This window comes from Panicum virgatum, chromosome 9K (genome assembly GCF_016808335.1).
Source record: "Panicum virgatum strain AP13 chromosome 9K, P.virgatum_v5, whole genome shotgun sequence".
Taxonomy (NCBI): Eukaryota; Viridiplantae; Streptophyta; class Magnoliopsida; order Poales; family Poaceae; genus Panicum; species Panicum virgatum.
The window spans coordinates 56728653-56798175 of NC_053144.1; the positions used below are offsets into that span (position 1 = coordinate 56728653).

A 69523-nucleotide genomic window follows, 5' to 3' on the forward strand; every position below is an offset into this window, starting at 1 on the left:
TGCTCTTGGAAGGAGGGGCACCATTGAGCTTGGCTCGTGTCTGGTTATCCACCTCCGTGGCCTTGAGCTTGCTGAAAAGCTCATTCACGGTCAGAGTCTCATAGCCTGCAGACTCGATGATCGTGTTCACCTTGAGATCCCACACAGAGCGGTCAAGTGCGTAGAGCAACTTGAGGGCCTTCTCGTGCTTTGTGTAGTCAAGGGCATCAACAGATCTGTTCGCACTGACTTTGTTCACAATCGATTAAAACCGACCGAACATGTCGTCAATGCTCTCACCCGGCCCCTGTGTGAAGTTCTCATATTCACGCCGGTGAGTCTCGAACAGTCTAGCCTTCACCTGAGGTGTGCCCTCGTGGTAGTTCTCAAAGCACGTCCAGACTTTGTGGGCTTCCTGAAAACCCTAGATGCGTGAGAACTCCGCACGAGAAACGCCAGCGAACAAGGCATTGACAGCTTTGGCGTTGGCCTCGTGCTCGGACACCTGAAGAGGAGAGGTCCGAACGGCAAGCACCTCGTACGCCTGGTTCTTTGTGATATCCCAGACCTCGGCTCCCATGCTTTGCAAGAAGGCACACATGCGGACCTTCCAATAAGCATAGTCCTCGCCAAAAAACACTGGAATCTTACCAAGACTTGCTATGGTCGCCAAGTGGTTTGCGAACCGGTTAAGATACTGAAAACCTCAACCAAGCTCTGATACTAATTGAGGGACTGAAAGGACGACCAGAGGGGGGTGAATGGGAGCCGATTAAAATTTCTTGCAAACGGAATGATCAGCTTAGTCCCGAAGTACACGCCCCACCCTAGAGTCCTAGGCACAGTGTGGAGTAGCTATGGAGGAGCTATACCAACACAAGAGAGCCCTAGGAACAAACAAGATCCAACGCGGAAGCAAAAACCGAAGAGCAGCTCGAGATACAGTAAGGTTTAACTCACCGGTTGATCCGACGCACAGATTTGAACAGCGTCGGTTCGACCGATGAGCAGAGCTAGCAGCAGAGAGAAGCGAACACCGGTTGAACCGATGCAGAGGCTTTAAGAAGCGTCGGTTTAACCGATGTTGGAACACCGGATGATCTGATAAATTCAATATTTAAACGCCGGTGCAGTTGTCCAGAGAGATTGCAAAACGAACTCACAAAGCACCGGTTAAACCGACGCTACGAAAAACCTATGCGCCGGTGCAATGAGCCAAATTGCAAAACCCTAACAGTTGAATAGCCTACTCACCGGTTGAACCGACGCGTACAACTTCAAAGCGTCGGTTCATCCGGTGCTAGGAAGAACGGAGTCCAGAGATGCTTTTCAACCCGCGACCTTTGGAATCGTTGATGATTGGAGGGTCAAATCAAGTCCAAAGGAGGTCAAATTTTGCAGGCATGATCACAAAGGACTTGTGAACATGTCCACGGAAGAAATCGACGAATCACTCCATGGTTTGGGAGGAATCGAAGAATTCCGAGCAAAAACAGGAGTTTTCTTTAGAATGCCAAGAACTTCGATTCGAGTAAACTCGTGATTCCAGGGGGATTAGCACTAGGTTAGATGTATTAGAATCACTACAAAGAGTCACTCGATCATCAGAAAACCACTCGTCATCTCGTGCTCAAGATTCGTCGAAGGAAAATCGAATTCATCCAAAACAAATCACAAATCGTACGAGATTGAATTGAATTCAAAACCCAGGAGAGCACAAGGAGGATTGGGCCTCCTTTCCCGATCAATCTCAGTACAAAAACACAACAATCCATACCTCTAGTTCTCATCCTTGAGAGGGAGTAGAAGAACAGGGAGAGAGAGGTGGCGCCAGGCTCAAGAAGGAGCAGTTCTGTTTTGGCAAGGCGCATGGGAGAGAGGAGAGGGGTGAGGGGGTATTTAAGGTGCCCACGCAGGAGTCCAAAATACCCCTAGACTCAAACTAGAGACTAAAATGCCCGTAGGGGCTAAAACAGAAATATTTACATGACCTCATCCGACGGCCGAGGTTCTTTCTTCGAAACGAAGTCTTCTCCGCGATGCCGCCATGTTGATGAAGATCCGGTTCGTGGTTTTAGAAGGTCCGTGAAAACCGAGTAGGTGGCCGGTTTTGAGAAAACCGCCAAAACTTCACGCGCGGGAAGCTTCCCGCCTCCACGCCGTGGACCTAGACGCCATTCTCGCCTCGGCCTTCTGACGGCCCTAGACGCCGCCCGACGCCCGTCACCTCCTCGCCCGCAGTGAGGCCCTAGACGCCGTCGAGGCCCGTTGCCTCCGTCAGTCCCGAGACCGACGTCCGTGCCTCCACGATTTGGCGTCTTCAACCGTCGTCCGCCTCCTTGGTTTTGTGGCGCAAACCAAGAAACCTGCCTTCTGTCGTCGCTTGCGCCCTCGATCCAGGAGTGGACGCCACAGCTGCCGCCCGGCACGAGCTCCGGTCCCGGCTGCCCTTCACCGCCATTCATCGCACGGTCCATCAGCCACAGCACCTCCACGGCAGCTCTCCGTCGACACTTGACGCCCGTGTACCTGCAATCAAAGACCAATCGCACGATCACACCGCACGGTTGACAATTCACTCATCACAAACAGGATAGAGTACTAACATTCCTCAGTGGAAAGGAGCAGGAACAGCAAATTCCATGCAGAAGGCGAAGTTCACTCCAGCTTTGTGATTGTTAAAGGTAAGACAGCTTGATGGAGCAATTTAATACGCAAGCAGAAGCAGAAAAGTAACTACACCATGCTCTTATTCTTCCGGTTAGTAATTCTTTTTGCCCGATGCTCTGATGATTAATGTGACGCATTGCAACAGCAGCGGCAGCACAAGGCCAGGCTCTAAATAATTGTGCTCCAGTATGTGCACGAAACAAAGCACAAGTCCATTTCCACATCACCAAAGCAGTTTTGTAAAGCTTGGAATATGTTCTATACTGACTTTGATATGGAACTTCTAGATTTCGACAAAGTTGTTGGATATATTTGCTACCGCTAGACGCGGGCGACGCGGCTGGTTAGCTTCACTGCGATGATATAATATGCTCAAATCAAAGATTCTAGCAAGAAAAACAAGAAAGAGAAAGAGAAGGTTATGATACACTTTGTTGGTGTTTCACTACACGTCAACTTGGGAAATGTGCAGAACAGCCGTCTTGATGCCCATATAGAGGCTCTTTTGTAAAAGCTATTGTCCTACTATTAGATGTTAATCATATCAAACAAGTGGTGCTTGCTTTAAGGGACATATTCTTGAGCTGTCCTTAAGCCTGGGGATGTTCCTTTCATCTAGATTTCTTTTTGTTTCTATCAACCTTATTTCAGCATCCATAAAGCAGTGCCTAGCTAGGTATGTAGGGCCCCGATTTGGGCTCTTTGCACCTAGTTTAATCATGATGTGAACATTTATATGTATTTTTTATGAAAAATGCACACAATCTTATCTTATTTTTACTAACTGGATGATCCTCCCCACGCACAAAACATCTGACCTTGTTGGGATTAATCAAAACCATTACATCTAATTTGTTTTTAATTACCGCCTCTGATATTAGAAAAGTAACCCAAAAGTTCCAAATAACTATGTATAAATTATCACTAGAGGAATTAACCGAAATACTCTAATACCTATTCTTAATATCTCTGATATCTACTTCTAAAGTACTCATATCTAACTGCTTTTCTCCAAAACATTAAATTAGCTCTCCCGCTCCTAAGTAGCTGAGTCCTAAAACCAAACTAAAAGACAGAAAAAAAATATTATATCATGTATATATGGCCACAAAATATGAGAAAAGGCCAAGAAGAAAAATTAATATGTGCAAGACCCTGGCTTTGTAGAAAATATATAGTCAGGAAATTTAGTCACAGATAAACATCAAGAGAAAAGTATGTGAAATCGACGGCAAAGCATATCATGATCAACTGCGAATTAGCGGTCCTGCCATCCAAGCTGCGAATGACAATCGGGGTGGGTGTGGGGGGGGGGGCACGGAGGGGTCGTCACCCTCGGAGGGAGGGCGGGGCAGAGGACGCCCATATGCTACCGTTCGAGAAGGACTCGTATGTAAACATCGGACGGACGGTTGAGATTTATTTATACTACTGCGACTTTGATCAGTAGTATAGGATAGTATATCTATGTAGTATAAGGGTAATATGGGAAAGATGATTATTGATATATATTCATTTATATTATTTTCTCTTTCTCTTTCTTTAGTTGTTCATTTCTTCTCCAGTCCCGTTACCCCATCACATAGAGCTCGGTGGCCCGTTCCTCCGTGATGAGCTTGACGACACCTAGGGTTTCTCGGCGATTGGTCCTTCGCTCGCCGCCATGGAGGCGACTCGTGCCACGCCGTACCCTCGCCCTTGGGAGGAGGGTGGGCAGCGGCTCGCCCCCATGGCCGACGGTCGCCGCCAAAAAGCGATCGGTTCTGGCGGCGCATCTCGCACCGGACTCAAGGCCCATGGGAAGAGGGCTCAAATGCAAAATGTCTAAAATTCTTCTTAATTTATATTCAATTACTAATGACAATGTTACCCTTGTGGATGGACAGTTAGATCTCTTCTATACTACATACTACCATGTGGTAATATTGTGCATCGTAAAAGAGCTCATTGGGACGGGTCGAACGCTTGACATGTGGTCTATGATATAACGGTAGCATCCATGGCGACAATTCATCCAAAAGTGCACTATAAAATTTCCAAAGAAACGAAACTTCTCACATCCATATTATAGTTCATTTGATGACACACTTTGTCATTCAGTTATGGTTTGAACTCGTTCGAGTTCAATACATACAAAAATGAGAAATTTCGGGCAGGGCATATTCATTTCACCCAATGTTCGTATGAATTAATAACCTAAAAAGTGTTCGTACCTAAACTTTTGTGACAAAGTATACGAAACGTGAACTGTGGATGCGCCCCTGCTTTGGGTTGAATTTTCGCTGTTTTTAATCAATTGCCCCGTCTTCACTTCACTAGAGAGTTGCTCCCGTATCATAACACCTCCATGTCAGCCTAACTACTTTGTCTTGATCAGCCGCCTCCAGTATCGAAACACGTAAAGTACTTGGCCGAAACTACCTGAAACAAGTTATTATACTGATAGCTTTTGCGCCCTGAGCCCTTTGAAGCCTACAAATACTGACCCACATCTAGTGCTCCCCTGATCGTACATCAACACGCTTATGCCTTCGCTTTTCCACCCACACATCACACACTAAACCTATGTGTCTCCCACTCGGCCATTAGCGTCTTTCTGCACTAGAATATTTGCAAACGGCGATAGAAAGCCATGCAACCGTCCTTATTTTACTCGTCGCCGACGTGATCGTGTCTGATTTATACGAGGCCACGATCGATGATCGTCCATTGTTGTATTTTTTTTGTTCGCGCGTGGTGGTGCGCCTTTTTGCGAGTACCTGGATTCGAAAACGTGCATCGCGATTGATATGAAAGGCTAAATTTGTTTATTTTTTTTCTTTGATACGGTGGTAGGAGTACTTTAGTGATGGCTTCCCCTGTCCTATTCTATCGCCATTGCCCCTCTTTGAGGGGCGCTTTGGGGACAAGAACTGCCTCCATGTCGATGGAGCAAGACTGCAAGAGCTAGCTAGGTTGTGCAAAAGACAGGCCGCCATACATAAGACTACACACGTACTCCTTAGTTTTCGGCAGCAAAAGGTTCAGAGCAGTGAACATTAATTATTAATCGAATAATGTATGCATTTGTCACGCTTTGACAATCATATATGCACGCGTTACTCCGTGAAAGTTGCCAATATTTGGTACCAATTTTGCGAATGCTGGATCCTTCGGTAGTTCGTTTTTTTTCAATGAATGGAGATTTAGCTTGATGAATAAAACAACTCCTCCTTCCTTACATATAAAATCAAATTCTAAGAGACACAAATTCCAAAGCACCAGTCACCCAGCTCCTACACACATCTTTGCGACCTCTGCCCCCGGTTGGCTGCCATATTCAGTTTGGAGTAAACTACACCGGTAATGTGAGGGTGTATAACATAGGTTCATCAATTCCAAAACTATATTTTTGGGTCCATAAACTTTTTAAATTGTTTGTCACAGATCTATATATATATCCACATATGCACACATAACGCAGATATGACATGTTTTTTTTTCGGGACCGTGTCTGAGCACGTTTTTCATTAAGAAGAAGAGAAGCAAATTACAACCTACAAGTTGGTTTCGGAGAAAGGAAACCAACATAAACCACAGTTATACACGATTACACGATAGTTAATGTGCGACCTGGGCTTCTACCTAGAGCCGACACCACAGGTTCAAGCCAACGGAAACCTAGAAGAAACCATGCTACAATCTCCTCGACCACCCACTCTAGCAGTTCTAAAACTGATCTTACAATGCGATCAAAAGTTCTATTATTTCTTTCCTTCCACAACATCCAAGAAACCAGGATTACCACCGAGTCGAAGCACTGCCGGTTATCTTTATGAATACTTTTTCTACAACATCCAAGAAACCAGGATTACCACCGAGTCGAAGCACTGCCGGTTATCTTTATGAATACTTTTTCTAGCAATGGTCCACCAAGCGACCATCCCAAGCTCGTGAGCAGAAGGAGAAACAGACTCCCAACCCAACTTGCGGAGTAAGTTGAACCAGAGCTCCCTAGAAAATGGGCATTTAATTAGCGAGTGATCGATGGTCTCTTGTGATTGTTCGCAGAGGGCGCAAGAATCAGATATGACATGTTGATTGTTCCCAAGGTTGGCAACGTGAATTATTGTCGTGGTGTGCAAACCCACAGCCGGGTGGCGTAATGCACCCGTCTAAGCCCAGAGGGTGAGTACTCGGGGGTTAGCTAGGACTAGTTTGATCTCGCTGAAAGAACACAAAGAACACAGCAGGTTTAGAGTGGTTCGAGCCGCCGGAGCGTAATACCCTACGTCCACTGTGTGTTATATTCCCTTAGTCTCCAGAGAGTCTGAAGAGTGTTTTGAGTGCTTGAGAGCCTGAGAGCTTGTCGTGTGCAGCGAGTGCCTCCCTTTTATATCTCAAGGGAGACGCGTACATGGCTGTTGGGTCCCCGACAGGTGGGCCCAATCGATGTAGTATAAAGTAATGTACTGTTCATACATTATGGCGTTGCAGGTGAAGGAGATCTCTTTCCTGGATTTCCTTGCTCTGCCCACGGGAATCCTCCGTCCAGCATACTCATGCCCTGTCTTGTCGAAATGGCACCAGGGTGTAGCTTGCGGTGTTGCCTGCAGCGTAGCTGAACGGGCCGTGTAGCTTGCGGCGTAGGCGGTATGATGGAAAAGTGTCGTGCCGTCGTATCCAATTAATGAGGCAGACGGGCTCTGCGCGGATGCGGCGCAGGGGGCTGCACTGTGTACCTCTGTAATACGCGGTCTACAGTGAGACCTGACAAAGGCTGCTCCGCGTGCCGCGGCGGCAGAGCACGCCTCAACCACCCGCATTGAATGCGGTGGGTGGGCGAGTCTTCCAGCGGAAGACCCGCGCCCGCGCCTGTGGGACACGTGGCGCCTCCGGACCCCCGGCGGTATGTTGGTTCTACACGCGTAGGAGGCCGGATGGACGCGGGAGGTCCCGGACCCCTATGGGGGGTCCGCGGCCTCAGCTGTTGGCTCGGAACTTCCCCTCCTCAGGGACACGTGGCGTCACCGGACCCGTCCCAGAGTGGGGAGCGGGTCCGGGGCAGTTGGCCCGGTGAGGAAGGAGTCTGACCCGTGGGGCCTGGCTGCTCTGCCCCTCATCGCGTAGTTACGGATGACTACGCGAGTCCTGCCTTGCTACGGTAAGAGTGGGTATCCCTACTATAGGGCACCGACAATTATGATGATAATTGACACATTTGCCCTTAGTTTTCTTCTGCTCCACCATGCCATCTTCCTCCTCTGGTCTTCCTCTTAGCTGGCGGGTTGCTTGTCGATCCCGCCACTTGTTGGGGCTGCCCGGTCGGTTTCGAGACGAGAGAAGAGAGATATAAATGAGACGAGAGACTTACAGTCAGCATGCTATGTTAGCATTACATGCACATGTGGATATTGACTTGTAGTGAACAACAAAATAAGATGGTAGACCAAAAAATGTACTTTCAGAGCTGATGGATTTAAATGTCAAGCCTTTACAGGTTTAGAAATTGCCGGTGCATTTTAGTCTTCGGTCTGTTTCAGCGGGACAGGAGAGAGAACCGAGAAGCACTTGTCGAGACAAAGATAGGGAACTTAGGCACGGAGATAATCATCCCAGGTGTGATTTATTAAGTTTAGCTGACCACTAACGCATGCATCATGATTAGCTAGCTGACGCATTCTCCTCCTCCCACACGCAGGCTTTGCACGTGACCTTACATACAGATATAACGAACGTTTCACCGTCGCTGTGCACAGCATGTGGACGGCCGGTCTCCGCCTCGTAGTACTACTGCCTGTACTGCGTACTTATCCTCGTCAGGTCGTCGAAACCCACCCATCCATCGTACCATCTCTGCGCGTCCTCTCCTAGGACGAACAATGACCGGCCATCATACATCAGCTAAACGTGCCGCGCCGGGATTGAACGGGAACGAACGATGACCGCCGCCGCGCGCCGGCGGCGGGTTTCCAGACGCTGCAGCCAAAAGAGAGCTCAAAACCACGTACCCCACCGCGCCCTCTGCTTCGCGCGCGCGCTGGGCCGGGGCGGGTTCCGTGCATAGCGGCGGTGGGGACGCTGGTGGTGTCACGTCCCGGCTCAGGGCTGGTGGATGGAGTTTTTCTTTCCTACGCCTACGCCCGGACCGCGGTGCACGTAGGGCATTGGGCCGGAACGACTAATAAGCTGATCTAGAGAGGATACTGTAGCTTAATTTGCGCATATGCGATCAGTGAGGATTACTAACGGTATTTTGATATTAGGAGCGTGAGATTAAAAATATCGAAAATGCAATTTGTGAAATACCACTCTTCACGTAAGTCAATGCCGTATACCTAAATCAAAATGGTAACCTTTGACTAGTAAAGAGCACATGGGTATATAAATATATTAGTTTTAGCAAATAAATTGACCTTACATTTTCTTAGAGATTTTCTAAATACTTCTGCGTTCGTGTACTCTAAATTAAATTGTTGGTCACGAACGCCGAGTCTACAATTTGAATCATAATGGAGCTAGCAATCTATGGACTAACAACTTCAACCTTCTTTACAAAAATAATAGAAAAAGACTTATAAACGGAGGATGACCAACCTCTTGTTCGGCTAGGCTGCAACCGCTGGCTGGGCTGGCTGGATGTTGTATGAACTGATTGCTTGGCTTTACCAGCAAGCTCCCACAGCCAATTCGGCCCAGCCAATTCTGGGCAGCCGAACAGGAGGTTGGTTAGATTCGTCGTGGTGGAGCCTACTTACTCTGGTTTGAGTCTCGATTCGTATTTTGCTGAATTTATTCTAGAAATTTTCAAAAGATTCATTATGTTTTACTTATAGGAGTAGGTGGCGGTCGGAATATCAAAGAGGAGATCGCCACAGGGAGCGGATAGAACTCCGCGTTGGTATGTCATCGATGTATAACTTTAGCGAGACTCTAGCATGTCCGGGTGGGAGGGAGCTACTACTGCGTTGATGGAAGAAGATCACGAACCTCAACCATCCGATCCTGATCGAACTCTCAATGAATAAGGAACGAAAAACTCGAGTGATATTTTTTTTAAAAAAAAAGAGAAAAAGACCTAGAGAACGGTTATTATAAAAAACAAATTAAACTGCAAAATGCGCAAGATTCAGTGTACTCATCAATGGTCACGGGATGTTGTATGCATCTGCGGTTGGGCTCACAAGAGGACAGCGATCGACATGCATCTCTGGCAAAAAAAAAAAAGGTACACCGCACCGAGCTGCAGGTACGTGGCCTCGGCCCTCAGCCGCAGTCGAGGGTCAACGGGCACGCCCGTCCAACTCAGCTAACGCTTTGACCTCCATCTGCTCGACGCTACCCAACAAGCACACAGCTCCGCAAACACGAAACGAAACCCGGCCAAGCTGGCCACGGCGAGTCGAACCAAACCCGTGGACTCCCCTCTGACTGACGCATCCCCGTTTGTTTTGTTTAAACGCCAATTTAACAACCCGAATTCAGATCACGCACAAAATCCAAATCCAGAGCAGCAATACAAAACTGCTGCGCCCGGCGAACCTGAGCTAGCAGCCTCGACGAATCCAAATACTTAATCCAGATCAGCGATTCAATAATGCCGCAGCCGCAGCCGCAGCCGCAGCCTGTCACCCGAGCTGAACTGAAGCATCAGGTCGAGTACCAAGCTGCAGAGATATCATATCGGGGGAGGAAGAGGAAATGAATACAGAATACTCCGCCCGGCATGTGTTGAAAACCGGGCGCATAAGAATCCAGCCGAAGTGGCCGAGATTTTCAACCCCCGGCGTGGAACCCGACCGCACCGCCGGCCCCGGCCTCTGCGACCAAATCTTTTTTTTTTCGGGCTTACTATACAAGCGTCAACTTGCATCGGCGGATTTAAATTAAACTATTTCACACAGCGCATTCAGCAGAGGACTTTGCAGCGCTGTTTCAACTCGATCCCTCACTTGGGAGTTGACTCGTGCGAATGTCCGTCTGAAAATAATTAGACGGGGCGACTCCGGCCAATTAATAATGCCCCACACTTGCACAGTGGGAGACGACCCAGGGATCATCATTCAGTCTCCTCCCCTTTGAAAAATTTGAGCAAATCGTCTTCTCTTTTTTTTCCAGAAAAAGAAAAAGAAATGGCAAATCGTGGATTCGTGTTCGTGTTTGGTGTTCGTACACCGCGACAAGATTGGTAGTTCGATCGTTGTGTCGTTTCGTGCCGGGCAGGGGGGAGGGCAGATAGATGGATAGATCCATAGAAAGCTAAGCTAAGCTAGCTGCCTGCACGCACGCACGCCGGTGAGGTGGACCGACCGCGCGGCGACCGGCGGTGCCGGGCCGGGGCCAAAATCCGAGCAGAAATGTCAAGCCTCGCTCGGCTCCGTCGGCGCTGTTGCTGCCGCTCCGTAGACCATGCATGCTGTACCTGTACACGCTCGGGGTTCCGTAGACAACTGCACACGGGGGCGTACCTGTACCTGTCACGTATTGCTGCACGGGGTAGATTCACACGGCGGCGCGGAGACCGGAGGCCCTGCCGCCAGGTGTGCGGATTGGACAGTGTGCGTGGACATTGGCATGCGGTGATGCGGATGGGAGAGAGGGGGTAGCGGATCGCTGTCCCGGCGGTCGAGGAAACAGCTAATCTCTGGCGTACGTGGATCTCTTCAGAGCGTCTGTTGGGGATCTTTTTTTTTTTTGGTTTTGTTGTGATTCATTTGACCGAGGGGGGCTGAGAACTCAAAACTGGCGGTGGTTTTGAAATGAACAAGTACCGAACATTTCCGGGACAAATTGAATTAGGGGATTTTTTTTTGTATAAGTGCATTTTCGAGCGAGCTGTAATTCTTGGGCCACACCGGTGTTATTTGCTACTCTCATCCCAACCTGCTCTTCGTGCTAAGTAGCCATGCTTCGAGAAATCATCCACGCATTCTTATTAGTTTAAAATTTTGTGTTCTTCTTTCAGAACAACTTGTATTTTTTTAAAAAAAAAACTAGAACAACTTGTATTTGTCATGTTTCCTTTTCAACTATTGCGTCCTCCTCATAAGAGTAGGTCGGCTGGCACAATTTTTAGCTTTCGACGCAAAACCAGAAGAGCCTATCTGAACCAATAATTATAATTTGGAAGTTACAAAATTTCGTTACATTAAGTGTAAAAAACACACACAAAAAAAGACCACTACCGGAACTGTATAATCGTGCTAGGGGCATATCCTACCCTCATCGCCATCCAAGCCGCGCCAGCATTTGTGCTGAATTCGGCTTGGTTTTCCATGTGCTCAAATCAAAACCCACCGATCCCCACCTGAGTACCTGATGTGCTGCACCGAGAGAGCTGCCCTTTACTTGCATCCACACTAGCTGAGTATAGCTGGCATGTATTTTCTACTCTCGAATCAGTAGCCCTCTGCTTCTTTTCAAGCCAGGTCCACCGTCCACATCGCGCGCGGCGAGCGCGTGCCCGGCGAGCTCTTCTTCCCCTCGGTGGTGCGGTGCGAGTGCGAGTGAGCTAGGCGGGGGCCAGGGAGCAATGGAGTCAACCGGTCAAACCCCCCCCCCCCCCCCCCCCCCTCCCCCAACCCGTGTACGCCAGCCGATCCATTGATTAGCAGCTACTCCGAGCAATTAACCCACCACGCCTCCCAATAGGAGAATGTCTTAATCCCCCTGATTAACCCCAGCACCCCCTAAACTTTTGGCTTTAAAAGGGAAAGAAATCAACTAATCTCCCTGGTTGCGGCGTGCTCCCCCACATGCCTCTTTCCTTCCCAAGTCCACCCAGCAGCCTACCTCCCCTCCTCCTGGCCGGCTCCGTCTATATAAGCCCCGCCCCCCTCCTCTCCCGCCCACTTCATCACCGCACTCTTCTTCTTCCTTGTCCCGCCTTCTCCATCCTCTCCCAGCAGCAGCTGCTGACACCTCTTCGAACTCCAATCCTGCTCCCACACACTGCTGTTCCAGCTAGCTCGCACGCGAGATAGAGCCGCGGCGATATCCCTCTGTTCTCCGGTTTTGATCGATCGACGATCGATTATCAGCTGTAGGATCAGGAGGGGTGAGAGAGGGAGAGAGAATCTGATGGATATGGCGCACGAGAGAGACGCGAGCAGCGAGGAGGAGGTGATGGCCGGCGAGCTCCGGCGCGGGCCGTGGACGGTGGAGGAGGACCTGCTGCTGGTCAACTACGTCGCCTCGCACGGCGAGGGCCGCTGGAATTCGCTCGCCCGATCAGCAGGTGGGATACATGCTCCATGTAGGATCCAGTTCTGGATCGATTACTTGTCAGAACTGCATCGCCAATTAGTACATCAGGCACAATTCATGGGTTCCATTCTATCCACATCACCCACCGATCATCCAGATGCTTGCCTCCTATCCTCTCTGCGTTGCCGTACAGACCTCGGCTTGACAAAGATGTGACTTTGCATCTCCTACATGCTAATATGGAAACAGATAGCTGCCTAGCTATGAGCCTAGCAGCCATCCAGCCTACAGTGAGCGAGATAGGGAGAGAATTTTTAGTGGTTAGCATCATTCCCGGCCATAGGGATATTTTACATAGTACTCCCTTCCATTACATCACGCATCTTGTCATCACATACCCCCATGCCCGTCGTCTCATCTGCATATAACTAATTACCCCGGCCGGGGCAGCAATGGCGTGACGCGACGCGTGGATTAATCTTGGTGTGTTCCTGTCATGCAGGGCTGAAGCGCACCGGCAAGAGCTGCCGCCTCCGGTGGCTCAACTACCTTCGCCCCGACCTTCGGCGCGGCAACATCACGCCGCAGGAGCAGCTGCTCATCCTCGAGCTGCACTCGCGCTGGGGCAACCGCTGGTCCAAGATCGCGCAGCACCTCCCCGGCCGCACCGACAACGAGATCAAGAACTACTGGCGCACGCGCGTGCAGAAGCACGCCAAGCAGCTCAAGTGCGACGTCAACAGCCAGCAGTTCAAGGACGTGATGCGCTACCTCTGGATGCCCCGCCTCGTCGAGCGCATCCAGGCCGCCGCGGCCGGCGCCGCCGGGGCGGCGGGGCAGGTGCAGGCCGGCGCCGCCGACACGCCGCCGCTGTCCTCGTCGTGGCAGCACGGCGCCGACGACGGCCTCTACGCGTCGCCCGAGCTGCCCGCCGACGCCTGCTGGTCCGCAGAGTACTACGGCACGGCCGCCGGCGATCACCAGCTGCTGAACAACCCCGCCGTCCCGGAGCTGTCGAGCACCACGGCCGGCTCGTCCTCTCCGTCCTCGGACTCCGGCGCGGGGGCGCAGCCCTGGCTCGCGCCCGTGGGTGGAGCGGAGTGGTTCACCACCGCCTGCGACGCCTCCAGCGCCGCCGTCGCCATGCACGACGCCGTCCTGGCCGGGCAGCAGCAGCAGCAGCAGCCGTGCCTGCTCGGGGAGACGTGGACGTCCTCCGAGCTCCCGGAGCTCGGCGTCGCGGACTTCGAGATCGGCAGCTTCGACGTGGAGAGCATCTGGAGCATGGACGACAACTTGTGGTACACGCAGAGGCAGGGCGTGTGAACTGAAGCCAGCACGGCGGCATGGAGCTCCGATCCACACGGCATCGGCGGTGGACACATGCGCCTGCGCGTTGGATACAATCAGCCGCCGGGGACGCCCAGCGCAGAGCAGAGGTATAACTGAGAAACGGATTAGAAGGAGGGAGATTATTTGGAGGATTAGAAGAAGACGACGACGACGACGACTAATCTTTGTTGGCGCAAGATGCAATTCTTGGCCCCTTTCCTCCGAGACTATTCCACTCCAGTTCTACCCCGTTTCTTATTAATTTTACCTTCTTGTTTAATCCCCTAGAGGCTAGGGTATCTACGGAAAAAAAAAGAGAAAACCGTAGCTGTTGTTGTAGTGTAAGTGTTAAGTGTTTGTACGTGGCCCGTCTAATTCTTTTTGAGTAAATACATATCATATATGAAACTGAAGTTACTGAACTATCTGAACTGATCTTACTACCGAACTCCTTTTGGGGGAATGATGTTACTGCACTGGGCTGATACTAGAATTGTAGAGCTTCTAGAAGCGGTAACAAAAGCAGAAAAGAAAAAGGAAGCTCCGACGACGTCAAGTCGAAGTCGTCTACAAGTACCACTCGAAGGTCCAGCATACGTACGCCCCGGCCAAATTCTCGCCGCTAATTGTGATCCTCATGCCCCGCCTGCTGCCTCTCAGAGTCTCGGTGGCGATCGATGAATTCCCTTTTTTTCCCCTTTCTGTTTCTGTTGACGTGGTTGGTTTAGTTATCATCATGATGATTATACCGACGGCGACGGCGACTGACGATCCCATTCAATTTGTTTATGCCGACATGGGTGTGCGTTTATTTACGCCTGGGATTATGATCGATGATCAGGGCGGATCTTTTTTTTTTACGTGGAGTCTTTCCCAGCCGTCGCGTCAGCGCCAACAGTACCCGGATCGATCGACATGGGCAGCAGGCCCGCGCGGCATTACACATGTTGCTCCCGCAACTGGCCTGCTGGCCAGCACGGGAAGATGAGGGCGCAGTCGCGGAGCACACACTGGCAAAGTATTAATTAGCAAGCAGCGAAGCAGATTAGCAGAGGAAAAAGGGGCGACGAGTTTGAAGTGGATGCCCAGGAGATATGCTTTAAAATCGGAGCTCTAGCGACCTGGGGCACGCGCATGTCTGAATTCTGATCGGCGACGAGGCAACCGCGTGACTGCAGTGGCAACAACGAACAAACGCTGCTGCTTTGCATGGAGATGCAGCTGCGGCGCGGGCCCCCGGCCCCGCTCCTCGTCGGATGATCGAATGATGGATTGGAAAAGCGCGCAGGTGAAAAGAGCCGGGCCGCCGGGCATCAGGGCATGCATACTGCTTCGGCTGCGATATCTCTTTCAGAGTTAGGGCCGGCGGCCAGGGTCCAGCAGCGAAGTGGCGGCCACGTTTTTCTACTTCCCGGGGGCCTTATTTTCACACCGTATGATTTTGATTTCCCCCTCCTTTTTCCGAGGGCGCAAAAAAGGGGAAAAAAAACGTCATAGGAGCATCTCCAACCCAGTGACTAAATGGGCCTATATTTCTTTTTTTAGTCTCCCAGGTAGAAAAAATAACTCCAGCCGGACCTCTAAACGGGCTACCATTTTGTGGAGACCACCAAATTTTGGCCCAGAGCCCAACTGAAGGCCCTCTATTTCCACCCGACACGTGGGCCCCACTTATTTTTTTTCCCTCCTTCCCCTCTCCTCTAGTTGAGAAAATTGCAAAAATAGGACTCGAAATAATGCCTTTCGCAAATTTGCCATTTTAAACATCGCCATCGTACAAATGGGACTCCAAACATTAATCACTTGATTATACTGCCATTTGAGGTATTTTTCATCATTTGTTTTTCTTTTTTCATGTATTTAGACAGTGATATATCCCTTTTGCCCTTGTGCATGGATTACAATCAGCCAGAGCATTTATAGGACAGTCAGGGCCGCCGCCGCCATCGCCGAGGCAGGCCTGCCGCCGACGCCGTCCCCTGTCGCCCCGCCTCCCGCAGCACTGGACGACGAGGACGCGGACGACTGGGGCGACCGCATGCGGGCGAGCCCGCGGACGCGGGGCTGCTGCAGGACGCGCTGCACGGCTCACGTGACCACGCACTGTCGCCAGCGGGCAACCTGCTGGCCGCTGGCGCCAGCGGCAAAGCGGCCATGCCGATAAAGCAGGAGAGGCAGGGCATCGACGAGGAATAGGGCAAGTACCCAATGATGCCGCAGGGCTTGCTCGGGGATGTGATGCGGTACCCGACGTTCGTGGAGGTTGTGGCGGCGCCGTCCGCCCCGACGCGCCGCGGCCTCAAGGGGCTAATGGCTCCGGCACGCCAGCGCGATGCATCCATGCCGTGGGTACAGGGATCCCTTGGCTGTGGGCTGTGGCCTAGTATGGGAAATGAAATGGAGGGTTCGGTGCTTTTGGGGACGATTGCTTGCTTGATTCCATGGCGACGGCTACCTGATCAACAAATCAATCATCTACACTCGTTTTGGGTTTTGCTAGCGATCTCGTAGATCGATGCATCAGTACGTGCGTGGTGTCGTGGGTGCTGGCTGGCTGGCTGCCCGCCGCCGCCCTTGGCAGGCAACCAGGCTGGCCGCGACCGCCCCTGGCAGACAGGCAAGCCGCTGCCCACGCGCCACGCCTGGTCGCAGAGGCGGCCCGACAGGCTGCTGCAGCTGCCGCGGGAGTGCAGGCAGGCCTGGCGGCCACCGCCGCTCGGTGTTTGCCGCCGCCCTCCGTGTCTGCCGCCGCCGATCCCATGCAAATATAGAGGGCAAGAAGGTCATTGCACCCTACCAAATACCTGAAAAGAAAAAAAAGAGGAAAAATATCCTAAATGGCAGTATAATTAAGTGGTTAATGTTTGGAGTCTCATTTTTATGATCACGATGTTTAGAATGGCAAATTTGCGAAATGCATTATTTCGAGTCCTATTTTTACAATTTTCTCCCTCTAGTTCGCACGCTGGGACGCGGCTCCCGCGCCGGCTGTCGCCGCCACCCGCCTCGCCGTCGCCGGAGATCCTCGCCCGCAGCGGCACCGGAAGCTCGTGAGCCCGACCCGCTTCCGGCAACTGTGGCACCGGTTGACCGACGACGACGTCCGGGGCGCCTTGGAGAGGGACTCCGCGGGGCCCGCCGGGGGCCGGTCGGCGGCCGGGGCGAACGGCCGCCAGAGCGCGGGAGGGGCAGCGGCAGCCGGCCGCAGCTTGTCGCACACCGCCGGCGAGGGAGACATGGAGGATGAGGAGGGCGACGGCGGCGAGTCGGAGGCGGCCAGGAAGCAGTTCTGGCAGAGGTTCTTGGTGGCCGGGTTACCCGAGAAACCGCAGCTGTTGGCGCAGAGCGTGAGCTCCGGTGCGTGCAGCTCCATCGGCTCCTCCACCTTCTTGTCGCGCTGCGCCATGGGGCCTCGAGAGAGAGAGAGGGGACGGCGAGGTGTCGTGAGAACTACCAGCTGCATGTGCAGATATCTACAAGAATTTCCTTGCCTTTGGAATTGTCTCTAGCTATTCTTGGGTTGAAGTGTCAGTTTGATAATAGACCAATCAGAGAACATATCACTGATGTTGTCAGTTTGATAACAGAATTCAGTATGACATTTTGATAACAGCTAGTGGTGGTGCACAATCACAAGTTACAATCCTGAATTCACATCAGTATGATGACAGAATTCAGTATGACATTTTGATAACAGAATTCAGTTACAGCCTGAATTTAACATTCAGTCACACGATTCCTGAACTCCACTCTAAATTCACATCAATTACAATCTCCAATTTGGCATGCCTTGCTCCCCGCACATCAATTCACATCAATGTTATTTGTGTCCATCAGGCTCGAGTTCTAAATTCAGCATGGGTACTTGCGCAAAGCGTCCATGGTGATTTCATCTGTCGCAAAGACCTGCACATCATTTAAACAGGAATAGTGAGATGTAAACACAGTATGAGGAAATAAAGGCTTTGTTTGACTGACCATCAATTCCTTGCCAATCAGCTGATCAAGCAACCAACTTGATATCCAGTTTCAGCATCCTTTCTCCACAGGATTTTGATCAACCTCTGATCCTGGCTGTTCTGCATCTTATTTGCCAAGCAGCTTCTCTTACAATGCCTGCGTCTGCATCAGAGTTTGAATAGGTTACTCAACTGTATCTTGCAGTGACTTGAGACCAGTGGCGGATACAGAAATGGTTGAAGGGGGGGGCTGATTTCTTCTTCCTCTCTCTCCCTTTCTTCTTCCTCTCCTTCTTCCTCATCCTTTCTTCTCAAAAATTTGAGGGGGGGCTCAAGGGGGGCTCCATGGTTTTTTGGGGTCTAGGGGGGGCTAGAGCCCCCCTAGACTTGAGACTGATAATATAACTCTTCAGCTTACTGTCAGCATAAATACTTCCTGGTAATTCAACTAATTTATAATGATGGAAGCTGATCCATAAATACATCTGCAATTTATACTTTCTATATGGACAGATAGTCAGATGAATCAAAATGGAATGATCCTTCATATCAAAGGCATTATTAAAAGGATAACTAATTCTGCAAACACTTAGAAGCTATTGCAGATTACACTATCCCTAACTCTGAAACAAGGAATGCAAACAAATCCTGCCAGATTTGTACGCGAACCCAGATTATTGCCATCTGGATCCTACACATGTGTCGTATCCCTCCCAAATCTTTTCCTGCAGATTAAACTAGTCACAGCCATGTTTTTGGCTCATCCTCCTACTGACAAACGCGCACAAGCACAGAAGCATCCTCACCTTGCGCCACGGAGAACTTGAGGACTTCAGGGAGGCCCCTCTCGGCAGCAGCCTTCGCTGGCGGCGGCGGCACCGGAGGACCCAGCGGCGCGGGGGAGAGGCGGCCGGTGCGGCACGAACTCGCCGCGGGTGCGGGAGGGAGGTCTCCGGCGGCCCTTGGGAAGCTGCAGGAGCGGCGAACCCGCTGTCGCTGGCCCACGTCCGGGCGCTGCCGCCGTGCGCAGGCGCGACACCGCCAAGCTCGCCGCCGCAGAGGCAGGTCGGCAGGGAGCTCGAGCAGCTCGCCGCCGCAGGAGCTGGAGCAGCCGTGGAGGGCAGGGTGCGGGTGCAGCCGGCGCAGAGGGAGGGCGACGGCATAGCGCTAGCGCGAGCGCGAGCAGAGCGAGGACGGGGGACAGTTTACTTTCTTTTCCCTGACAGCTGGGTCCAACTAGTCAGATTAATTTAGACTATATCATTTGGTCGGATTGATCGGAGTCGGCAGAGGACAACTAGTCAGATTAATTTAGACTATATCATTTGGTCGGACTGACCGGAGTCGGTAGAGAATTTTAAATCTCTAAATTTTATATGAACCGGTCCAAAAATATAAAATAGAGGTTTAAATTTGGGCAGCCGGCTCGAGTTGCTCTAAAGCGGGCGTCGCCTGGGAAAAGCGCCCTGGCCGACCTGAGCCGAGCCCCCTCCACTCGCAACTGTCAGCTCAGTTCCCGTCCACGATTTCCCGATATTTCCCCCCCTGCTCCTTGATGCAGATGCAGAGGCGGCACCGTGCTGATTGTTGAACCGGCGGGTAAAACAGGGGGCACGCATTAGTCCCTCTCCTGATGCCGCTGAGGAGGCAGGGCAGCACTACGCTACGCCGCCGCGGGGAGGAAGACTCGGTGCTGCGGCGGACCAGTACGCATCTACGCGGGCGCGGTGGATGGATGGATAGATACGGAGACCCGAACGGGGCGGGAGCAGAAGATCCGCGCCGCCGGCCGCCGCCGCGGTGATGATGGATGTATCGGCTGGCGAGCACGACGGGGCGGCGGTGCGGCGCGCGCGAGCCACGTCGGTCACGCGCGGGGCAAGCAGCCAGCGCGCGCGCGCGCGGCGCGGGGGGCCGGAGGCCAACTGGGCAACTGGCCAGGCCATCCAGACCGGGCCGCGGCGGGGGCTGTGTGAACGGGTCAACGGCGCGGCCCGGTGGGGGAGGAGGACTCGCGCAAGACCTGAAGACCCTCGTGCCGATATGCATGGCCGTGGGGACGGGGCGGGGCGCGCCCTTTTCACACCCGGGAGGTTTTCCCCGGGTTCCTACTGACCGGGCCGCCGGTGGCGGCCTCCCGTGGACGCCAACATCGGCCGCCAAGTGCTCCTGTCCCGCTTCCGCCCAGTGGCTGCTGGTAGTGGCGCTCGCCGGCTGAGCCTGAACTACGCCGCCTCAGCTGTAGGCTGTAGCCTGCACTTGCCCTACCTGTGTACGTACTGTAATACCGCACAGTACTGTGCATCTTGGTGAGGGCTTTTGACGGTGCTTAAAAAAATGATGCTTTCAGTGCAGAGAAGATTGGTCTGACGTAGACGCGCTTGTATAAGATTCGGTTATCTTACCCGCTTGCCTTTAATTTACTCCCTACTATGCGTCAAACAGGCTCGTCTTTAGGGCAACTGTTGGCAGAGATCAGCAGGTCTGTCGCCTTGACTCTCCAGCTAATGAACAAGAGTCTGATTCCCATTTATCGCTGCTGGATCGATCAAGTGGCCATGTTCTGCATGCGGTTATTTTCTGCAACTAATTAATTTAATTTGTCCCGCTCTTATATTAAACTAAAAGCGAAAGAAAATAAATCAATGATTATCAGAACTAACCCGTGATCTATTGGTTGCGGGCACGAGCCAGGAGCCCCATAATCCAACCGAGATCGCGCCACTCAATTGCGTCCACAAACTCTGAAAACTGCTGGCATTAAGACCGGCTAGATAGCTTGGCTAGTGTAGGATTGGACAAAAAAACTACATGAGGCAGCAATGATAGGGGTTCACTTCTTCAGGGTGACCGAAAGAGCCGATCGAACAGATAGTAACTGAAAGTTCCCCCCTCTTCGTTCCTAAACACGGGACTCTGATTGGCTTAAGGTGGCATCAGTGGTAAATGCACTTTAGTCACTAGGCAACCTACTGATGATGTGAATGGTAATGACATCAGAAAGCAGAAAGCGCATGCATGCACCAGATATTAATCCGCTGCCGGATGATTTTTTTTTGTAAAAAAAAGATCGAGACCCCCTCCCCTTCAGATTTTCAGCCGTTCCAATCATGCGAAGCACTAAACAAAGAACGCGCATGATCTTATCTGTCTAATCGATATCACCGGCCGGCCGGCGCCATATATTTACTATCCGATCCGCCCTGCTGGCTAATTAAACTGAGACCGAGGCCTAGCTCTACCAGCCGGTATGTGTATGTGTGTGAACCTCCGAGTCAATAGGTCTAGTGTTTCTGCACCATACATTTCGCCATCATCTAGACCAGATCTCCCATTCAGGCCCTGGGTTTCTAGCTAGTTTCTTTTTTGAAGTAAATTCTAGCCAGTTTCATAGCTAGCCTCTAAGCGCTGTGGCCATCGCTGCCTCCTCCCTCCACCAGCAGAAAAGCGCGGGCGGGCTTGTCAACGAAAAGAGGTCTGCCTCCCCGCTCAAAACTGAAAGACTTCGGAAAGCGCAGGACAAAAGTCCAAGGGTTGTCCGCAACAGATGGGTGCCAAGTCGCTGTGAGGTTGTGAAATCGACAATTCATGGGAGCAAGTTGCAGCTCGCGGATCTCTCCTGATCACGAGTTTTTTCTTTCTTTCTCTCTTGGCCCTGCGGCATGCGAGCGATCGCGATGTGTTCCAGTGGCTGGCGGTCAAACCGGCACGTTGTACTCGAGTCTTATACAAACTTACCATAAAACTTGCCGTATGGGTGTATTATCCACTATCCAGATATGTTCGTTCATGGGTGTGGCAAAATTTTGAGAAAGGTACTAGCAGATAAGCTAGTGGTGCTCATTACGTAGTATTCGATCCCCATGCGTGGTTGGTATGCTCTACAACTAACCTTCAGTGACCGTACTGCAGATATCACTTCCTTTTCTTTCTTTCTTTCTTTCTTTCTTTCTTTCTTTCTTTCTTTCATGGAAACACAGTAAATAAACTATCACTTGTGAATACTGCACTTGGCAACTTGGCATTAGACAGAAGATGGTGCTTGTATGATCTTTACTACTACTATTAGACAGAAATACAATGTAACATTCAGTGACCGTACTGACTGTCTAGCACTTAGCAGCAGACATTCAGTACGTGCAGTTTTTTTAGGGGTGTACGTACAGGTTTCGGAGTCTCTCTCCGCAATCTTGCTCCTCACGGAGAAATCATACGGTCCATGCATGCAAGTGACGGACCACTGTATTCTTCGCCATCCACTGATTCCTCTCGCACCGTGTCGTGTCGTTCCGGCAACTTACAGCAGCACCCGCACATTTCGAGCCAGGGCAGCTTCCTGGGCACCACGAGCTGAGATCTTGGTTCGGCTGGGTTCCATAAGCACTGTGCGTGGCGCTTGAAGTCACGGGCCTGACAAGCTCAGCCACTAGCTTTCCTAGCTCGTCCCAGTTTCTCCCCCCGCTTTCCACCGCGCGCGGCTGCAGTTTAGGCGCCGCGCACAGTCGCCGCGAGCGAACCGGATCCTACCTGCCTCATCCTGCGTGCATGCCTTTCAGTTTTTGGCACATGTGTTCGCGAGGACGACTCGCGTTGGCAGTTGGCACCGGGGCATTAGCGCGCGGCGAAGCTTGCACGATGCATCGTCGTCAGCCGGAGGCCGCAGGCAACTTGCCGTCCGGCCGGGCTTCGGTCAGCAGACCAGCGCTGGTGGTGGTACCCATCCCAGGCCGTGCCGCTATTGGAAATGCGTTCCAGATGGTGCTTTTTGGGTACTGTATTAGCGGTGATAGGAGAATATGAATATTACCGTACCATCACGTGGTGTTGCACTCGTACGTCGCTCTTTTTTTTTTCTGCTTTTGTAGGGAGAATTTATACTTCACTTCGTCTGTTTAGTAAGTATACTCTTCCGTCTCAAAAAATTATTCTAGGATTCAAAATTTATTCTAAAAAACAAGTCATCTCCTATTCTGTTTGCAAAGTGCATGTGCATGTAAAAATTAATTAGTGTCAAATATGTACAATAAACAAATATGGTCATTTTATATTCTTGTTAATCTGTCTTTAAATTTTTAGGATGACTTGTTTTTTTTTGGAATGGAGGGAGTAACTCGGAGCAGGAGAGTGGGAAGCGACGGTAGAAAGTGCGGCGAGTTGATGCAATCCCAACAGGAGTCGATCGGAAGCGAGGCCGGTAGATATGATGGAGTTTCTCTTCACCTTTGTTCGATTCGATCGTACCCCGGTTCTGCTTTCACCCGAGTTGGATCCGAACTGTGCGCGGCAAACTGAATATTTTGATTTTCTTCATTTTCTTTTGTTTGTTTTTTTCTAGTGCATGTTAGTGTTTTCTAATGTCTTAGCTATATGCTTCTTGGAATATGCATACTGTAATAATCCTGTCCCATGAATTCTTATAGGAAGATGCCTGAAATCAGAAATATATCTATTATGTTTTTTAGGGGGCGTGAAAGACTCCCGTACTAGCTTACAAATACAATAGAGAAGGTTTTACAGATGCGCGGAGCCTAATACGGCCCAGCAGCGGCCTTGTGTTTCAAACTCGAGAGTTTCTATGGGTGGGCCTGGTACAAAAGGCGTACCGAAGGGCTTAGTTATCTCGGATTCGGGCCCATGCGCATGCTACTACTGAATGAATTAATACCCCTAATAATGAATCAATTTGTTACTTTGTCGCGTGCTTTGAAGTTTGAAGGCCGACGGCGGCCAAGGAATGGGCAGCGAGCCAGTGAGTGCTGCAGTACCAGCAGCAGCACATGAACAGAAAAATCCTAGCATAAGCCCACCAGGTGCAAGCAAAACTCCGTGATAGATGATACTATTGATTTTTTTATTCGTTGGACCGTTCATCTTTTCTGTAAATATTTATGCAAAAAGATAATCTACGAGGCAAATCTAAAGTTATTTTTATGATAGATGTAGTGGTACTCATTTTATTTTATTTGACTAATTTAACAAATAATATTGTTGGTTAAAATTTTTAAAAAATAACTGGAGGAATATTTGCTATACAGGTGGGCTGCAAAAATTTTTCGCAGCCGTGCCTGAGCTGCCAAATAACAAACGTATTCCGCATTACATCCGCAATTCCGCATGAGCATTCAGAATATGTGAAAGCCCGCAGAGAAAAAGGAATCATAATATCACATGTTCTTACAAAAACGAGAAGCTCACACGAATAACTGCCAGTAGTGTCAGAGCACCCCGCCATGCAAGCAAGCCAAGGACTTTTTTGCTCGGCAATTCCAGCGCGAATTCCCTTCTCCTTCCCAGACGGGCGCCACCGCCACATCCCCCGCCTGGGCCCACTTATCCAAAGCTCGTGTTAATTTACCGCCACGAACGTGGCGCGTTCTGCGCCGTACGATGCTACAGAAGCCTATTTTTTGCACTTTCCCAAACCAAAAACTACCCAGTCTGTCGTTAACGAGTTTAATCCTCTCCCAACTGCTGCTAATTACTACCGCTGCGCGCCTGCGATCGAATCGACGCGAACCTCAATTTCCTTCCCGTCCCAAAATTCTCCGATCCCGAACCCAATCGCAGCGGAAACCTTCCTCCCCCCGCAATCCACACCGGGCGGGCGCCGACGCCGGCTCCAATGGCGGCCGCCGCCATCTCCCACCTCCGCCGCGGCGCGCAGCGCCACGCGCTGCTGTGCCTCTCGCTCTCGCGCCGCCGCTTCTCCTCCTCCGCGGCGTCCCCGCTCGCCGCGGCCGCGCGCCGGCTCCTCTCCACGACGGTGGACGCCGGCACGTCCTCGTCTGGGGAGCACTACAAGCCGCCGCCCTTCGACCCCTTCCGCGCCGCCACACTGTCGCCCTCGGCGCCGCAGCTGGAGTCGCCCCCGATCGAGGATGAGCCGCCCAGCAGCCCGCCACCGCCTGAGGAGGCGGTCGCGTCCGAGGCGGCGCACGAGCAGGCGACGCTGGCGTGCCAGGAGGTGGAGCTCGAGGGACTCAAGGCGGGGGTGGAGGCGGTGAAGAGCAGGGAGGAGTCGCCGGAGGAGAAGGAGGCGTGGTGGCTGCTCGGCCGCGCGGTCGTCAACTACTGCGGCAGCGCCGTGGGGACGCTGGCCGCGAACGACCCGTCCACCAGTCAGATGCTCAATTACGACCAGGTGTTCATCAGGGACTTCGTACCGTCGGCAATCGCCTTCCTCCTCAAAGGGGAGAGCGAAATTGTGAAGAATTTCCTGCTCCACACCTTGCAGCTCCAGGTGAGTCCAGCGAAACCCCGGAATGATTTGCTGGAGACCTAGAGTAATGCACGATACTTCATTCCTGGTGTAGTGGTCTGCTGTGCATGTTCAATCAAAATGTAGGTTTTGGTGAAGTTATTGGTGTCCAATTGTCCAGTATTATTTGTAGAAATAACCAAATTAATCTGAAACTTTTAGTCTCTAGAGAAGAACAATGATTCATTATAGTCGTACAGTCTCTTGGATTCAGACCCTCTACGTTAAAATTGAATAGTTGAATACACTGGAGTATATTGACTTTGTGTGGTTAGTGGTTAGGTAGGTAAGAAGTTTTCTGTGCTGTAATTCCCACCAATATCTAGTCCCACAATATTGCAGAATGCTGAAACACTGTTTCAGTTGAAAGGGGGCATGGATCCATCATGGTGGCCTTTACAGTGGCTGCCAAGAGATTTCAAATGTTTGAGTCTAGATTACAGAAAATACAGCGCGCCTGCACTTTGGTTATATTGTATTTTGCTAAGACCTCAGAACTCTGTTGGTAGGATTGCTGCACACAATTGTTCAGTGTTCACTTTAGAATTTAGATCCTTACGGTTACGAGGGATTTAAATATCCTATACTTTTGGCATTTGTTACTAATGTATGTGTAATATACATGTTTTTACCAAGCTGAAGTAGGGCACTTGCTATGGCAATCCTCTCCATTTATAACATATGCCTCCATCCATTATATGATCTTATTGTTACTGTTGCTTTAATATCATTATTTCCCTCTGAACTTAGTTCAACAGTTGCCTCGATTTGAGCTAACTATTTTAGTTTTCTATAAATGTTTTTCATTTATTTTTTCATTGAGTTATTAACATTGCCATGTATCACTATTCTTCCCATCATGTCCAGGTGTGGAGTTTGTGTGAACAGTTGAACTAATTTATATGGCACATTTTTAGTGATATCTTCATATATTATTGCTATATTAGGCCCCCTTGGGTCCTTTGGCATTAGTTATGAACTTCACTTTTGTTTTTCATATGCAATGCATTGGAAACATTACAGTGCTAACTGAAGAAATAAGAAGTTTTCAAAGTAGTCCACATACTATCATCCAGAGAAGGAGAAGCATTATTAAGTTAGTTGGCATGATGGACCTACCGTAAGTGGTAGTGCACAGGAAGATTATATTATCAGTTTAGCGTTGAGTCTTGTCACCTTTGAGATTTCTGGTTCATTCAGTTAGCTAAGCTATTTCCTCCATGATCTGATCATAAGAATATTACATTGCAAAACAAACATGATAATATGTCAGCATTTTAGCTTTTGAATATTGATGCCTGTTGATTGTCTAGAATTAGCATGGGTACCAGAAAGAATAGTTAAAGTGATCAAGGACAGATATTAGAGAAAGAAGGGAATCTCCCCGATATAGTTGGTTTTTACTAAGATTATTGATGAATGATGATAGAGAGATGTGACAACTGATATGTTCTTTACGAGACATATACGATAAATGTTTTCTCATCAAATGAAGTAGTCTTTCATCATTTTGGTCCCTCATCCTCCCAAAAAGTGTTCATGGGATGAAAAACCCTGTAAGTAATACAATATATAAGCAATACCAAGATATATGCACTCCTTTGCTTGATCGACTCAGCAGTCTGATAACTCATTACTCATTACTCATCACTCCAATTCTGATACCTTGATCCCTTTTAAATTGAGCACCAACACACCAATAGAGCAACCTGTCTAGCCTCTGATGCTATGTACCCATCAACCTATTGAGTACTTTGAGTATTTGCATTACCTGCATCCCGCCTCACTTCTATACAGGGTGAAATGGTGTCACGGTTTTTTTTTTTGGGAGGGGGTGATGTCATCAAATTGTTGAGTATTATCTTGTGGTGTCTACATAACTAGTAGATTGTCTTATTGTGTACTAGATGACTGGTCCAACTGGGTGGCTTTCTATTATTTCATGGTGCTCTTTGTTGTACAATATGTAATTTGCCCCCATTTAATTTGTGCATCCTCAGGTTCAAAATAATTATTGCTTTTGACCTAATTTCATTTCACAAAAATACTTGGTACTTTATGATTCCCAATGCATACCTGCTGACTGGGCCGTCTAGATAATTTTTGTGCTTTTATGTGTGCTTCAGATATTATTGAGTGATATTTTGGTCAAATTTTATCCAAAATCTGTATGCTTTGTCATGCACGTTTTGAAAACGGAGGGTGCAATTTGTTTTTTTTCTGCTGGAATATTTAACTTAACCCACACCAAAATCCTATCTTCACTGATCCTCCAGCATTGCGGTGCTCTGGTTAGTTATTTGGGTTGCTCGAGACGCTGCATTTTAACATGTTTCATGACTTCTTAACATCATACTACTAGCTATTGGATGTTTTAACTCACTCTTAAGTCTGTTAGTGTTTGGAAGGAAATGTAATGGTTTGCTTTTCTTTTATTGACCAGAGTTGGGAGAAGACCGTGGATTGCTATAGCCCTGGTCAGGGGTTGATGCCTGCTAGTTTCAAAGTTAGATCTGTGCCTTTAGATGGAAATAGTGAAGCATTTGAGGAGGTTCTTGACCCTGATTTTGGAGAGTCAGCCATTGGACGTGTAGCGCCAGTTGACTCTGGTGAGTATTTCTATGGAGTCACATTATAGTCCTGAAGATTTGTGTTTTTATTCACCTTTTTTTAAACATCAAGCTCTCTGTTTCTAAGGTCTTTGGTGGATAATCCTGTTGAGGGCATATGGCAAAATTACTGGAGACTATGCTCTACAAGAAAGGGTTGATGTGCAAACAGGCATCAGGCTAATACTGAATTTGTGCTTGTCTGATGGATTTGACATGTTTCCGACATTGCTAGTAACTGATGGATCATGTATGATTGATCGGCGGATGGGAATCCACGGGCATCCTCTTGAGATCCAGGCAAGCTGGTTAACGCTTGTTCTTAACATTATCAGATATATTAGGTAGCTTTTGTATAATGTTGTGGTCAGCCTCGGCCCTCGGCTGTGAGGACAAATCCATGCTCTCTAGTCAGTTCATTGTTCGTCAATTCATGTTTGAGCTACTGTATGTTAAAGTAATTTTTGCATGCTGATGTTGTTCAGACCTAGATGTTTTTTATATCCAGTCCCTATTCAGTTTGACTTTGTTGATTGGTGTTTGAATTACGTAATTTTAGGTAGTAAATTTGACTTTGTTGACTGTAATTTGCTATCTAGCCCCTATTCAGACAAAACATTGAAATTTCTTTGAAGTTTGTGTATATGGGGTTTCATAGTAGATAAAATCAGTACTATATATGAAAGAATTGTCATCAGACATCTTACGGGGGCTACTTCACAGGCTCTTTTCTATTCTGTTTTGCGCTGTGCTCGAGAAATGATCGGTGTAAATGATGGATCAAAGAACTTGATCCGTGCTATTAACAATAGGCTCAGTGCTCTGTCATTTCACATCAGAGAGTATTATTGGGTTGATATGAAGAAGATAAACGAGATTTATCGCTACAAGACTGAGGAGTACTCCCATGATGCTATCAACAAGTTCAACATCTACCCAGAGCAGATTCCTTCTTGGCTTGCAGACTGGATTCCTGTGAAAGGTGGTTACCTTATTGGCAATCTGCAGCCAGCTCACATGGATTTTAGGTTTTTCTCTCTAGGGAATCTCTGGGCAATTGTCTCATCTCTTGCTACCCAAAGGCAAGCAGAGGGTATTCTAAATCTCATTGAAGCCAAATGGGATGACATAGTGGCCAATATGCCTCTCAAAATATGCTACCCTGCACTAGAGTACGAGGAATGGCGTATCATCACTGGTAGTGATCCCAAAAACACGTGAGCAACTGAACTTTTTCTTGTCTTTCAGTTTTCTTCTGTATTTTCAGATGTTTCATGGGGATATAAAAAATTCAATACACAATAAATAATGATTTGGAAATTCAGCATATCGTGACATGCGTCTCGCGAGATCATAAAATGTGGTGAAGTAACACATCCTTTTCTCTCTTACTCCCTCCGTCCCAAAATACTAGTCATCCTAGGATTCAAAAATTGTCCCCAAAAACAAGTCACCCTACTCTATTTAGAAAGTGCATGCGCATGCAAGAATCAATTAGTGCCAAATATGGATAATATATAGGGGCAAACATGGTCATTTTACATTCTTGTAAATTTGTCTTAGAATTCCTAGGATGACTAGTATTTTGGGACGGAGGGAGTAAGCCAGTAGCAAACTTCTACTTTTGGCCCTGTGATGTGAAGCCTTCACCAAAAGCATAGTCCTGAGGTATTAACCAAGTTGTATTGCATTGCCTTTATTTGCAGACCCTGGTCGTATCATAATGGTGGATCTTGGCCTACATTGTTATGGCAGGTACAATTAAGCTATGCCCCACGTTTTGGAACTTATCATTCCTATCTTCGATGCTTCCTTACCTTTTCTTAGATTGATGTTTACTGATTTCTCTTCGCTGTTCAGTTCACCCTAGCCTGTATCAAGATGGGTAGGCGTGACTTAGCACGGAGGGCAGTTGAAGTGGCAGAAAAGAGGCTCTCAGATGACAAGTGGCCAGAGTATTATGACACCAGGACAGGAAGATTTATTGGGAAACAATCACGGTTATATCAGACTTGGACCATTGCTGGTTATCTTAGCTCCAAAATGTTATTGGACTGTCCCGAGATGGCATCCATACTAATATGTGATGAAGACTTCGAGCTGCTGGAAGGGTGTGCTTGCAGTCTGAACAAGAGTGCTCGCACCAAATGCTCACGTCGTGCGGCCAAGTCGCAGGTCCTTGTGTAGTTCCATGCCTGGTTTTCACCCCAAGAACTGCACTGCTCCTTCAACTTTGTTGAATTGTTCGTCACAGAAGTTGGCACTAGTTAGTAGTTACTTCAGCAGGATGACCACGAACCACCTATGCCGGTTATTTTGGCGAGTTTGTGGTTGATCCACTCATACAAGAGTATACATTGTTGTGTGTACATTTTACTTAATCAATCTTATGTATTCTGCCAGTCAACTCGAGTTGATTGGTTGTTTTTTTGTAAGCAGACAGCATGTAAATATTACCAGCTGTTACAAATGTACCATGAGAAATACACAGAGATTTCTTACAGTTCTTGGTCTTTGCCGGGTCTTTCGTATTTCAGGGTCAGTTCAGACGACTGAACCTGGGTACGTGACAGGGTGCAAGACATGCTTTGCAGACGACTGCGTTGAGCAAGGTCTAGCAGCAAACAGTGATCATGACTGGTGAGCCAAACTGACAAACTGTCAATATCAGGTTTCTCTTCATGCTCGGCTCATGTGTGCTTCATGTATCGCTGGGCAGTCAAGGTTTCAAATTGATTTTTGCACTGATGCACCACCTCTTTAACACTGCCGATTGGTCCATGCATGCACCCTCTGGCGCCTGTAAGAACAGGTGAAATTTCATCTCTTCAGTACTTGATTCTAATTTCTGTTGTGACTTTCGTCTGAACGTAATGGTTTGAATTTCTGCTCTGTTGCACATATATGGAGCATTTAACTTCTGTGAGAACTGGCTTGATCATGGTGACCACTGGGTCTGCCTGGCCACTTTTTAATGCGCTTCAGTTGCACAGTTTTACTTATTGTGCAGGTATTTTGTTACTGTTTGTTGATCAGAAGTTCAGAACACAATCATGTTCCTTTTGCCTACTAGTGATAGGGTTTTCACTGCCCCGTCTTTCAACAATCAACATGCAGTGGGCGGCACAGATGCTGCTCTGCTTCTCTACCCTGCCGCTTTGCGTCTTGTAAACATCACTGGTAGGATGCAGGCACAGGCAGGCCGTCCCCTGGAACTGCGAGGTCTCCCACGCAGCACGAATGAGATCCAGGAGAGATATTTAGCTTGACAAGTGGTTATTTTGATTGAATGACAACAGCTCTAGGAGCTGCAATTTTTGTGGTGCAACTTTTATTATTATAAGTTAGTACCCATTTATGGTCATTTCATGATGTGTCACTGCCCTGTCCTGCAGAGTTTAGGTAAATACGGTGGTCCAGATCTGACGAGCTTTCAAGAAAATCTGATGGACATCAGAGTTCTCCCTGAACAAAAACAATAGAATTCTTGCTGTCTGCAAGCTGCCATTGCTGTAGAATTGCCGATGCACTCATGCACACAAGGTTACTGAATGAGCTACAGATCATAATGAAAACTCTAATAGGAACAACGAATTACAAGTAGCAACAGCTATTTTGTTCGTTCAGAGGCTGGCTGTGCAAGGTAAATCTTTTTCCTTTTCGAAAGAGAACTAGTAGATATTTTCTTCTAGAGTTATACTGAAGGAAAGAAACTCTGGATGCATTGCCTGCTTGAAAATGACAGTCTTATCAGTCAGGTACATGATCAGTCTTGAATTGACATACACAGATTTCGAATTTCTTGGGATTCTTGTACTCCAGTCCAAGCAATTCAGACTGTGTACCCACCTTATTGATTTCTACTGACAGGAGAAAGGCTACCACTCCTACCCATCCTCTAGAATAACCGATGTGGCAAGAAAAGTTTCTCTTTTCAAGGAAGATGCAAAGAGATATGGAGCCATTAACTCGAGCCGCTCGAATGCATGCATGCGCGCATTAGTAGCCCGTTTAGTTCCAAAAACAAAAAAAATTGGATGTCAAATCGAGACTTTGACCAAATGTCGGAAGGGTTTTTCGGACACTAATTAAAAAACTAATTTCAGAACTCACTTGGAAACCGCGAGACGAATCTTTTGAGGCTTTTGACCGCATCATTAGCACAGGGGGTTACTGTAGCACTTATGGCTAATCATGCACTAATTATACTCGAAAGATTCGTCTCGTCGTGTACATCCTAACTGTGTAATTAGTTTTATTATTTAATTACATTTAGTGCTTCATACATGTGTTCAAAGGTGAGGTGAAAATTTTTGGGTGAAAATTTTTAGCAACTAAACGGGCTCTAGATTTCGACTAGTCGGGTTGCTGCAGCACAGTCTTGCATGCTTCATCAATGCCCTGTGCTGTTCTGAGCTGAGGCGCCCTGTTGGGCAAAGGTAATGCTATTTCTCTTTGCTTGTTGCTGCTTCTGTTCTCGCTACTGTTTCTGGACATTGCATGGATTCCTTCCTGCCCACTATTGCTTGTGCAGCACAGGGGCTGTTTCGCTTCACTATTTGGGCCGTTACCACCTTTAAACACAAAAACACAAAATTTTATAAAGGAATCTTGCTAATTTGAAGTACTAAATAAAGTCTATTTACAAAACTTTTTGCATAAATGGGTTGTAAATCACGAGACGAATCTAATGAACCTATTTAATCTATGATTTGCAACATTGATACTACAGTAAACATCCGCTAATTATTGATTAATCATGGATTAATTAGCATCATTAGATTCGTCTCGCGATTTACAATCCATCTGTGCAAAACGTTTTGTAAATATACTTCATTTAGTACTTCAAATTGGTAAGATTCTGTCGAAATTTTTTTTTGCGTTTACACGCCGACGAACTAAACACGGCCTTGGAATTGAATCCATTTTGTCTCTCACCACTAACTTCTGAGATTTTTTTAAATAAAATAACTGGCCGAATCTTTGCAAGCAAGCATGAGCGTGCCAGCCGTGAGACGATGCTGAGGCACAATGCAATTGCTGCTGCATCTTAAAATTCTGCATCCTGTAGAGAGAGATAGAGAGGGGGAGCATTTAAGGACAAAACTATACCCCCTGTGTGAACTGTGAAGCAGTTGTCCAATTGTGACCGGGCATATAGGGATATTTCTTTTCTTTTCTTTTCTTTTCTTTTCTCTTCTCTTCCTCAGGAGGAGGGGACAGATGGAGGTGGTGGGCCCCTCATAAATGTCCATCTCAATTCTCAAAAGCGTTGCAATTCGTGAAATTGTACAATAGGAACTACAAAAATTAGAAAAGTTTCCTGGGTGTCACATCGGTTTCTCATTCTTAGAACTGTTGCTCTTTCAATCCATCCTAGCAATACAAGTATACAACGGATGCAGAACCCCTTGATCCCTGATTGATCCTTGCATGATAGAGTAGCGTATGTTCTAAAACCGTGTCATGCCCCTTAATTTTGTTCTCTCTTTTTTTCTCGTTTATTTGAAATTATCTATACTTGCGGTAGAGTTCTGCAATGCCCTCACGGTCCAAGGATATCTCCATTTTAAGTTTCTGCAGACCTATCCAAATTCACTTCCAGAGGAAGTATAAGGACATTTGATGCATATGTTGAATACGGGCCTTAACAATTCCTGAAGCGACCATTTACTGAAAGACTAGTGACTTCGATGATGAAGATGAGGAACGTGGGGAGCATTCTATCCTAGTTTCTGCACATGGTGACTAGGAAAAACCTCTTTTATACCTCGACAATAGCATGTGTGTCCACACTCGATCTGGTGCGCCGCTAGTTATGCATCAATGGAGCCCTCTGCCCCTTTTGTCTTGTCGCGTTTGTTGTGTGCACAAGAAGCGCCTTTCCTTTCTTTTTGTTCCCCTCTCCATCCTTTTTACCAAATTGCTGCCTGAATTCTGGCCTGGACAGCGCTTGGTGGTTTCCACAAAGGAAAGCGAGGTCTATGGCAATGATATTCCCGTATAGCTAGCCTTTGAGCTCCACTGTCCTTGGCTATCTCTTGCCGTGCAACGCGAGGTCGCTGCTCGCCCATGTGGAGACTGGAGAGCACCAACCGAACCAACCAGCTCTAGTAGATCAGCCCATGCAGGCCATAAAGCCTGGTTAGTGTTAGGGCATTCTGCCGCCTCCTAAACCTGCTCCTACCCATTGATTCATGCAAGGATGCTTGCATTGTGCTGTGTAGTAGTGAAGGGTAGGTTGCTCCATTTGGGCCCCGTTTAGTTCCCAAAAATTTTCACCCAAAAATTTTCACCTCCCTTTTAAACACATATATGAAGCACTAAATGTAATTAAATAACAAAATTAATTACACAGTTTGGATGTACACGACGAGACGAATCTTTTAAGCCTAATTAGTGCATGATTAGCCATAAGTGCTACAGTAACCCACATGTGCTAATGTCGCGGTCAAAGGCCTTAAAAGATTTGTCTCGCGGTTTCCAAGTGAGTTCTGAAATTAGTTTTTTAATTAGTGTCCGAAAAACCCTCCCGACATCTGGTCAAACGTTGACGAGACATCCAAAATTTTTTTCTTTTGGGAACTAAACGCACCCTTGATGTCTTTGAATGGCTCATTTACTGTACACAGAGGATTGTGTGTAAGTGCCTGCCAAATAGACGTACGTGCCTACATGGCCTGCCAACTATGGTAGCAGGCTTGAATGGACCTGTACGGGCTGCTGTTACAAAGTGAAAGACGGACGTATTTCTGTAGGATTTTATTACTTTGTTTGCTGATAACTACGAGTTCAAGAATGCATATAGATGCAAAAAGAGAGATGTTTTTTTGGCATTTTGCTCTGCTTTCCCATTTCCTATGGAGGTCAGTGCTGTCAATGATTTATGAATTGACTCTCTATGCCTTGTGTGGAGCAACCTAGTCACAACCTTTTGCCCCTTCTCTTTTCCTAAAGATATGTCCAGCGAGTGTTGGTGTTTGTCCCCCAGTAGTTGCTGGCCCTATAGTGCTATTTCAATCCTTCATTCTTGCTTAAGCTACACATTTTAAGTAACCTCCATTCTCTTAGTTTCAGAGAAAATATTTCACATACGCTCTTCATTTCTCTCCACACATTTCTAGGATAATTATCAGACCTACCAGCTTAGCTCGAACAAATAAACAGTACAAGCTTTATAGAACATAAATTGATCAGCATAGAAGGTGGCATTGATCAGACGATCAGTGTAAGGATGCTCCGGATATAAATGATCATGCTTTAGTTAACATTTGATCTTATTTTAAGATGGACCAAGTGTGATATAGAGCATTCTATTTACTCACTCTGACAGATCGACCGGGAGCTACGATTGACAGTTGCAATGATTTCTATCCAAGAATCAAACTGAAAGTGTTCCCCTTTTATCTTTCAGATTTAACTGGAACTGTTTTGCTAGGTCAGGATTGTACTACTACCCTTGGAGCTATCTATTGAGGCTTTGTTTAGATGAAACGCAAATTTTTTTTCGATTAAATCTTGTTAATTTGAAGTAGTAAATGAAGTCTATTTATAAAATTTTTTGCACATATGGGTTGTAAATCGCGAGACGAATCTAATGATGCTAATTAATCCATGATTAATTAATAATTAGCTGATAGTTACTGTAGCATCACTGTTGCAAATCATGAATTAAGTAGGCTCATTAGATTCGTCTCGCGATTTACAGTCCATCCATGCAAATTTTTTTATAAATAGACTTTATTTAGTACTACATACATGTATACATGTGTCAAATATTCGATGGGATGTTTTTTTAATGTCTCCGGAGGGTCTGATCTAAATAGTGCCTCAGTTCTTTCTTATCATGGATGCATACACCTGCCACGAGCTCTAGCTATTCAAATCTTAACTGTCCCCACCAGGCCTATTAAACAATATACGGCGAACTTAATTAGCCTCAACTCGTACCTGTAGCCTTAATTTGAATTCCTTGCATCAAATACCACGATGAAATGCGTGGGAGAATCGAGAGTGGGGGCAGAATATATAACAAAGGGTTTGTTTAGTTCGTTTTACTTGTAAACGCAAATTTTTTTTGTGTGGGAATCTTGTCAATTTGAAGTACTAAATGAAATCTATTTACAAAACTTTTTGCATAGATGGGTTGTAAATCGCGAGACGAATCTAATGATGCTAATTAATCCATGATTAAACAATAATCAGCGAATGATTACTGTAGCATCACTATTGCAAATCATAGATTAAGTAGACTCATTAGATTCGTCTCGCGATTTACAGCCCAACCATGCAAAAAATTTTGTAAATAGACTTCATTCAGTACTTCAAATTAGCAAAATTTCTTTTCACTTTAATGCATTTACGGCTTTTTTGTGTTTTCGGGTGGAAATTAAACAGGGCCAAAATGAATTGACAACACATTATTAGTCTTTCCATTGCGTGCGGTACCAAAATGAGCAGTTCTCAATAGTAAGAAAGCACATGGATCCAAAATGTTTCAAGCACACACACCCTACTTATTCCACTGATGGGATACATACGAAGCTAGCTTACAAGTAGGAGCCTACTTCACATGCCTGAGCATCATGGTGCAACAGGAACATGCTTTTGTGTCTCATCTACTACACTCTACAATCAAAGCAAAATATATGTTGGAAGGGATGGTTTTACACGATGAGTTCACACCTCACACAGCAGTACACATGACTGTATTATGAGAAGCACCACACCGTTCACTTCTCGCTGAAGATCAAATTATAGTATACTGAAATCTAGCTACCACTACCACTAAACTTAGGAACGCAGCTCAAGAGGGATAGATAGAGGAAGGACTGAAGAATGAGGAGGAAGATGCGAGGTAGAGAGGATCGAGTCAAAGAGAAGAACCATCACAACATTGGGTCTTACAAAGTCAAGAAAAGGTCTTGCAAGGTCAAGAAGACTCGATCTTGCAAGACTCTAAACGTTGCGATGGCAAGAATGTGAAGAATGATGAGAATGATGGCTGAATGAAAAGCTCAATTAGGATAACACCGTGACAGGGCTAAGCATGAACCATCTGAACCAATGCTCCTGGCGGCCAAGATGCATGTGTTTCGTCATTCCATGTGAACATCTGAAGCTCACGGGGCTGCTTGATTGTCGCAGAGCTCCTCCTCTCCATCTGATGACAGCAAGAGTTTTACTGTAAGGGCAAGATATCAGACACGCAGAGAAGAGGCTGCATATACAAGGGAATCTCTTGATGATGAGCTTACCGCGAGCTCCATCATGGCTTCGTTGGGCTAGCGTGCAAGAAAACACTGCAGGAAAGTGGCATCAAAACATTAGCAGGGCACACACAAACCGCAGGAGAGTAGTAGCCTGTTAAGCTCAGAACGAGGAAGAGAGATTGCAAGGGCTTGCTCGCTCACCGATCGAGCTAGGTAGCCAGCGGCGTCAAGGAAGAAAGGCCCAGCTTCTCCCAACTTGAGATGTTGGTCACCTTTGTGAGGGGAGTAGTGTGTGTGGTAGTGAACAGGTGCTGTGGTGAGTAAAAAGGCCGAGGGGGGGCAGGAGGCGGAGACTAGGAGGAGAGAGAGGGATCAGGGAGGGACGGGGGAGGGAGAGCTGGCTCAGGGGGCCAGACATGGAGACCTGGCAGTGTGTGTATGCAGAAACTGCAGCAGATGGAGATTTGGGGTCAGGAAATCTTTTGGGGATTTGATCTCTTCATCCTTTCCAAGAGATCGATGTGCTATAGGCTGTGGTCTAGTGCTCTAGCTAGTGACTAGCAGCCTATAGCGTGTGAGCATGCGCCAAGCAGTTGAGAGAGAAAGAGGTGTGGGAGAGAAAATGCGGAATGGTTGAAGCCTTGGAGGATTTATTGTTCATAGTTGGGGCTGCCATGCATGTATGGATGGATTTCAATGTTTCCACTTGGAGCGGTCAAAGACATGTTTGAATCTATTATAAATAACAGTTGGCTGTTAAAAATAACAGAATAAAATTGGGCGATGCCAGATCGTGGCGCAATTGCTAACCAGGAGTCCAGGAGAGGAAACTTTGAATATCGATCGGCCCTATATTCAAAAGAAAATTATTAAACTTACAAAATGAAGGCGTGTCGACATATGGTGCTCACATTAACTTTCCTGTGTTCGTTCTGAAATACTAAGTACCTAATTTTCCTGTTCGTGGCTTCGTGCTACAGACTACTACTTACATGGTGGGGTCACTTCTCTCACCAGCCGCCAGCATGCATATGATCTCCGGTTCGGCGGTTCCGTTGCGCCATTTCCTTCTCGTCGCACCGCCGCCTCCGAACCCGTCCTCCGCCGCCGCCGCTACGGCGGCGTGCAATCGCGTCGCGTCCACTCAAGCTCATCAGCTCTCATCCAAAACTAGCGCCGCCGCGCGGGTCACATCCGCACCAAAAACTACTGTACGCTGTGTTCACTTATAAAATTTCTCTCTCCACCAAACTTCATTATTCACCTATCACATCAAATCTTTTACCTCATGCATGGAGTATTAAATATAGATAAATAAAAAAACTAATTGCATAGTTTTGATGTACACAACGAGACGAATCTTTTGAGCCTAGTTAGGTCATGGTAGGACAATAATTAACACAAATAAACAAAAAATAGTACAGTATATCACAGTATTCGATGTGACTCTTTTTACCACTATTTTACAGATCTAAACACAGCCGTAATTAACAACAGCTAAGAACTCGCGGCGTCACGTCCGCTCATGCGCTTCGCGCGAAATATTCTCTCGGGGTCGATCGATTTGATGGGCGAGTCATCAAGTTGTTTTACCGCCGTAAATGAGCGAGCGGGGCCTCGCCCACGAGCGCAGGCCGCCGTAAATGAGCGGATCCGAGCGCCGTTCCCGCGAAATATTTTTGCCGGAATCCCCAGGCGCGGGCGCGGGCGCGGGCGCGGGCGCGTGGAACTTCACGTGCGCTGCCTGCCGCTTGCTCGGCCCGCCCGCCCGCACCACCACACGCAGTGAACTGTGGGGAGTGGCGGAGGCCACAGTGAGTCCGCCTCGGCGCCGCCTCGTCTCGGCCTCCGAGGACCGGGCGGGCGAGCGTCGGTCGCTCAGAACTCGGAGCAGGCTGGGGCCTTGGTTGACCAGACCTGAGCTGCTGAGCAGCTGAGCGGCGGCCGAAGCCCAACGCCGGGCGAGTTGCCGTTTTATTATTATTATCCGGCCAACGGAGCACGAGGATTTACACGGCGTTCGATCAGTTTGCCGCTCGTGTCGGTTTCATTCCACCGTCGACGGACTGGATTAAGAAATGGCGGGGGAGGGGAACACGTGTCGATTCCCTGGGATGATGCTTTGCTTGCTTGTGCTTGGTGATTCTAGCGGTAGATTGGACCCGGCCGGTGGTTAGTAGGAAGGATGGGAGCGTACTACTGCTACAGTGCCATGACTAATTCCGTAGGGGTAACATGGTGCACGGCTGCACGGCCATGACTAGCGTGCCAGGCGCCAGCCGCCAGGGCGTCACACGGCTGTTGTACCAAGTTGTGGTCCGCCGCCGCCGCCGCCGCCACCGCCACCGCCTTGGTAGCTCACTATTGGGCTCTCTGAAGTGGGCCGGGGCGCATTGCGTCGATCAGATGCGGCCCAAATTAGTTGGGCTTTTCTTTTTCTTTTAAAAAGATTGCTTCAGTTTTCTCAAAGTCAGCTGCACAGCGAATGGATATTCCAGGAACGGCCCATCCCCGAAAATGCTGGAGTACAAAACTACAAAGTAGAGTTGCAAGAAAGGTAAAATTGCGGTTTGCAACTGTACCTCCGGCTCTTCAAGGGACTCATACTGCAAGATATGCTTGGATTGAAAGTCAGTACACAGTACATTCCAGTGCACATATGCTGAGATCGTATGGAATTCTGAATCATCTGAATTCAGGTGATGAAAAATGCAGGGATGAGGCACAAAACCGTCCATTGACAGCGCTGCTGCATTTCAAAATTTCAATACAAGCACAGCAACATTTTGCAAACTACTCCCGTGTATATATCTGATAATTTCATCTTCTTATTTGCCGTCGGCTTTTTGATGCATATCTGCTTATCTAGAGAGTGTTCTACTGGGTGAATACCACGTTGGTGATGTCCGGGAATTTCTCTTTGATGGCAGCCTTGATGCCGCTCCCGATGGACTCCGGCCCGTCGTACTTCACCAGGCAGTCCTCGCCGTCGACGGCCAGCACATCCACGCTCCCGCCGTAGTTCGCGATCGCCGGCCGGAGTATGTCCAGGTGTCGGTTCACCGCCTGCAGTACCAAAGAATCGCTTGCCAATGAGTGCTTATAGTACCAGTACTACGCGGTGCTATGTCCGTGGTGGACGTGTTCGTTCAACGACCTCGGGCGTCGTCTCCGCCGGTGGTTGATCCCCGTCGAACACCTGACGGATTTCCTTGAAAGCGTCGCCGAACTTCTCCTTGAGCACGCGCTCGATGCCCATATTCATCGTCGTCGTCGAGCTGGGGCAGCTGCCGCACGCTCCTACATGTCGCAACCAAGGAAAATCACTGCAGTTACAAGATTTCGATCCCACCAATTGAATTACCAACAGATTTACTTTTACCTTCGAGCTTGAGGGAGATGACGCCGTCCTCGACGGACACGACGGTGACGTTGCCGCCGTCAGCGATGAGGTACGGGCGCACGTCGTCCAGGACGCGGTCGACGTTTTCCCCCGTCATCTCGTAGGTCGCCGCCGAGTACAGGCCGCCTCCCGGGGCCGGCGGCGTGGATGCGGAAGCCGCAGCCAGGCATGGCCGCGTGCCGGAGGTCCGGATCTTGGAGGATCCAAATTGGAGCCGCCGAGGGGGTGGGAGTGGACTCGGTTTGGCGATTCGGAGGCGGATTCGCGGCGGCGGCAACGAGACGGCGGCGGCGGTCAACGACGCCTCCATGGATTTGTGTGGTTGTGTGCGCTGTGGGCGTTTTGCTCTTTGCTACCGTCCAGGTGGTTGGGGACTTGGGGCCAAGAAAGTTGCGTTGGAAAAGAAGCGGAAAGTATCTGTGTGTAACGCGGATTCAAGATTTTTCATACGAATTAGTACTCTTATATATGAAGCAAATTTATACTAGTAAAACTCCACTGCATGCTAGAGATTAACCGATCAAATTCAGGCTCTCCGTTTTCAGTTTATCCCAACTTATTCTCCCTCACATGACACTATTGAATCAGCTGAAAGCTTATCAGACCAGCCGAATAGCTAAACTACAATTAAACTATATAATGTGTTTCTTCTAGCCTCTACTCCTTTTTTTTAGTTTCCCATTTAGATCCTTACCGCCAGAGGGCGAGGCCACCGGACCATAGGAGGTTGTGGGAGGAACAAAGATATGTATTACATGTAAGCTTAGCAATTAAGGTAATGTTTTCTGGTTTTGTTATGCACAACAAACCCAAACATCTTTTTTTTTATTTTCAGATCTAGATGGGACTTCTACTCTTGGAGCACTTTCAACATTGTCAAAAAATATATTCTTAGAATGTTAATTTTGAAATCTTGCTAAAAACTATTGGAAGGAAAAATACCTCTAAACCAGTATTCACCTAAAAATTGGTTCCCATGAAGATTTAATTTCTACCACATAATTCATTTGCGGGCCCAACGCGTTTCTCTCGTATGAACAGTGAAACTCCTAATTTTTTCCTCTCTCCACGGGATTGGGAGCACGGAGAACAGGTGGAGATCTAGCTTAGACCCTGTTCAGATCCTAAGGCTAATTTTTAGTCCTCAAATTTGGATGTCAAATAGAAGGGCTAATTTGTACATATAATAGCTAATTGGTGGTTAGAACAATGCTCATAATTAATTTATATTTAGTCCATTATCAAAACTAGGACTAGTTTTTAGTCCCTTAGTTTTAGCCCATTCAAACAAAGCCTTAGTATGGAGCTGGTTTTGGGCACACACAAAAGTTGATAATGGAATTAGGCATCCGTTGGAGAATGGTTTTTCGACCTTAACTCTCAAAAATGCTTGTGAGTATTTGTTGGGCACTCTTGGATATGCTTTTATGGCCATTAGAGAGCAACAAGCACTATGTAGGATTAGAAATGAAAATATAAATTTAGGATTAGAAATCTGCATATTTATGAGTAAGAATATTGATACCATGTCCCTGAAAGCTTAGTTGTCTGATATGTGCACATTCTATGTATAACAAATCACTACGTTACAATATTTTTTTTTTTGAAAAACTACTACGTTACAATATCATTATCCGTTGGGATGAATAGATATGAAGCGCGTAAACCATGCTCCAGCAGCAAAATATGTGACGACTAATTAAACAAAACAATTGTTCAAAAGCAACTCATAAAGAAATTGTACATCTTTCTTTAGATAATGGAAACTTAATCAGCGAGACTATGAAGCAGTCCTTGCCAGTGCATCCAAAGATGTATGACGCGGATACTTATTACAAGTTTTTAAACCAACAGCCAGCGGCCAGCCGAAAACGAACAGTGCATTCAAACACATTTTGATGGAACAAAGAAAGGTCTCTCCGAACAAGAAGAATTTGTAGATGACGGAAGCACGACTGCAAGGATCAGCAGTGCCGTTTCGGAATGCAAATCTGGCCAGTCATGTGCCAGCTTTCACCTCCATCAGGGTGAATATATGGGCATGCCGGGGTGTACTCGTCCTCCATGACCAGGAGGTTCCACTGTGCATGAGGGTCATGTGTCGAGAACACGGTCCAGGCAGGAGTAGAGTTCTCGTACCTACTGTGCGTGACACGCACGAACCCCTCTAAGTCCTTGTTCTTCTCCATGTCATCTGGGTCGATGTCGACAGAGAAGATGTCGCCGTAGGGCCTCACCGAGTGAAGGAAGGTGGGCAGCGACATCGGATCTGCGGACACCGCAGCGAGATCCGATGTCACGGCGATGCTCCGCCCATCTGGGCTGAACACCGGGTGGTTCACGTGGCCGGAGAGGTCGTACCCGCTCCTGATCACCCTTACCACCGAGCGGTCGGTGACGTTCATCAGGTAGACAGCAAAGTACCCCGGGTCCAGGCCGTGGTCACGCTCTGGAGCGTCAGCAGGCTTGTCGCGGTTCGACGCGAACACGATCAAATTCCCATTTGGAGACCACTGACAATGCGTGTCAATCCAACTGCCTTCAGTGAGCCGCGTCACCTGGCCACCCCCGACCTCCCCGAATTCAGCATCCTCCATAATGTACAGATTCTTGTAGTTCTTGTCTCCCCCATCTCTTGTTGATCGGAAAACAAACTTAGTACCTACATACATCATGGTTTCATCATCACAGCGTAACAGCTAAATCAAGTATTCAGGTGATATGATTGGTACGAAAAGTAAACAGGCATCAGAACGGCAGGAGCGGCAATGTTCTACCATCAGGATTGGTGAATGGGAAAGCATTGTTGAATTTCCCCTTCGTGAGCAGTCGTGGCTGTCGTCGTGCACGTGCAGCGCTGGATACATCAGGGATGGCATGGATTTCCAGCGTTTCGTTAGCTTTGAAGGACGGTCCCATACATACGTACAGTATATCTTTCTTTTGGTTCCACACTGGTGAGAAGATGCTGTCTGGGCCATTTGTCTGTGGAAAACAGACCAAACAAGTCATAGTTGAGAAACATATGCTCCCCTAGTTGTAAACCATAGATGCTGTCTGGGCCATTTGTCTGTGGAAAACAGACCAAACAACTGAAGAAGTCATAGTCGAGAAACATATACTCCCCTAGTTGTAAATCATAGAACGCCTGCAAGAGTTCGATCATTTCAGGGTTAGAGATACTAATGGTAGTAGCTCCTTACCTCGAAGACCACACGCAATCCTTTGCTATCTGCCAGCCACACGGCTTTGAACTCGTTATCGACGAATGCAAGCTTAGAGCCGTCTTTGGAAAATGTTGGGAACACACCAGACACCCTAAACACTCCAACATCTTCACGTGGCGACTGCACCTTATGGAAATGTCTTGGAACATCATCTCCATGCTGAAGAAAACAGTATTGAACATAGCTCCAGATTATGAACTTGTATTCTGAGCGAACCCAATTGCAATAAACAAGTGTGTGAAGGGACAAAAAGACTTGGCATTGGCAGTGCATAATGGCATATCTATGTACCTGGAGAAGGTTGCTTTTGCAACGATGATAACCAATATATTTGCCACCGTCCATCACGAAGGGATTGAAATGGTCAGCCTTTGCCCTGGTGTTCTGAGTTATTCGCAATGGTTGTTGCGGTGCATCCATGTCGAATATCTCAATGTGCCGGTACTGGGTTTCGGTGCGGACATCGGTGAACTCAGACTTCTGGCGAATGGTTGCAACTGCTACTTTGGTCTCGTCGATGGCTGCTGGAGTCACTGCATCAAATGCCTCTGGAGTCACCCAGATGGTTTCGCCAGTGCTCAGGTTGTACCGAAACACTCCCCAAATGTCCCCAACCTTCCTGTGAAAAAATATAACGTTTTCGCTGCCCCATGATGGCCAGCCACCATTTTCTATCACCAGCTCGCGCTCCAGAAATGGATTCTCCAAGCTCATCACGTAGATGTTGGTCTTCAAGTCCTTGATCTCACCATCCCATCTCTTGCCTTGGAACGAAGCTACTGCAACCTTCTTCCCAGATGGTGACACAGAGGGACTTAGATCAAATGTTCCTATTGACATAGAGTTACAAGATCAAACAGTTAAGCAGAAAGGAAAATATGATTTATTCATGCATCTGACCACAAGTAGGAAGTGGCTTGAATAGCAAAGGCTATGAGAGAAAGTTCAGTAACCTAACCTAGTGGAGTGAGGCGCTCAGTTTCGCCAGTTCTAAGGTTGGTTTTGTAAACAATATTCCACGGGCTGCGACGTTCTTGCACTGGCTCCTTGGTGGATACATAAACGAGGTAATGATCAATTGTGGATCCATCCACCTCGTAGCCACCAGCAAAGCAACCATTGTCCTCCAAACGGGCACCACTGAACAACTCCACGCCATAGATGTCTGCCAAGCTGAAGACATTGACTTCACCATTGGCAATGAATCGAAGGGCTACATGAAGTGTTTCCAAGTTGTGCTCTCTTTCAGAAACAAATACCAAACCAGTGATCTGGCCTGAATCAACATCATCATCTATGATGGTTTCAGGAGCCGGTCTCAGGCGCTTGATGATTGTCTTGAGAGCCGCCGGTGGAATGGCTCGGCAGTTATAGTTGTAGGACAAGCCGTCCGTCAGATGGAGCTCACTCTGCCTCGATGATGGTGGAACTGGACAGCAGAATATGTCCAGGGGCACTGGTGGTCTATAGCTCGTAAAGAAGGCAATGCTGCCTCTACTCTCTCCCATTTTAGCTAACTGTATCTTTGTGTGTGTAAGGATGTAAGCAAGAGTGGTGATGAACAAATGTAAGAATGTAAGCAAGAGTCGTGAAATGATTGAATGCAAGCTGGCATTTTGTAAGAAATGTAGGGTATATATATAGAAGGTAGGGATAGTTCAGTATGTGATTCAACAGTACCATACTCTTTGCTAATCAACTGATTTCCCACATGCAGGTTCCTGGCAGCTGACTATTCACATAAATAGTACCCAAGACGTGTAGCACGTGGCCCCATCTTAACATTTTAGTCAACTGTTTGGAGAGATTTGATAGCAACTATATATATTGGTATATTTGATTTGTTTGGGATTTGATACCAGTTAGAGATAAGGTCAGTTTCCTTTTTAAATTATTAGGAGGTAGCTTTTTGAAGATAGCAAAAAAAAAAAAAAAAACTCATATCCCTGCCCTTGTGGGTGGCTGCAGTTCACTGGCGTGGTCACGCTGCTTAGGCTCAGAGCTATTTTGATCAGTCCAAATTACTAAATCATTTATATGATCTGATCAGATTTGACATTTGGCAGCCTACCAATCAGGCCAAAATAATTGGATTTCCTATTTGTATGATCTGATCAGACTTGACATTTATTTTTTATGCATATAAGGGATGGTTGCTCATAATTTTCTATCAAAGACATGTGGTTGCTCACGATATCAAAGAGATATGTCATGATAATGGTATTTTGCTGACACCAAGGATAGCATCTGGCATCAGAATATCTGAACTGACCAGTGTGCCCCAATACTTAATGAACTAACAATTATGAGCCAGTAAGAGCTCAATTAATCTATTTAACAAACATGTAAGCCGTCCACACCTCGTGGATTGGCAGAATGAGTATAGAATTCTATGCTAATGTACTTACGCACCACATATTTTAATGCTGAAAACTAGCAAGTTGTTGGATACATCCATCCTAATAGCTATGCCATTTTCTCTTGCTCAAATGGTGATTGTCATCAGCCCAGTACAGATTCTGTCAGTCAATGAGACTTGGGTTCTTTTTTTCCCCTTTAGAATGAATTGACCTTAATTAGCTCATTAGCTGGCACTTCACTAATATAACAACAAAACAGTTTTCTCAACTTCAACAACCATTCTATATTCTCACTTCCATGAGCAAAAAGAAAATGAAAAAATGTCCAAAATCTTATCAACACATCTCATAGTATAAAAGAAAACACTTGATCATATATTTATATCCCTTCAGGTCATAAATAGTTAATTTAGCATGTCATCAGCTAGTTGTACATCAATTATTCAGAGGAGTGAGGGTAGAGCTAGCAGAAAATATATGAGATTGCTGCAAAGTCAATAGAAGTCTTGCAAGAAATCACATATAGTAAGTTGCTCCAGCAAACTACCGCCTCTGTTCCAAATTATAGTTCACTTTACCTTTGTCGTAAGTCAAACTTCCCTAACTTTGACCAAGTTTATAGGAAAAACCACCAACTTTCACAATATCAAATTGGTTTCATTAAATCCACCATGAAATATGTGTTGATATTGTATTTTTTTGAAAACATGGTCAAATTTAGAGAAGTTTGACTAGGAGAAAGCTAAAGTGAACGATATTTTGGAATGGGGGAGTATATTAATCAACAGTTCAAAATAGAAGTCATTTTAGACACTTAACTTTGGTTTGCAAATACTATCATGTAAGTTTTTTTTTTGAAATAGACAATCATGCAAGTTTTTCAAGGTAATATTTTGAACCAAGTGATTCTATGACTATATTAATTGCTTACGGGTACTGAAGCTATTGGGTTTGTTCAGAGGAATAGCTACCTGGGTTTCATCTCCATATGACGGCTGGGCTTTTACGTGGGCACACCAAGCCTATCACTACCCACACCATTTCAGAGCAGGGACCTCTTAATCATCAGGGCTTGGGATTCGATGGCTTCATTTTTTTCTTTATTGCCGTTGTCTAATATGTTGGATATATATTCTAAACAAATAGTTCGATAATTGTTTTAAAATTTGATTGTTATTTATATGCTCAAAACTCCATATGTTTTCATGCAAACTACCAAAAAACTATAATTTCATAGAACTTCACTTATTTAGCATGCAATGGGTTGGATAAAGATATTGAATACACCAGCATGATGGTCCAACCTGTCAGTGTGAAGTTATCAGAAATTCAAACTGAAATTTGTAATTTTGTTAAATGTAGATCAAAATATTTCCAGTTTTGAGAAATTGACTACATAGGAGCCAACCACAACCTACATACTGAATCCCTTTTACTATATCCCCTAACTAATTGAACATTTATTGATTTATTACTTGGTATTATATTGTTTTTCCCATAATAAGTGCATACCTCAGACTGAACAGAAAGTAATTAGCTTGCACTTACCAATTTTTTCTGTTAAAAACACCTCTGAATAAACTGTGTTACACCTCGCTCATTGCCAGATAAATATTGCCATTATGGTGGTAAGGAAAATCATTTTAGCTGTATCTGCAAAAACAGATAGAGGAATCATGAACTGGATGGCAAGATCTGAGAACACAGTTCATCGAAAAAAAAGATCTGAGAACACAGGCAATAGCTACAACACAGTCTAAGCAGATAAGTAAGGATCAGATAATGGTTATGTAATACTTCAAGTTAAACCCACACTTTATGCATTCTTAGTTCTAATGACATCAAATGTTACAACCTCACGAAGAATGCGGCGATTCAACCACACTATAGCCTGCAGCTTTTGCTACATGTTGCTTCATGGAGCCCCTTAGGTCCTTTACGCATTGCCACATCCCCTCTGAAGCATATATGTTAGATAACATAGTTTGGAACCCGTCATGATGAGGATCCAACTCGACAAGCTTCCTCCCAACCCTTTCCCCAACTTCACTGTCACCATGCTTCCAACAGGCACCAAGCAATGCACCCCATGCTGGGACATCAGGTGACATGGGCATGCTCTGAATCAGATCCTCAGCTTCTCTGACATATCCAGCTCGTCCAAGGAGATCAACCATACATCCATAGTGTCTGATGTTTGGTACAATCTGGTACTTGTTTTGCATCAACTTAAAGAATTGACGGCCCTCCTCAACTAGGCCAGCATGTCGGCAAGCACTCAGAACTCCGGTGAAAGTTATCTCATTTGGGACAGCAGTTGCAGAGGCTTCCATCTCTGAAAACATGTCAAGGGATTTTGTAACAAGGCCATTCATGGCCAGCCCCACGATGACAGCATTCCAGCAAGGTGTTCCTTTTTCTTCTACCTTGTCGAAGACGTCTAGTGCAGCATCCAAGCATCCACATTTCATGTACATGTCAATGAGGCTAGTCCCAAGTACAACAGTGATGTTATATTGGTATTCCTTAATGTACTCATGCACTGACTTTCCTTGCTCCAACACAGACAGATTAGTACATGCAGAGATGATACTAACTAGTGTAACTCCATCAGGTTTAATTCCATGGGCTTTCATGTTGTCAAAAACTGCGAGCGCCTCGGATGACTGGTTATTTTGCACACAACCAGATATCATTGTACTCCAAGAAACATTGTCTTTGTCGGGCATCACACTGAATAACGCCTTTGCATCCTCTACACGGGCATTCTTCAGATAGCCAGCAATCATCGAGTTCCAGGAGAAGTGGTCCAAACTCTCACCGCTGTCAAACAATCTCCGTGCTGCAGCAATATCCAGACAACTTGAGTACATGTGGATAAGTGCATTCTGGACATTCAACCGCAAACCAAGTCCAGCTCTGAAAACCAGTCCATGGCACACCTCTCCATTCCGAATTACCTCTGACCGTGTGCATGCAGCAATCACACTGACCATCACTGCCTCATCCACATGCCAACCCTCAGCCCGCATTTCTGAGAACACACCCAACGCTTCCACAAACTGGCCATTCCGCTCAAAGCAGGAAATCATAGCTGCCCACGTGAAAGCGTCCCTATGTTCTGCCACGTCAAACACCTTCTTCGCCTGATCCACCATCCCACTCCTCCCGAAAAGTGCCACCATTGAACTCACCGCCTCAGCGCTCCTCTCTGGCATCCTAGCAAACACCCCGATCGCCTGCTCGACGTCCCCAGCACGCACGTACGCGGCGAGGATCGTGTTCCAGGAAACGGCGTCCCACACGGGCCCCTCGTCGAACACCCTGCGCGCGTCCGCGACGCAGCCGCAGGCAGAGTACATGTGCATCAGCGCGTTCCTGAGGTACACATTGTAACCGAACCCGTGCCTGACGGCGTGTGAGTGGAGCTGCCGCCCTTCCCGCGCGTCCCCCCTGGCGGCGCAGGCGGCGGCGAGGAGCGGGTACGTGTAGCCGTCGGGAAGCGCGGGCATGGACGCGTAGAGCGGGAGGCAGAGGTGGGGGAGGCCGTGTCGCAGGGCGGCTTTGAGGATGGTGTTGCAGGAGAACGCGTTGGGGCTGCGCACGAGGCGGAGGAGGCGCAGGGAGTGGTCGAACGGGCGCGGGAGGAGGCGTCCGGCGGCGGCGGAGGTGGTGAAGAGGAGGAGGCGGCTGGCGGCGAAGGCGTCCGCGAGGAGGCCCGAGGCGAGGAACTGCGCGTGGATTTGGAGGAGGTGTCCAGCGGAGCGGCAGCGGGAGAGGTGCGCATCCAGGAGGGACACGGTGAGCATGATCAGAGGCCGGCCGGCGCCGCGGCCAGGGCGAGGGGTGGGGCAGCGGCGGGCGCGAGTAGGGGAGGTTCTCCTTTTTTTTTTTGAGAGGAAGGGGAGGTTCTCCTACTAATGGTTTGTGTGCGAAATTTTTGCGCTAGTGGGCTACTTCGGTGGGCGAAACGCGAGAGGTTGCGCAGACGAGTTGGGCTGGCGTTTGTAGCCAGTTTTTTTTTTTTAAACTCACATCTCGCTGCTTTAGGATGTGTTTGGTTCATGGGATGGGTCTGTTCGGGACGGAGCCGCTCTATTATTCGTAGTGTTTGGTTCGAGAGCTAATAAAATAGAATGGCTCTGATGAGGAATATTTTTCTCAGATTCGGAACCAATTCATCCCTAAAATTTGGCCGAACGCACTCATCTCCCGTCAACGGCGTCGCGTCCCTCCCCTCCTCTCCGTTTCTCGCATCTTTATCACCCGCACCCCCACTCCCTCGTCATGCTCGGAGCCAGATCCTGATGGTTGACGAAGAGTGCGATGGCTGCAGCAAGCTGCGGAACGGCATGGCGCGTAAAGGTGGTGAGCGCCGGGTGGAGGCAAGCAGAGGCGGTGAGGGCCGGGCAAGCGAGCATGGCGCGGAGGACCGGCAAGGGGCGGGGCAGGCAAGGGATGCGTGGAGGGCCGCCGAGTGCTGCAAGGAGGTGAGCAAGGGCGGCGGCAGCAGGCAGCAGCCTGTGGCAGGGGTGCCATGCGGAAACGAGCGGATGGAGCAAGAGAAAAAGAAAGAAGATAAATCAATTGATCTAAACTTGCCCGTGGGCTTCAATTCGCTGGCGACGGTAGGTGGTCGGCTTTGATTCAGTGGCTAGAAGAATGTTGATTCAATTCGGTTGTTTTCCATTGAGTTCGGATCGATGCGGCAGCCGAGCAATCGAGCTCAAGTTTCTTCCTGCGGCGAGAGAAGAAGTACCGGGAAGAGAAGTGAGGATATTATTTAACTGACAGCAGGCCATACAAAACGGTGGCTAATGGATGTTGTTATCCTATGCATCCACATGCCTCCAACCAAACACAAAAACGGAACCGCTCCATCCTTTTAACCAAACATCAAAATAGAACAATTCCATTCTTAAAACTAGGGATCGAACCGCGCCACTCTACTCGCTCTCCAACCAAACACACCCTTATTAAGACAAACCAGGCTCAGGAAGTTCTCTGAGCCAAAATGTTCATTACAAAAACCAGGGAGGGGGTCCATCCAAACAGCCGGATGATCTGGGTCCCGAGTTCGACCTAGGCAGGCCAACTCATGAGTAGCTGAATTACACAAACGAGAGGCATAAACCACGTCAACCGAAGCAAAACTGGAAGCCATTAGAAATTTCGCTTCTCGAAAAAGCACTCCTCCAGGCGCCCGATCATACTCCTTTGTCTGCAGCGCCCTTACTAGATGCTGCAGTTAGGCCAGCAATGCACGCATGTGCCTCAGCGCACAATGCTTCTGCCACGACCTCGATGCAGCCTGCTCCTGCAATAGATGGATGACCAGCCTGATCGCGAATGACGAAGCCCCAAGCTCCATTCCTATTTTCTGCACAAAAAGCTCCATCCACATTGATCTTCCAGACACCCTCCGGCGGTGCCGCCCACACACGCAGTCCGCTCTGAGGAACATGTTCCACCGTATCGCCAGCAGTCGATTGCAACATCAGACGAGCTCTATAGATGATCTCATCTGCTGATTGCCGTTTCTCCCCAACATTGGATCTATTACGAGCATTCCACTATGACCAAAGGAGTCCAATGATAAGAAGCTTCTTCTCTCCTGTCAGTGCAAGAATATATGACGAGACTTTGCTGATGGCAATTCACAGAGCTTCAGCCTGACGTCCTCCAAGTTCAGAGCCCTCCAGCACTCCCGGACATACTTGCACTTCAGAAAACAATGTCCACCATCTTCATCCAGTCTCCCGCATACTGGACATCTAGTATCAATCTCCATACCTCTTCTTGCAATATTCTGTCTGAGTGGCAGACTATTGTGTGTGAACCTCCAAAAGAAATGTCTGATCTTGGGTGGACAATTCAGTTTCCATATCCTCTTCCAATCAGACCCTTCAGGTCTAATCTGTCCAGAGCTCGAGCTGCTCTCTCCCATTTGCCGGGATTGCTCTCTATTTCTACCATCATCCAGCACATGGTATGCCGATTTCACTGAGAACAAGCCCTTCTTATCATAATGCCATGCCACTAGATCTTCCATGTCATTCTTTATCGGTATTCCGAGATACGTCTCACATCCTCCTCCCAAAACACATCCTTTATCAGTTGGCTGTCCCATTCACCACTAGCTGGGTCAATTAATTCAGAAACTCGTCGCAAAAGAGTATGTCCCTTTGGTGTGATAGGCCTTCTTGTAACTCCATCTGGTATCCATGGATCCAACCAAATATCAATCTGTGAGCCATCGCCCACCCTCCATATCAGTCCCTTCTTCAGTGCTTGCACTCCATGGACAATGCTACGCCAGGAATATGAAATGCCTGGTTTCTCAGTCACACTTAGCAGATCTCCATCGGGATAATATTTAGCTCTCAGAACTTTGGCACAAAGGGACTCTGAATACATTAGCAATCTCCACCCCTGTCTAGCCAACATAGCTAGGTTGAAGAGATGCAAGTCCCTGAAACCAAGTCCACCATTTTCCTTGTGGGTACATAATTTTTCCTTAGACAACCAATGTATTTTATTTTCATGGTCCTGTTGGGACCACCAGAACCGACAGATCATTGTGCTCAAATCATCACATAGGGATTTTGTCAGATCAAAACACGACATCGCATAGCTTGGGATAGCTTGCGCCACTGCTTTGATTAAAATTTCTTTCCCAGCTTTCGACAAAAGCTTCTCCTTCCACCCTTGAACTCGTTTCCACACTCTATCTTTCAGATATGTGAAAGTTCTTTCCTTTGATCTACCCATGTATACAGGCATCCCCAGGTACTTTTCATTGTGAGCCTCCTTTGTAATTTCCAGATCACACATCAACCGTTGTTTGTCAGCCCTTCTAGCATTCTTACTGAACATTACTGATGACTTGTCTTTATTTATAGCTTGGCCCGAGCAATCCTCATACAATGAAAGAATCTGTTGCAGAGAATTTGCACTCCGATCATCAATTTTCAGGAGTAACAAGGAATCATCTGCAAACAATAAATGATTAATGCTCGGGGCCTCCTGGCTCACTTTCACTCCTATCAAATCACCATCTTCCTCTGCTGCATGCAGCAAACACGAGAATGCTTCGGCACAAAACAAAAACAGATAAGGGGAGAGGGGATCCCCTTGGCGAAGCCCACGTTCAGGAACTATTTCCTCTGTTAGATCACCATTCACTTTAATGCGATACTTGACAGTAGTAACGCATTTCATAATGGTATTCACCCACTGCTCATGAAAGCCTAGCCGCAGCATCATTTTCTCTAGAAAACACCACTCCACACGGTTATATGCCTTGCTCATGTCAAGCTTCACAGCAGCAAAACTATCACCAGCGCCCCTTCTAGTCTGCAGATAGTGTGTAAGCTCATATGCTAGCAACACATTATCGGTAATCATGCGGCCAGGGACGAAAGCACTCTGGTTCAATGATATAATATCAGGGAGAACGATTTTCAAACGGTTAGAAAGTCCCTTGGATGCGATCTTGTAGACCACATTGCAAAGGCTGATTGGCCTTAAATCTTTCAAGCGATCTGGATTAGGGACTTTCGGTATCAGTACCACCATTGTATCGTTCCAACCATCGGGCATAGGTCCACCTCCAAGCAGGCCTTTTACTTCCTTTGTGACATCAGCTCCCACAATATCCCAGAATTGTTTGTAGAAGAGTGCCGGCATCCCGTCCACCCCAGGGGCTTTTAGATCCCCCATACTATCAAGAGCCAATTTTATTTCTTCATCAGTGACTTCACGTTGCAGGAAAACATTCATCTCGAGTGATACTTTTGGCGGAACTTTTCCCAGCAGCTCATCATATCGGGTACCTGCACGACTATGGAATAAATCTTTATAAAAGTTAGTAATAAGAGCCATCATCTCCCTCTCCCCCGTCACCTCCACACCATCATCTCCCACCAGTCTTCTTATTCTATTTCTTCTCCTTCTTTCCGAGGCAAAGCCATGGAAGAATTTTGTGTTCCTATCTCCCTTTTGCAGCCAGTGGAATTGTGCTCTCTGGCGCCAATATAATTCTTTTTGAGCTTCAAGCTTCTCCAGCTTATATTTTAGTATCTCCTCACGTGCCAACTTCTGCGCGCATATCTCCCGGCGCCGGCATTCCTCTAGCTTCTTTTTCACCCATTTAATTCTTTTCTCTAGATCACCAAGAACATTCCTGCTCCAATCCCATAAATCAGCCCCTACTTCCCGGACAGCCTCCACCGCCTTGTGTAACGAACATGGCACCATTTATGCCATTTCGAGTGATTTTGATGATCGAATGACAACACAACACTTGAACTAATATGATTGTTAAGATGACCATTCTCAGGCTTTTAGGTTCAAGTGATGACAAAGAGAAAGAGAAGATAGGCGTAGCAAGGCCCAAAGGGCCGCCCCTACGGGGGTTTCGCTACCCGCTCTTCGGATCAGGAGCACCGGAAGAACCGACGCCAGGGGCATCGGTGCATCCGACGCTTGTCGGAAGAACCGACGCTATGATGTTTGGTGCAGGAGGGAAACGAAGCCAAGTCAGCCTATAGGCACCGGTTGAACCGACGGTCCAAGAAAGGGCATCGGTGCATTGGCCATCCTATGTTCCAGAGACGATGTCAAGAGCCCAGAAGAAGTTTCTTCAGCACCGGTTCAACCGACGGGGCATCGGTGCATACCATCGGTGTAATGACGTCAGCTGTCAGAAAAAGATCCTTCAGCACCGATTGAACCGGTGAGGCATCGGTGCATTGCATCGGTTCAACCGGTGGTCTCTGCGTCAGCCGTCAGGAGTCCAACGGCTACTTCGGGTTATGAGTGACCGGATGAACCGACGCTACCCCGCCAAGAGGCATCGGTTCTTCCGGTGGTACGCAGATTTTCAGCTGACCGTTGGAGCAACGGCTACAAGACTTGGTGGCCTATATATACGCCTCACCCCGGCTATTTGAAGCTTGCTGGAGTTGCTGGACATCCCACATACACCCAAGAACATCTCCAACCACCATAGAGCTTCATTGTACATCATATAGGCTTAAGCACACTTGTGAGAGTGCTTAGTGCTTGTAATAGGGATTAGTTCTTGCGAGAGCTCCCTTAAGAGAAGCCTTGCTGCGGCAAGCAACTTGTGATCCGTCGTGTGACCCTCCGTCTTGGTGTGGAGTGGCAACGACACTTTGTGCGGGGGAAGAGGAGGCCCCTTCCTTGGTGGAGAAGCTCCGTAGTGGATTTCGGCCGGGTGACCGAGAGAGACGGTGGTGGTGCACGAGACTCGGTGTCTTGTGGGCACTTGCCTTTGCTTGCCGGCATCGCCATTGGTGGCGTAGTGCAAGACGGTGATCGGAAGAGCCTCGGTGTCCCGTGGACATAGGCGTTTGTGCCGAACCACGTTACATGACCGTGTCTACTCGGGAGTTTGCATCCCTCTTGCACTTACCTCTTTACTTACCGCATTACGTTTCCGCATTTACTCTATCTTGCGTACCTTTTACTTTCCTAGTTAGTATGATTAGGATTGGCTAGGTTGTAAGTCTTTTAAGGGTAAGTAGAGAGTAGCATAGATAAACCTTAGTCATAACTAGCATGTATAGGACGTGTTAGGTTTATCTTATGCAAATAATTTGAGCCCTAGGTTAAAAAGCGATTAGCGACCCTATTCACCCCCTCCCCCTCTAGGGTCGGACACCTCGGTGATCCTTACACCTTGCCTGCCCTAGCCTCCATTGTCAAGTTCCATGCATTTTGCACAATTGTGCGACAGTTGTCCTCCTGTACCCACCCTGGCTCAAACCGGAACAAGTGGCCGCTTGGTTTCTGGCTTTTGTCTACCGCCTCCCCCCACTCCACAATGACCGGCCGATGATCAGAATGATGCGGATCCCCATTGATAACACGGAAGTTTGGGAACCTATCGCACCAAGAAGCATCCACCACCGCCCTGTCTAGCCTCTCCCTAATGTAGTTTTTACTGCGATGGCTATTGTTCCACCACGTGAACATGTCTCCCACATAACCCAGATCTCTGTCAGCTCACAATCCTCCAAAGCCTGACGAAAGCAGTCCATACAGCCCTGGGGCTTAGGCTGCCCTCCCTCCTTCTCACACCCCAGCAACACCTCATTGAAATCACCAACACGCAACCATGGCCGACGCCTAGCAGCACTCAAAGTCCTCAGCACCTTCCACGAAAGATCTTTCTTTTCAGATTTTGGTTCCCCATAGAAACCAGTAAACCTCCACACAAAACCATCCGCCTCCACCACATCCGCATCAATATAGAACCGAGACGTTCCACGGAGATGCAGATCAATTTCCTTTCTCCAAAAGATTGCAAGTCCACCACTCTTCCCATTGCAATCATTAACCACCAAGTTTGTCAACCCTAGCTTCCACCTCAGGCCTTCAATTCGCCTCCTGTCCATTTTCGTTTCGGATAGGAAGAGAATATCGGGTCCTCCTCCTTCTGAAGATTCAGAAGGCCGCGAATTGCCAGGCCATTCCCCAGTCCCCGGCAATTCCACGCCACAAGCTTCATTAATCCTAGCAGGGCTGCTCCAGCAGCCCCGCTAAAGTGTTTTTTGTTGCCTCTACAGGGTCCTCCTTCTCCGAACACTTACTGAAAGAGCATCTGGGCCCCTATTGGGTTTTGGCGTATTGATTGACAACACGATAAAAGGACTAACTTGTTTGCATGAGATTATGAGCATGTATTTAATTTGTGGAATGATATAGCTCATATATTGTAAGCAAATGTGTATGTCCCATTGGCAATTATTATATGTGACAAGCTAGAATGAGAAAAAAATAGAAGAGCAAGGTACTCATGTGTGTGTTGACACCGGATTTTGACAAATCCGATGTAATTTGAATTATGAAGCAATCGGCTCTTTGTGTCAATAGGAAAGCCGATAATCAGCAGTAGTTGCCAATGAAGCTGGAAGCCTAGTGGCTAGGGATTCACATGAAAGCAATTGAAGCAAAAGGGTAATGGGAACTTGCATGTGAGTATATGAAGTCACGTGGGGAAGAGAAGAAAGCAAACCTTATTAGTACCCTAGCCGGTTTATTTTATAATGAAGGCAAGTCAAATGAGGATGGACAAAATAAAGGAGGCTTCATGTACGAGATCAGAGGCAGTCTGTATATGGCAAGTTTTGATTAAGATAAAGAAAGAAAAGGAGCCGCATGGGAAGGAGTCCAGGGTAATTGGCGCATGGTGATCAATCGTGCATGCGGCCGGATCGGTCATTCCGTGGACATGACAAAGCAAGGTTAATTAGCAAGGACTCTACGTAAGGAGAGTTAGAGTCTATTTATCTTAGTATTTCCTTTTAAGTTAGATTTTGCTTGTCAGGCAAGTTAGTTCATGTTATAAATATGTACCTCCGTCCATTGTAAAAGGTTTATCACACGATCAACAAACAAACTCTATTTTTTACCTGCAATTTACTTTTCGGTGACTTCGCCACTTTTCTTTTCTTTTCGGCGAGTTCTTTCGAGTTGATCAAGGACGCATCACATTCGAGCGACTTGATCTGCTGGTAAGTTTTCGTTTACTGAATAAATCTGAGCTTTAGCTTCCGGGCGCATCGTTGTGGCTTCGTTCAGATCTATTCAAAAGTTATCGAGTTTATCAAGGTTTTGACTTCCGGGCGTATCGCTGTTGTCTTGTCTAGATTTACTCACCAATTATCGATATCGGCTAGATTTGTAGGTTTTCCTACGTTTTTTGGCCATTATCACACCTAAAAACATACTAGATCGGCTTTAGGTTTTGAAGTGACACTTTTGTTATCTCAAGAGCCGGTTTAAATCTGTTTTTAGTTTCGCATCATCTGAGTTACACATTCATAGCTTAGATTTTGTTACACACGCATAATCGGCTACTCAAAGCCGATTTTGCCGTCTAGTGCATCGGCTTATCCTGCCGACACACTCGTTTATTACACGCTTGCATTTAAATATTTTTTTTGTCGCATTCAGTATCGGCAAAGCTTGCCGATACGCCTATCTGAGGGATAATCGGAACTCCAGCCGATACACCCTCGAATTTAACATTTACCATGTCTCCTTGTTAATCAACAGGTTAGATTGACTGGCACGCTTGGTCTACTTTCCGTGCTTGGCGAACACTTGCCCTCGGATTCCAGTGTGTTGATTTTTGCGTCAACAGTGTGATATGAAAGCTCTGAAGTGTTGAAACTTGTTAATTTATTTGGGACTCAATGTGGCAAGCAAAGTCATAAAAGAAAAATGTGAGCAAGGTATTCATGGTTTATATGAGTGCTCCAATGTCTATAAAAGGCTTGTTCAACTTGTGATAGGATTCATACAACAAGCAAAGGTTATGTGAATGAAACATAATATGTTGTTGCATAGTCTCAAGTTGGGATGACTTGTCATATGAGATGAATATTGTTGTACAAGGGAAGCAAGCAAGAGAAAAGTGAATGAGACATGAGTTGATATGCATATGTTGTCACAAAATTGGAAAGCTTGCATATGAAATTAAATGTTGAATTTATATTGGTAAAGAAGATTTCATGTATGACACAAATCAATGAGAAGTTCAAAATGGACGGTTAGGATGAAGGTAGAGATGACCGAAAGGCGTGTTTCAAGAGGCTACGCAAGCGACGGTTTGGGGAGAGCAAGTAAACCGATACAAGTCAAAGTACCGAAGATCCTAGAGTCATGGACCTCTATGTTGAAGAGTGTCATTATTTGGAGAATGGAAGTGACTTGTGAATCAAAGATGGATTTCATTCTTATATGAAGCAAGATTCAAATTCACTAGCTCAAGCAGGCATGTTCACTGAAATTAAGGATGTTGACAACCTCAAGATATTGATTGAAGAAGTTCGGCTTGATCAAGACATAAAAGCTCAAGTGTTGTGTATGTTATTTTATGTGAACTTGAGTATAGGACGCCGTACTATCAAGGGGGATGCAACATCAGTGGTTTGACATTACCAAAAGTGCTCATAGCTATCCCATATGAGAAAAATCAGACAGAAACACTTGGGAGCAGAAAATCTAGTCTGACCGGTGTGACCGATCTGACCGGTCCAGCCGACCGGTCTGACCGGTCGAGGTCCAATGGCTAGTTTATTTGAACTGACCGGTCTGACCGGTGTGAGCATTGATTTCCTGTTTCTAAGTCTTAGACCGGTCTGACCGGTCTGACCGGTTGGTAGCTGACTTTTGTGTTAAGTGTTTTAATCTACAGGATTAGTTTTAAATACCTATTCACCCCCCTCTAGGCGACATCATGCGATTAAGGTCCTTTCAATTAGTATCAGAGCTAGGTTTCCGGATTGAAGCTTAACCGCTTGGAGAATCGCGATGTCGACACCACGTGAGGTACCGTTTGGGCCACTTCGCTGCAATGGCTCAAACTATTCTTCTTGGTCTGCTCATGTACTTAATATTCTAAGGACCATGGGTCCTTCCTTTGAGCGTGTTGTCAAGGCAATTGTTCTTCCCAAGGACGTTGATGATTTGTCCAAATTGTCAACCGAGAAAAAGGAATGCTTGCCTTGCAACCATCGTGTTACTAACCTCTTGTTTGAGTATATGGATAGAGAACTCTCAGATTCTATACAAGAGGAGAAATTATTGCAAAAGACTTGTAGTAATGCTTATCGTCTTTGGAAGTTTTTAGAAAAGATATATGAAGATGATAGCGATGATGAAGAACAAGAAGAGGAGTCACTAGAGGAGTATTCTACTGCAACAATAAATACTCATCCTCTTGTGACTTTTCACGATGATCAAGGAGCAAGATCCAAGACGTCTGTTGGTTCCCTATCAGAACCGGTCAGACCGGTCTGCAAGACCGATCAGACCGGTCCTACCAAGGAGCAAGGCAAAGAAAGCAAGAAATGCTCCCGTAGGCGATCAAGACAAATTACAGCTAGGTCAGCATCCTCAAGTGATGTTGATCACCAATGCTTGATGGCCAAAGGCAACAAAGAAGATGTCCAAGAAGTCGAGCAAATAAAAGATATAAGAAAGGAGCTTGAATATCTCAAGCTCAACTATGACCTCTTGGTAAGCAAATCGGAAACCTCTTCTGCAAATTCTTCATATTGTATAGATTCATTGCAGAAGGAGAATCAAGTGCTCAAGGCTAAATTGGAGAAGCTCTCAAGTGAGCATGTGATCCTACAAGGAACTCATATGGAACTTGAAAAGTTCTATGAGAAGCTTGTGGAATCACTTGTGGTGATTGAAATGGCTCATGAGGTTATGGTTAACACGGTAAAATCTTATGAACCTCTCACACACACTTGCACATGCTCACTTGTTCAAATTGATTTGACTTGCACTAAACCATGCTCCCAAGCAAGCCAATCTAGTATTGAGCAAGTGTTTGTAGAATCTTGTGATGACTTCATAGCACAAGAAAATAAAGATCTTATGTGTGAAGTAAAAAGGCTCAAAGAAGAAGTAACCAAGTTGAAGGGCAAGGGGCAAGTGAGACCATCTCAAGATAACCGTGATCCTGTGGTGAAGAAGCTTGAGATGGGTTCAAACTTCACTAGCTCAGCTCATCAACAAGGTCAAAAGAGCATCAAGTACAAGATTCCTAGAAAGAAAACTTTAGAACACATCAAGTGCTTCAAGTGTCTAGAGAAGGGGCACTATGCAAGATATTGTCAAATCAAGTCAGATGAGGAAGCTCAACTCTCAAGAAATCAAAAGAAGCTTCCAGAAAATAGGATGGATGCAAGAAATTGGGGCATATGGTTCACTGCTGTCCACAGCAGTTCAGATCTGACCATACCGATCAGACCGGTCATACCCGACCGGTCAGACCGGTCCAGGCCAGTGTAGCTGTTGGACCTCTCAAGAAGCCCACAAGAAGCACACTTGCACCAAAAAAGTGTGTTGATGCCCAGAAGCCCAATATTCAAGTCAAGAGCACCTTTGTCAAGCTTAAACATCGAATTTGCTATACATGTCGGGCATAACGTCATATGAGCATGGATTGTCCAAATGGTAAAGTACTTAACTCAAAACTTGTTCAATATGACTTTGCTAGACTTGGGAGGGACAAAATGAGTACTTATGCTACTAAGGTGATTCAATCACCAAATGCTAGTATAAGAGCCATTTGGGTTCCCAAGTCAATTGTGACTAATGTGGTAGGGTCCAACAAGAGTTGGACACCAAAGAATACTTGAAAAGCTTTCAGGTATATGGAGATGCATTGGAGAGCTTGGTGCATAGAAGAATATTTGATATTCAAGTTAAATGACCAAGTCTATGGAATCACATTCTATATCTTCATTCAATGTCATCTCGGTAACTCATTTTCAATTCTATGTGTCTTAGTCACTTGGCTCTAGATGAGAGCAAGCGCGTCACGTGTGACACTCCAATAGTAACTAAGGTATATTATTTTGAGTTACTCCTCATTTGCCGTGAGATACGTTTAATGGCTCTTGTGTAGAGCAATGTCTTGTTCTACTTACAGGTATAAACATACACATGAAGAATCTTTAATTGAGGCAAGACATGAAATAATTGAAGCATTCTGTAGTTTGACTGGTGTGACCGGTCTGACCGGTCAACCAGACCGGTCTGACCGGTCTAAACCAGCAAACTGCAGCAGGCAGATAGAAGAAGAAAGAAGAAGTGTGAAACATCTTTTTATAAATATATGCTTCAAAAGATATCTCATGAGGTCATGTACTACAGGCATTAAGAAAATTCTCGCACATTTTCACTTCATATCTTACTCATGTGCTTTGTGACAAAGATTGTGAAATGACCTCCTCTAGTTCCTTGACATGGATCCAGTGCATCAAAAAGAAATTCAAAACTCTTATGCACTTAATTAACAGGAGAGATTAATTTACAATCTGCATCTTTGAGACTAACATTTTCTTTGAGTAAATTTTGTAGTCTCATGTATTTGATCATGCTATTTTGGATCCAATGTGGTCTCATGAAATTTATTCGACTCTTGGATCATAATATTCATGCTAGCACAATCATTAGTGCTTGTGCAAATGTTGAACACTACTTCTCATCTTTAAGAAATAGTGTTTGAGCTTAAATCGTTATATGCACAAGATTGATGGCTAAAAGGCAAATGTATGTTTTCTAAGAACACTATATATTACCTTTGAGCATCTAGGCCACCTTATCTTGCTAGTGTGTGTATTTTCATGTCTTGTGTGACACAGGAAAGTTTATTTCAAAATCCTCACTAGCTTGATAGGAAGTGTGAGTGTATAGAATAGAATTTGTTTTTGGTCTTTGTGACCCAATGGATCTATTTGTGACTATTGTTACCCTTGATTGATTGTTGGCTAGTCACAAATGATGAAATTACCTCAAGTTCGCAAAATCAAAATCTATCTATCTCATTCTCTTGGAAGTATCAAGAAAAGCTTGGAACAATGGAATTATGATCAATGTCTATCTAGTTTCCTAGCCTAGTTTTCATCTCAAAATTCTTCTAAGAGAAACATCTTTTGAACCTCAACTCCTAGCTGCCAGGGGGCGACCGGTCTGATCGGTCAGCTCGACCGGTCTGACCGGTCTGGCCTGGCAGTTACCCATTTTACCCCCCCTCACGGGTTAAACAATATTTTTTTCACTTTTACCCCTCCACCGACACTTCCACCCTCTCCTTCAACGTGCCCTCTCTCCTCACGCGCTCGGGGGCCCCCATTGGCGATCTCAAGTTTCAACCAAGGAAGAAGGTGTTCCTTTGGGGGATTTGGTGCACATCACCGGCCTGACCGCCTTGCCAAACCGGTTCTTCGTTTTCTCCATCAAAATCTCGGTCTAAAGGTACTCTACACCTTGTTCTTCATCGATCTACTTATCTAGGCCGTAGATTTAAAATCCCTCTGGTAGGACAACTCCTGCTACATCCTAGAGCCTGCCCCTAGAAGATCTTTTATTTTCGTTGGATATTTTGGAAGATTTCACAACCTAGGGTTAGACTGGCTCGACCGGTCTGACTGGTCGATCCATCCAGTCTGACCAGTCTGACCAGTGAAACCCTAAGTTGTGATTTTGGACATTGTGTTCAACACATCTATGCTAGGATTGATCTAGATCTCCAGAGAAATTATTCTTGATCAGACTCCTGCTGTAAGACTGGCATTGGAGCTATTGGCTCTGTTCTGGATGCGACCGGTCTGACCGGTCTAGCCAGAACAGACCCAATTGCTTCAATATTGTTCCTAATTCTTACACATCCAAAGCCAATCTGTTCCTGTGTCCTTATGCTTTTGTTATACATCTTTTGGACCCAAGATCTGTAGCAAAATGGCAGGTGGTCATGAGAAGAGAATAAAGCGCAGATTTGATAGTGGCCGGGCAAATCAAGATGAGAGCGGTTTTAGTCACACCAATGTGGTCAGTGGCAGAGAGTTGAGGCCAAGGGAAAGAAAAAGAGCAGCAGCAGCTGACATAGTGGAAGAAAGTGAGTGTGGATCCTCCAGTGATGATGAGGACTCCGCTTATAGGGTTGAGCAAAGGAGTGGGAAGGCTCCAATGCAGGAAAACAGCAGCGAGGAAGAAGAAGAGATTGCTGATGATGATGAGGAAGAAGAGGAAAGTGAGAAAAGGAAAGAAAATCTCACTTATCCTATTATACAGAGGCCTGTCAGACTTGGCTCCAGAAAATGTGTTGATTATTATGGAAAGGGAATGACAAGGGAGGTGAAAGGGTGGAGAAGCATTGATTCCTATCCAGAGCCAAAGACCTCCACTGATCCCAGATTTCACACTTTGTATCAGCAGGACTTTTATGAGTTTGTGATTCTGAGGGATAGGAAGATTGCCATTGAGGCACAGTGTGTGGACTGGAGGAGTGTGAAAAAGTTCAATGATCCTTTGTTCCAGCAAATTATTGATGCATGTGAAAGAATCTCATGGGATTTCAGAAGGATTGGAACAAAGAGCTCATTGCCTAGTTTTATGCCACTGTGCATTTTGGATATTTAAAGGACAAAAGGGCTATATTCTGGATGACTGAGGGAAACTACTATAGAGCCACATTTGCTCAGTTCATTCATGTGCTTGGACTTGACATGCATGATGCAAACAGGCCCAAGATTCATAATCAAGTGGTTCTCCCAAACGAGGAAATGAAATTCATGTATCCCAGGAGTGAGACAGGAAATGCAGGGAAAGCGACTGGGCTATACACCTATTATTCCATCATAAACCGGTTGCTTAGAAATATTATATCTCAGAGAGGTGACAATCCATCAGATATATCACTTCATGCAAAGAACTTACTGGCATGCTTTGGGCCAAATGGAGAAGATTTTAGTGTGGCTGATTACATTTGTGAGGAAATCAAGTATATCTCAGAGAACACATTGAAGATCTGTGCCTATGCTCCTTATTAGATGGAATTGATTGAAAAGGCGACAAAGACTAAATATCAAACGGATGTAAAGCATGAGTCTTTTCGCCCTAAGATGCCCATGCATAGAAGAGAGCATTCACCTCACAGATACTCAGAGCCTGAGGATGATATGGACATAGAAGAAGAAGAGGGAGGGCAGCACACTCCGCAGCAGTAGCAGCCATCCCCTGATGTGTAGACTGGGACCGGTCTGACCGGTGCCCACGACCGGTCTGACCGGTCTTGGCCTGAGCAGCACAGGCACAAGCACGGTTCATCTTCTCCTATTAAGAAATTGATTAACCTATTTGTGGAGATATGTAAGAGTCAGAGAGATATAGAAGTTGAGCAGAAGAGGCAGTGAAGGGCAAGCAAGAAAGAAAGAGATTATGTGAAGATGATGCACAGTGCAATGAATCTGCAGCCGCCTCGCTCCCCCGTTTCTCCTTCGCCTTTTGAGGAAGAGATCCCATCAGTAGAGACTCTAGTTCAGGGACATATGGACTCCGGATATTTTGAACAGTACGGTCATATCTTCTACCCGGATGTCAGTGGTCCTTCTCATGCACTTCCACCACCTCCTGGAGAAGGAGTGTTTGGCACGTACCCAAAGTATTTCTATGGAGGAGAAGGACCTTCACATGAGTTATCTCGCCCCTCTGCGGCTGATCAGTTTGCTGCTCGCATATTCGATGCGCTGTTTGGCGACCACTGGGATGATCATTCCCCTTTGGATGGAATTGGAGGAAATGGACAGTAATGGGCAACCTTGTTTCTTCTCCCTGCCCCTTTTATGGTGATGGATGACAAAGAGGGAGAAGAACAGGATTAAAGCTTGAACATGATTAAATCTTGAAGCAGAGGATAAAGGGGGAGAAGAGGAGAAGAGAGAGTCTCAGTTCAGAGTGTTGATCTGTTTGTGACAGACCGGTCTGTATTTTTGTAAATTCTGAAACTGTAATAATTCTATATCTATCGTTTGTGGACTTGAGGACTTGTAATGTGTGCTACTGGGTATAATGAACCTTATTTATGTTATCTAGGAAAATTTGTGATAGTGTGTTGCAATTGATTAATGTGTTGTGATTTTTGGCTGGCTGTCTGGGGCAGATCGGTCTGACCGGTCTGTGAGACCGGTCTGACCGGTCGGCATCAGACAGAGTCATGATTCCTTCTTGAGTTGAGGTGTATTATCTTCTCATATGCATCACGTGTAGAATTTTTGTAGGCACACATACACTTTTGCACCCCCACGGATGCTGAGATTTAGGGGGAGTTCCATTTTTCTTTGATTTGTGCAAATTAGCATGTGAGGCCAAAATGTGCTGAATTCCATTCACTTGCACAAATTGAGGGGGAGCTCAAATTAAATCTGAGAATTCAAAAGCATTATTGAATATCTTTTTGTGAGCTTTAATCGGTTTGTCATCAATCACCAAAAAGGGGGAGATTGAAAGAGCATCTGGGCCCCTAGTGGGTTTTGGCGTATTGATTGACAACACGATTAAAAGACTAACTTGTTTGCATGAGATTATGAGCAGATATTTAATTTGTGGAATGATATAACTCATATATTACAAGTAAATGTGTATGTCCCATTGGCAATCATTATATGTGACAAGCTAGAATGAGAAAGAAAAATGAAAGAGCAAGGTATTCATGTGTGATATGAAAGCTCTTAAGTGTTGAACCTTGTTAATTTATTTGGGACTCAATGTGGCAAGCAAAGTCATAAAAGAAAAATGTGAGCAAGGTATTCATGGTTTATATGAGTGCTCCAATGTCTATAAAAGGCTTGTTCAACTTGTGATATGATTCATACGACAAGCAAAAGTTATGTGAATGAAACATAATATGTTGTTGCATAGTCTCAAGTTGGGATGACTTGTCATATGAGATGAATATTGTTGTACAATGGAAGCAAGCAAGAGAAAAGTGAATGAGACATGAGTTGATATGCATATGTTGTCTCAAAATTGGAAAGCTTGCATATGAAATTAAATGGTGAATTTATATTGGTAAAGAAGATTTCATGCATGACACAAATCAATGAGAAGTTCAAAATGGACAGTTAGGATGAAGGTAGAGATGACCGAAAGACGTGTTTCAAGAGGCTACGCATGCGACGGCTTGGGGGGGAGCAAGGAAACCGATACGGGTCAAAGTACCGGAGATCCTAGAGTCATGGAGAGCTCTATGTTGAAGAGTGTCATTATTTGGAGAATGGAAGTGACTTGTGAATCAATGATGGATTTCAATCTTATATGAAGCAAGATTCAAAGTCACTAGCTCAAGCAGGTATATTCACTGAAATTAAGGATGTTGACAACCTCAAGATATTGATTGAAGAAGTTTGGCTTGATCAAGACATAAAAGCTCAAGTGTTGTGTATGTCATTTTATGTGAACTTGAGTATAGGACGCCGTACTATCAAGGGGGATGCAACATCAGTGGTTTTACATTACCAAAAGTGCTCATAGCTATCCCATGTGAGAAAAATCAGAGAGAAACACTTGGGAGCAGAAAATCTAGTGTGACCGGTGTGACCGGTCGGGGTCCAACGGTTAGTTTATTTGAACCGACCGGTCCGACCGGTCTGGGGGATCGGTCTGACTGGTGTGAGCATTGATTTCCTGTTTCTAAGTCTTAGACCGGTCTGACCGGTCTGTCAAACCAGTCTGACCGGTTGGTAGCTGACTTTTGTGTTAAGTGTTTTAATCTGCAGGATTAGTTTTAAATGCCTATTCACCCCCCCTCTAGATGACATCACGCGATTAAGGTCCTTTCACTTAGTTCTCTTCCCACCGTCCAAAATCTCACCCCCGTCCTCGGGCATACTCCTCTTTCTCCCATCGAGCAAAAGGTCATTCGGTGGAGTATGACCAGCCGCCACCACTCTAGGCCTCTTCTTATAAGTACCTTTAGAGCTTTTGGTAGTCACCACGACCTCCTTCTTCCTACCTTTCTCCTCCTCCAGTTGGTCTACGTGCATGGCTTGTATGACACTGTTCTTTTGCTCCTCCTTGTCCGTCTCCAGAAAATCACCCCCAGCTTTCAATAGGCCATCCTCACCCGCCTTCTCCACACCACCAGGCTGCTCCAAGATAATGGCCTTGCCTGCAGCAGCATTCAGAGGTGTACCAAAATCCAAAGCCTTCTTTGCAATATTATCCTCCCCATTGGCAATCAGGGCCTTATCCTCTCCATTGGCAATCAGGGCCTTACTTCCGGTATCTATCTTCAGAGGACTGGTAACCTCAACTTCTCCATTCCATCCACTTTTCATTTTTCCTTCATTGTCGCTACTGCGTTTCCATGACGGGCCATCGCTGCGAGTTCCATTGGAGCCCCATTTCCCACTCGAACCACCAGAATTACCACGCCCCCACTCAGACTCGGCCGCCAAATACCAGCCCTTCCCAACTCCGGCCTCCTCTGCCCATTGCTATCCGACCTCCCCCGAGTCGGAATGAATCTAAGCGATTTATTAAATTGTGGAACCTCACCATCTTTCAGCTGAATAGAGCACGCCTTCTCCGTATGGCCAATGATGCCACAAACATAGCAGAAATCCGGGAGGCACTCATACACTAGGGGGCACCAATGATCTGATGATTCACCATCACTCTCTGACAAAGTCACGCCACGCATTAAAGGTTTGCGGATGTCGATCCGAACGCGCACTCGAAGGAAACGCCAGATTGGCACATCCCCATCTTCTAGATCAACCATCACAAAGGTTCCCACCTCTCGCCCAATCGTCACCGCCACCTCCTTGGTCATCAGGCCAATGGGCAGGTTCATGATCCTCACCCAAATTGGTACAAAAACAAACTTGATCTCATCTAGGGTTTTCCTTCGATCGACATCAGCCACCACCACTAGTTCCTTCGAGATCATCCAGGGACCCTCCTCCAATGCCTTCCTCTTCCCCGACTCTTGCAGGAAGGAAATAAAAAACTTGTTGTCCCCCAATGGTTTGCACTCGATCCCCTTGACAGGGCACCACACCCTTCCCAACGCCTGCTCCACCATGTCAGCATGGATCATCTTCTCCGACAAAACCTTCCCCAGCGCCTGCGCCACTGCGCCACCAACTGATCGGTTTTTCTCAGTTGCCCCGGTCTTCAGTCTCTTTCTTTCCGCCGCCGAGAGCTGCAGATTCCTCATCATCCCCTCCACGCCCTCCATCGCTTCCTTTCGTCAAGCAGATCCACGATCCCACAGACGCAAAAGACGCAACACCGTCGTCGCCGCTAAACCCTAGGTTAGCAGGGAGGTTTTACGGGCTGCGAAACGCAGAATCAGGTGGACACGATGGCACGAGAGAGGTGGGCAGATCCAAAACACCAAGGTGGTGTGGATCCGAAAGATGGGAGAGGGGAGGAGGAAGAGACGGCGGTGACGACGACGGTCGCCTTGAGTCGCCTAGGGGAGCCCTAGATGCCGAGGAAAAGGGAGAGCGACGCGATCGGGCATTTGTAGCCAGTTGGTTGCTCGGGCCAATGTAATGTGATATTAACCCAAACAACCAGGGAGCAGCCCGAAATCGGTAAAAGTGCGAGCCATTCCGATAAAAAAAACGAGGCATTTCCGAACTCGTTGCAGGTGCAGGTTTGCAGTGCTACGGAACATCCATGTTAGTATCCTGTTGAACGTTGTCCCATGACTCCCATGCTAGTTTTGAAAAATGAAAACGTGTTATGTCTAGACCATTGAAGGTAATTTCCATTATGCTGTTCAATATTCTGGACACCCTATAGTCAGTAGGTTAGGTTAACTGTACGTTGAAGCCTCTCTTAAGTCTTCGGCATTATTATGATCTGATGTTTGGATAGTGGCACTGCCTTTTCAAGCTCAATAAGCACCGGAAAAGGAAGATATGGGAGGACTGGAGGAGGTGAGAGCAAGACCGGCCATGTCCCATGAAGTCGTTGCTGCAAT

The 69523-nt window shown here is 46.9% G+C and overlaps 6 protein-coding genes and 1 long non-coding RNA gene across 14 annotated transcripts; 2 read left to right on the top strand and 5 right to left on the bottom strand.

Moving 5' to 3' along the window:
* Positions 1-12376: 12376 nt before the first annotated feature.
* LOC120652571 (transcription factor MYB2-like) lies at positions 12377-14591 on the top strand. Its single transcript, XM_039930436.1, has 2 exons — positions 12377-12865; positions 13337-14591. The coding sequence occupies exons 1-2, from the start codon at positions 12709-12711 to the stop codon at positions 14158-14160; spliced, it is 981 nt and encodes a 326-aa protein (XP_039786370.1). The 5' UTR covers positions 12377-12708; the 3' UTR covers positions 14161-14591.
* Positions 14592-17119: 2528 nt separating this feature from the next.
* Positions 17120-17638, bottom strand: LOC120648161 (zinc finger A20 and AN1 domain-containing stress-associated protein 11-like). The gene has a single exon (XM_039924904.1). The coding sequence runs from the start codon at positions 17627-17629 to the stop codon at positions 17120-17122; it is 510 nt and encodes a 169-aa protein (XP_039780838.1). The 5' UTR covers positions 17630-17638.
* A 92-nt stretch (positions 17639-17730) lies between these two features.
* On the bottom strand, positions 17731-19436 carry LOC120652573. Of its 2 annotated transcripts, XR_005666607.1 has the most exons (3): positions 18932-19318; positions 18145-18288; positions 17731-18072 (listed from the first exon to the last, which is right to left on the bottom strand). XR_005666607.1 is itself a non-coding variant. In XM_039930437.1 (2 exons), exons 1-2 carry the CDS (start codon positions 19286-19288, stop codon positions 18800-18802), a joined length of 408 nt encoding a protein of 135 aa, XP_039786371.1. In that variant the 5' UTR covers positions 19289-19436; the 3' UTR covers positions 18648-18799. The 2 variants fall into 2 exon arrangements, 1 of the variants encoding a protein (XP_039786371.1); XM_039930437.1 differs by lacking the exons at positions 17731-18072; positions 18145-18288 and adding an exon at positions 18648-18850 and having other exon boundaries at positions 18932-19436.
* Positions 19437-24557: 5121 nt separating this feature from the next.
* On the top strand, positions 24558-30495 carry LOC120652574 (neutral/alkaline invertase 1, mitochondrial). Its single transcript, XM_039930438.1, has 6 exons — positions 24558-25365; positions 27827-27992; positions 28081-28292; positions 28716-29209; positions 29699-29747; positions 29853-30495. The coding sequence occupies exons 1-6, from the start codon at positions 24748-24750 to the stop codon at positions 30177-30179; spliced, it is 1866 nt and encodes a 621-aa protein (XP_039786372.1). The 5' UTR covers positions 24558-24747; the 3' UTR covers positions 30180-30495.
* Positions 30496-36427: 5932 nt separating this feature from the next.
* Positions 36428-37656, bottom strand: LOC120652575. Its single transcript, XR_005666609.1, has 3 exons — positions 37406-37656; positions 37250-37294; positions 36428-37155 (listed from the first exon to the last, which is right to left on the bottom strand). It is a non-coding gene; the product is annotated as an uncharacterized LOC120652575 (long non-coding RNA).
* Positions 37657-39808: 2152 nt separating this feature from the next.
* LOC120652576 (nifU-like protein 1, chloroplastic) lies at positions 39809-41041 on the bottom strand. The gene is made up of 3 exons (XM_039930439.1): positions 40587-41041; positions 40362-40504; positions 39809-40270 (listed from the first exon to the last, which is right to left on the bottom strand). The coding sequence occupies exons 1-3, from the start codon at positions 40915-40917 to the stop codon at positions 40082-40084; spliced, it is 663 nt and encodes a 220-aa protein (XP_039786373.1). The 5' UTR covers positions 40918-41041; the 3' UTR covers positions 39809-40081.
* Positions 41042-42334: 1293 nt separating this feature from the next.
* Positions 42335-50104, bottom strand: LOC120652577 (pentatricopeptide repeat-containing protein At1g05750, chloroplastic-like). 7 transcript variants are annotated; one of them, XM_039930441.1, is made up of 7 exons: positions 48050-48064; positions 47743-47847; positions 44793-45357; positions 44126-44664; positions 43811-43993; positions 43385-43592; positions 42335-43269 (listed from the first exon to the last, which is right to left on the bottom strand). In XM_039930441.1, exons 3-7 carry the CDS (start codon positions 45340-45342, stop codon positions 42572-42574), a joined length of 2178 nt encoding a protein of 725 aa, XP_039786375.1. In that variant the 5' UTR covers positions 45343-45357; positions 47743-47847; positions 48050-48064; the 3' UTR covers positions 42335-42571. The 7 variants fall into 7 exon arrangements, 4 of the variants coding, with proteins under 4 accessions (XP_039786375.1, XP_039786374.1, XP_039786376.1 ...); XM_039930440.1 differs by lacking the exon at positions 48050-48064 and having other exon boundaries at positions 44793-47498; positions 47743-47849; XM_039930442.1 differs by lacking the exon at positions 48050-48064 and having other exon boundaries at positions 44793-45351.
* Positions 50105-69523: the final 19419 nt, after the last annotated feature.

What these genes read in the sequence shown, in the direction of transcription:
- LOC120652574 (XM_039930438.1), top strand. Translation starts at nt 24,748, where the DNA reads ATGGCGGCCGCCGCCATCTCCCACCTCCGCCGCGGCGCGCAGCGCCAC. An exon ending in GGTAGTGATCCCAAAAACAC is followed by an intron (nt 29,210 to 29,698) that starts GTGAGCAACTGA and finishes CTTTATTTGCAG; the next exon opens with ACCCTGGTCGTATCATAATG. An exon ending in GGCCTACATTGTTATGGCAG is followed by an intron (nt 29,748 to 29,852) that starts GTACAATTAAGC and finishes TTCGCTGTTCAG; the next exon opens with TTCACCCTAGCCTGTATCAA.
- LOC120652577 (XM_039930441.1), bottom strand. Translation starts at nt 45,342, where the DNA reads ATGGGAGAGAGTAGAGGCAGCATTGCCTTCTTTACGAGCTATAGACCA. An exon ending in TGAGCGCCTCACTCCACTAG is followed by an intron (nt 44,665 to 44,792) that starts GTTAGGTTACTG and finishes CTATGTCAATAG; the next exon opens with GAACATTTGATCTAAGTCCC. An exon ending in CCCATTCACCAATCCTGATG is followed by an intron (nt 43,270 to 43,384) that starts GTAGAACATTGC and finishes TGATGTATGTAG; the next exon opens with GTACTAAGTTTGTTTTCCGA.
- LOC120652576 (XM_039930439.1), bottom strand. Translation starts at nt 40,917, where the DNA reads ATGGAGGCGTCGTTGACCGCCGCCGCCGTCTCGTTGCCGCCGCCGCGA. An exon ending in CATCTCCCTCAAGCTCGAAG is followed by an intron (nt 40,505 to 40,586) that starts GTAAAAGTAAAT and finishes TGCGACATGTAG; the next exon opens with GAGCGTGCGGCAGCTGCCCC. An exon ending in CGGCGGAGACGACGCCCGAG is followed by an intron (nt 40,271 to 40,361) that starts GTCGTTGAACGA and finishes TTGGTACTGCAG; the next exon opens with GCGGTGAACCGACACCTGGA.
- LOC120648161 (XM_039924904.1), bottom strand. Translation starts at nt 17,629, where the DNA reads ATGCAGCTGGTAGTTCTCACGACACCTCGCCGTCCCCTCTCTCTCTCT.
- LOC120652573 (XM_039930437.1), bottom strand. Translation starts at nt 19,288, where the DNA reads ATGCCGTCGCCCTCCCTCTGCGCCGGCTGCACCCGCACCCTGCCCTCC. An exon ending in CAAGTTCTCCGTGGCGCAAG is followed by an intron (nt 18,851 to 18,931) that starts GTGAGGATGCTT and finishes TTTAATCTGCAG; the next exon opens with GAAAAGATTTGGGAGGGATA.
- LOC120652571 (XM_039930436.1), top strand. Translation starts at nt 12,709, where the DNA reads ATGGATATGGCGCACGAGAGAGACGCGAGCAGCGAGGAGGAGGTGATG. An exon ending in TTCGCTCGCCCGATCAGCAG is followed by an intron (nt 12,866 to 13,336) that starts GTGGGATACATG and finishes CCTGTCATGCAG; the next exon opens with GGCTGAAGCGCACCGGCAAG.